At 41.7% G+C, this 60,948-nt stretch overlaps 4 protein-coding genes across 4 annotated transcripts; 3 read left to right on the forward strand and 1 right to left on the reverse strand.

Annotated features, from left to right (window-relative positions):
• Positions 1-18,074: 18,074 nt before the first annotated feature.
• Positions 18,075-29,627, forward strand: lpar4 (lysophosphatidic acid receptor 4). The gene is made up of 3 exons (XM_034223195.1): positions 18,075-18,328; positions 27,264-28,047; positions 28,549-29,627. The coding sequence occupies exons 2-3, from the start codon at positions 27,472-27,474 to the stop codon at positions 29,035-29,037; spliced, it is 1,065 nt and encodes a 354-aa protein (XP_034079086.1). The 5' UTR covers positions 18,075-18,328; positions 27,264-27,471; the 3' UTR covers positions 29,038-29,627.
• A 3,586-nt stretch (positions 29,628-33,213) lies between these two features.
• Positions 33,214-38,541, forward strand: p2ry10 (P2Y receptor family member 10). Its single transcript, XM_034223271.1, has 4 exons — positions 33,214-33,620; positions 35,477-35,733; positions 35,846-36,026; positions 36,204-38,541. Exons 2-4 carry the CDS (start codon positions 35,549-35,551, stop codon positions 37,095-37,097), a joined length of 1,260 nt encoding a protein of 419 aa, XP_034079162.1. The 5' UTR covers positions 33,214-33,620; positions 35,477-35,548; the 3' UTR covers positions 37,098-38,541.
• Positions 38,542-39,122: 581 nt separating this feature from the next.
• Positions 39,123-44,732, forward strand: LOC117550751 (probable G-protein coupled receptor 174). The gene is given in 5 exon segments (XM_034223273.1): positions 39,123-39,387; positions 39,623-39,783; positions 42,105-42,539; positions 43,302-43,769; positions 43,771-44,732. Coding segments are annotated over 3 exon segments (1,002 nt in total). The 5' UTR covers positions 39,123-39,387; positions 39,623-39,783; positions 42,105-42,332; the 3' UTR covers positions 44,098-44,732.
• Positions 44,733-45,890: 1,158 nt separating this feature from the next.
• LOC117550738 (integral membrane protein 2A-like) lies at positions 45,891-54,877 on the reverse strand. Its single transcript, XM_034223257.1, has 6 exons — positions 54,542-54,877; positions 54,010-54,147; positions 49,763-49,942; positions 48,815-48,925; positions 47,821-47,965; positions 45,891-47,225 (listed from the first exon to the last, which is right to left on the reverse strand). Exons 1-6 carry the CDS (start codon positions 54,611-54,613, stop codon positions 47,131-47,133), a joined length of 741 nt encoding a protein of 246 aa, XP_034079148.1. The 5' UTR covers positions 54,614-54,877; the 3' UTR covers positions 45,891-47,130.
• Between the last annotated feature and the right edge of the window lie 6,071 nt (positions 54,878-60,948).

Below are 60,948 nucleotides of genomic sequence, written 5' to 3' on the forward strand. Positions count from 1 at the left end.
TCGCAATCCGTGTTCTCAACATGCTTACTTTAACATAATTTGTCATGGTCGGGCTAAGGTAGGGCTAAGCCATTTCTTGGTATGGCTGTAGCCTACCCCAGCCATACCCTGGCGCCGCCACTGTGTATAACCATTTCTCCTGTCTGTTACTCCCTCTTTCAGCACAAGAACCAGAGGGGGATTCAATGGAGCCTGAATACCTGCACTGAGACCCTCACCCTGCACCCTGTGTCTCAACTCTCAGTGTTTTTCAAGCCTTTCCCTGTTTTTTTGTATTAAACTAAACATTAAGCTTTCCCAATGGTGTGGTTTTCGTTTTGTGAAAAAGTGCAAATGCAGTGCTTGTATATAATTACCTCACATGTTTTTTTGCTGTTGGTCGTGAAATTGCTCCTGCTGACTTGAGCCAGCCATTTTTTCCTCGGCTCTGTGTCAGTGGGGAAGCCGTACATTCGTACTCCTTTTTCGGAGCGATTTGAGCATCCCCAGGCAGCACAGCAAACCATGGTGGCAACTAGGAGGCAGCACAGCAAACCAGGACAACACGGAGGAAAAGGCACCGACAAACTGCATGATATGCTATTCAATGTTTATTGAATTCCATGTATTTGCAATAGATGTTCCTAAAACAACACATTTATCATCATCATCATGCTGCTGCTGCTAGTCCTTTGATAGTCACCTGTCGGTCTCCTGTCCTTTCTGAAAGCCATAAAGATTAGTCATTTAGATAACTTGTGTCCTCATTTACCATGGGATTACTGAAGCTACCATGAATTTAAGAAAATGGTAGAAATTAATCTAATCTGAATTTTAAAGCATTACTTTAGATCCCCTCCCTCTAAATATATCAATAAACATTAGAAAGTGATGCTCCTGACTACCATACAAGTTTAAGAAGATAATATTGGTTTTAAAGAATTCAAAGCTATAAATAAACAGCAACAGGCTCTTTAACCAAGGCACTGTTAGCCTACCATGTAAACTAGTTGTTCACACTAATCCTAATATTATCACTTAATATTAGCAAATTCTATTTTATTTTTTAAAACATATTGATGTAAATACATACACATATCGATTTGTTGTATAAATATTGCAAATCAAAACCTTTATTCACTAATAATTACCAAACATCGTAGTTCTATCTCCTGTTATCAATGCATTCACATTGCCCGCCATGAACTTCCGGGGAACGATCCTCTTCTACATGAACCACGTGACGATAACCGTTTTTGGACTTCCGTTGTCGTAACTCTTCTATCTATATGGCGCTGGCTTTAGCAAACCAATTATTGTTTAGTTATTTTAACTGTACGATTGAAACAGTTCAAAGTGTTTATTAACACTCTCTGTTGTGGTGATATCGCAAGTCAGTTTGGTAAATACTGTAATACTTCAGTTTACTTGACACAGATCCCCTGCATATTTGAGCCCAGCCCCTCCTCTGCCTTTGCTGCAGCACCGCTCCTTATATGGAAGTGAAAGCAGCTGTTAACCTCAAGCTAACAAACATCAATTTTCACTGTGTGATTCATAACAGGATTTGTATATTTTTGCACGGCTGGGAAGTTGTCATACTACATAGTTTAGTTTAGTTAATTTATCACAATTTTAAAAGACAGATTTATGGAGTTGAGATTAAAAAAAGCAGGCTTATTAAAGTCAAAGACTATGAATGCCAGGGTGGTCTGCCTGTATATTGTCGTTTAAATTGTCCTTTGTTTGCTCTGCAGAGCTGGTAATACCCTGCAGTAGGATGTTGATGTAGGTCACTTTATCTCTACATTTGCCATTCATCTCAGCGGTGTGGTGGAGTGCTCAGAGATAGGACCCTGCCAGAACACTAGGCAAACAAACAATTTACAACTTGTGGTTTCTTAGTTGCTGATGCATTGTATCTGCAACAGTGCACTGGGGTCGTTTAGCAGATTTTGTTTTACTCACCTGAGATGAGTTGGTTCAGTGGAAACAGCATTACAGTACAGCTGGCTGTTTACGCAACCATGTACTGAATATGCGAAAAGTTCATATTACATAATAGAATAGCACTTTATCGGCTAATTTTACAAAAATCTAAATAAAGAACTGAAGCCACAATTCAGTCCGGGCATGTAAGTTTATTCAAATGGTCCTTCACCGTGACAAGTGGTTTTATTAAATTGGCTGTTAACATTCATATTTCCATAAACCAAAGGTCTTGCCTCAAGCTTAGTTTAGATAACCTCCCACACCTATTCAGCATGTATGACACATAAATAGTTGAGTGTTTGCAAACACGCTGACACAGATAAATCTATTTGACAGTGTGTACAAAGGAAAAAAGATAAAATACAGATTTTCTACAGACATCCTGAGAAAACGTCCCACTATTGTTCATCTTAAGGTGAGCCATTTCCACGCAGTTGTATTTTAAAGCATTATGGGCATATTCTGCTGTTTGAATAAAAGTGTACTCAACAGTAATTATTATATAAGATAAGATATAATACTTATGCTAAATCTGCATTATCAGGGTAATAAAAATGTAGGCCAAAATACAAATACACATTAATTTATACAGAGTTGTACATTTTGTATAACAGGTTGGTCTATTTTTCCAGTGAAATAATCTAGGCAGCAATTAAATGTCCTTAAAAGCCAGTTAGGGAAAACATGTTAGCATAGAAGGCAGTGTTTACTCTCAGTTCATACCAAAGCTTGCAAACAAATACTCACATGTCTCATGATACACATTTATTCACACACCTGGCCTGTTAAACACTATCACGTGTGTGTTATGTGTACCAAGTCAAACTGAAACCACCTGTTCTCAGTCAACCATCACGAAAGTGCTGTACTAATAAATTAACCAGGGCAAAATCGTAACGCCAGATCAAGTCGAGGGATTAGTCAGTTCAGCTCAGAGTCACAATGTTTGGCAGCAATAACAAACGGCAGTTATCATGGAGATCACACCCTGGTTGCTGTGGCTACGCTTGTGTGTTCCACCACGCCTTTACTAAGACCACATCTAAACATCTGACATCTGTGGGATGTTACACATTTTAATATCCAAAGAAACATAAATCATTTAATACACGATAATCATGGCGAATAATACGATTATTGGCCCCTGGGCACAAATATGCACAAGGCTCCACCACAACTACAACATAGGAGCACAGAATGAATAGTTGTTGAGCCTTTTTGTCATTGAACTGTGTCTCTTTGGGGTTTTTATGTATTTTTGGTTGTTGTGTGTCCCTTTTAAGTCACTTTCTCTGTCTGTAGTTTTTTGTATCTCTTATAGCTGTTTTTTGCCTGGTGTAGTTATGTTGTTTTCTTTTAGTTGTTTTGTGTCTCTTTGTAGTATTTTGGTATCATTGTAATTAAAAAGAAAATGTCTGTAGTAGCCGTGTGTCTCTCTGAAGTAATTTGCTTTGTCTTAGTCGTAACATGTTATGTCTTTGTAGTTGTTTTGTGTCTCTTTGAAGTATTTTTTATATCTTTGTGGTTGTTTTGTGTCTCTTTAAAGTTAATATGTAGTTATTTTGCATCTTCGTTATTGTTTTAAAAATGTTGTGAGCGCTTTGTGTCACTTTGGAGCAGTGGCGGTTCTAGAACATTTTACATGGGGTGGCAAAGGGGGGGCAAGAGTTCATGCCAGGGTGGCATGGGACGGGAGGGCGGACAGTAAGTGGTACTTTATACTGTATATAACCTATTTATTGTTAAATCATGCCCTCACACAAGTGTTCTTAATGCACAAGAGAAACAAAGGTGTTCAGACAAACAATCTAAAATATAGTATAAAACAGCAGAAAATACTCATGATACCCCAGAATTCAGTTTACTGTAAGTACAGTAAAAGTAGTTATAATTAAGTACACAAATGACATCACCCATCTCTTCAGAGAGCTAAAGGTGACCTGTGCAGCAACACCTTTCAACACCTATTTCTCAGTACTAAGAGCTGCTAGATTGTGCTGCTGTAGTGGAATATGTAAGGAGAATAAAAACATACCATGTGGTCCAGGTGGAGTCTCATCTGCCTCCTGCCTCTGTCCCTCTTTCTGACACTTCATCTTTATTCCTCACATACATTTCTTCTTCTTCACTAATGTCTTCATCTCCTCCTCTTCCTCCTGCTCTGACCCTCCTGGTCTCTTCATCTCTCTTTTCCTCTTTCTGTTCGTCCTGATCACTTCTCAGATATGTCTTTTTGTTGTTGTTGAATCACTCTGGCCTGCAAGAGTCTACTTGTGAAAAGCACTGGTACAAATGTGTGTATAACTTTACACGTTAGGGCCATGTAGCTAATAAGTAGCATATAATAAATATAACATCAGAAAGTATTTATCAAACGCACACAGGCAGCTGTGTTTAGATCCAGTTTGACGGTAAAGGATGTATCCTGGTTTAATGTATCTGGCCTCATTGCTGTGATGTGTAATTTACGTGGATTTAGTACCGCATAGTTTAGCAAATAAAGTGATCGATCTCCCAGCTAGCCGCTGTCGGCGTAGTATTTTGTAATGTAACGTTCCAAACAGTGACCATCTGTTAAACGCTATCGATTCAAACGGCAGCGTTTTATTAATATTTAGTTTCAAGCTCTCGTCCTTTGTAAAAACAAAACTAGTGGAAGTGGAAATGCTCCCAGGGGAAGCTGATCCACCTTCAGGTGCTGGGACAGCTCGCTCCCTCTCTGCAGCGGTGTGAGCTGCGGTCTGTGAACGCCGCTACGCAGTTTAATGCAGGGCCGCTGCGTTTTTAACGGGCCTAAAATTATATGTAAAATGATTCACTTTTAATGAATGAACTGCTTGTTTCGTTGCTTGAGAAGCTTGTGGACATAGTGTAGGTTTGTTTCTACAAGTACAGTTTTAGGGACACAAAAGTTAGGGGGGCAGCTGGGGGGGGGCAAGGCTCTACAGTGGGGGGGAAGCTGCCCCCCTTACCCCCCCCCCCCCGTAGATCTGCCCCTGCTTTGAAGTAATGTTGTGTGCCTTCGTAGTTTTTTGGTTTTTGTCTTTTGCAGTTATGCTTTATAAAAAAGCTTCCCCACCTGCATTTACTTGACAGATTGAATGCAAGGCATGTTGGCAACTCTTTCCCTGGCACCAAATCTCCCATTCAAATCTCCTTTTTTGGCTCTGTGTTGCATGGAAAAACACTCAGATTTACTACAGCAAGGCCTCGGGCACAGCTTCTCCTACAACATGAGTCAGATCCAGTCTGGCTCTGCTCTAGACGAGACGTGATGACATTTACGGAGTGAACCAGTTCAGTTGAAGCAACCAATTGATAAAGAGAGCAGAGACACACACTTGCTCAATCCGCCTTCTTTTCCCGAGAAGTGAGGCTGGCATGGGGGACAAAGCTAGCAGCCCACATTCAGGTGAAACAGGACGATGACTTTTAACCGTGACTTCCTTCCAATACACAGGTGAGTCCCACACATACAGTACCATTTTAAAATTATTTTAAAAAAGGTATATACATAGGTATGAATCTGCTGTTGAACTATGAAGTTTCAGATGTGAACAATTAGCAGTAACAACACAGAGGTCAACATTGGATCTCTTCGGAAGTGGAGGCGAGTTGATATATCTATAGACAGATTAATAATCTAGTTAAATGTATCATCTTCATTGACATGTAAATCAAAGTTACCCGTTGTGAACAATTCTTACTTTCCCCTGAAGTGTCATAGAGCACTATATGTTTTTCTGTAGGTGCCTTTATCCTTTAATCCTCAATAGAACTTAGATGAGGCAGGTGAGGTTCAACCTCAGTCATGTTGAGAGACGCCTATAAAACTGAAGAATGTATTGATGGCTTTTTGCTTGCCTGGGCCTCTGCCTACTTGCACAACACTCCAGCTTAGTCATAAAAACTGAGAAAGTCATAAAGTAATGTAGTGGATATAAATCACAAGGTGTGTTGTGTTTGCACCTTTGCAGGGGTGGAGCAGGGAGACAAGATGAATATTTATACTACTGATGAGATTTTCCAAAACAGAATAGGAGCATGGCACAGAGCTAACCCCCACATGTTGAACTCTCTGCAGAACAAACCAACTTGTGAAGTCGGTGTGTGAGATGAGCTCTTGGTGCTGGCCCGCCACAGAGATCGAGCTGTTGGCCTCTCGAGGATGGCTGCGGCGGTTCTTGTTGCTGAAGCTGGTGACGGTGCTGCTGTTCCCCCATGCAGCCGGCCTCCCCCTGCTGGCTGGCAGCGTGTTCAGCCTGCGGGCCCTGTTGCTGCTGCGCTCCCCCCACATCTCCACCAAGCCCTCCACCGTGCTGCTGGGCCGGCTGGCGTTCACGGACAGCCTAGTGCTGCTGCACTGGGCCCTGCGGCTGGGAGCGACGCTAGAGACCTGGTGGACAGGGGAGACTCCATCCCTCCTCCTTAGGGAGGAGGGATGGTGGAGGGAGGCTGTGGGTGTGCTCTGTCAGCAGCTGCTTGATGCTCACCACCTGGCCTCTCTGCTGCTGCTGGGGTTGCTGGGACTGGAGGCCACGCTGATGTCTCGCTGGCCCGCGCAGACCCGCAGGTTCAGGACGTCTCACTGGGCTCAGCTCAGCTGCAGCCTGGTCTGGACGCTGGTGCTGCTGGAAATGTTGTACTCGCTCCACTCAACACTTTTGCAGGACTCTGGACCTCAAACGTATTTCTCCACAGAACAGAACTCCCAAAGTCTTCCTCTGGGCCTGGTGCTTCTTCCCAGCCTTCCCGGTTTCTCCGCCTGCCTGAGGAGGACATTATGGCTGGGGAACTTATGGCTACATTATGCTGTCCTTTATGTCAGACCACAGAAGAGAAAGAGCTCCTTTCATTAAAAGCTTTGACTGTTAATTTTATGATATTTAATTTATGTAATAAAAGTGCTTAATATGTGCAGAATATGAACTTAGTAAGGTGTCTTAATTTGTCTTAAATTAAAAAGGTATCACAATGAAAACTTCCCCCGATGATTACTTACATGAGGACATTGTGTTTGCCTTACAAGTTTTTGGTGAAATGTTATGCTTAAATATTCAAATGAGGCATTATCTTTTATTTTGTTGAGATATTAGAGTCAATACATTTTCCAAGACACTACAGCTGAATAAGGTAAAACTGTTTAAATAAGATATATCACAATAACACTTACCCAATTGACCAATTAACATTGGTCACGTTTTCTTTTAATTATATATTAAATAATCATTTGAGGTATTATATAATTCTAAACGTTTGTAAATTCAAGAGAAATCTATAGACACAAGTAGACTAAGTTAGTAAAAATAAACAACTATTTCAGATGTCTTCTTAACTTAAGACATGTTTTGTATTTTAAATAAACCACTCACTCAAAATGGATCTTGCATTATGTAAAAAATAATTATTTTGCATAAAGTGTCTTAATTTAACTGGACATGGACCCTGTAGCTACAAGTGGCCATTCAATCACACAAATTAACTGTTCACTCTTGCTTTTGTAATAAAAGTGACATGCTAGAACATAGTGTAATAGTAGCAGAGTCAGAAGACATTAAAACAACCAGACCAACTAAGGCAGTAGATTACATTACATTTCATTTGGCTGACGCTTTTATCCAAAGTGACTTACAATTAGTTCAAAAACCATAAAGATTAAAACTCCAAACAGCAAGGGAAATGCAGATATATTCGCTTCAGCAAGTCATACCATTGTGTGATGAATTAGTTACAAGGCCTAAGCTAACTCTTTGAAGTGATTTTTTTATTTTATTTAATTGCCAAGGTGTCAAAACAGAGGCGTTTTCAGTTTGCGACGGAATACCTGCAGAGTTTCTGCTGTCCTGATGGTCAATGGGGGGCTCATTCCAGCATTTAGGATCCAAGAGAGCAAACAGGCTTGTGTTTGAGAGGTACCTGGGTCCCACTCGCAGAGATGGAGTAGCAAGCCGATTGGCTGACGCTAAGCGAAGTGCACGTGCTGGAGTGTTGGTTTAACCAAAGCCTGGATGTAGGAAGGGGCTGATACCAGCTCGGTAGGCCAGATTTGTATCAAATAGAAAATCTGCTTTTGAATTGGACATTTCATATATAAAAAATGTCAATATTCTTTCTTTTAAAGTTACATAATATTTGCTTCAAGGAACAAACCTGTATTAAAAACATACAGTAAATGAAATGTTACATGAGAACTGCCGCAGTAGGCGCACATATTTTGTGAACTGTTGCTTTATGTTTTGTCGAGTTTTAATCAAAGGTTTCCTCAGTTTACATCTGAGATGCTCGTAATGTAAGCACTGGATCCCCCATTCTAAAGGTAAGAGATTATGATCAGGTTCACATTATAAACATTCTCTCATCCGTCAGCTTCTCAGCAGTTTGATCTGGCAAACAGCCTAAGATAAGATGAAGAAAAGAAATGCAACACTGACAAATGTTTGCATTGCGGTGATCTTCAGTAGCAGTTTCTCTCATGTTGCTTGTCACATTAGTATCTGTTTCAGGATGTGTTCGGTTTTTGCATATCTTATTTCTCTTTCTGATGAATAGCTGGCTCTACATTTCCTGCAGCTTATGATTTGCACAGTCAAATGTATTCAGAGCATTAACGCAGTAGCAATGCTTTTCTAATGGATGAAAATAAGCTCCAGCTTAGCTTTGTTTAATGTCTCGTCGGCTTCTGATCAGATAATACACACACAGAAAAATGTCAATGTGTCACAATGCGTGTGTGATAAAAACTTGGTCAGGATGATAAGACAGAAGCCACAAACACCGGGCTTTGGGTTTTAAGGCCGGCACACTGTGGCCTTGCATTGCACACATGTCTCTGTGAGGATATTAAAAATCATTCGATGGGCATCCTTTGAGAAAAACTGTTTGATTTTGTGCCCTTGACATAACCACATCACACAAGGTGGTGACCAAAAAACCAAATATATAGTTATTGTGGAAGATGATTTGTGCTGCATCTGAAAAATGCATGTACATTTTGAGTCAAAATAAAGAGATTGAATTCTGAACTCTGCTTACCTCTAACTCTTTTTCAAAGCAACAGTATATTTGGTAATTAAAAGTACACTGACTGCTTGGTCAAAGATACTTGGTCAAGAAATAGAGATCCCCAAACATACTAAACTTTAGAACAACCCATCAATACCTGTTAAAAATGCCCAACTAAACTGGGATACGTGGATAAACTGTGTAATTTAGAAATTACCGGATATTACAAACAAGAATTCATTACTATTACTTCAGGAACAAAAACAGAAATATAAACCTAAAGACACACATTGTTTTGTTTTACTATTTGCAATTATAAAACTGGATATCAATCTTCAAAGTAGTTACATTTGAGATAGGGATAATTTTTATAAAAAGTGAAAATTAGAACTCTTAGTAAAGTCAGAATTTACTACAACAATGTATTTACTTTAATTGGATTAAATCCTGAACCCAAATACATTTTTCACATGCGGCCTGAAATATAAAAATGCTTCTGTGTGGACCTTATTGTCTTCCGTATGTAAGTATCAGGTGAGAAACAGTTTCATTTTACTTGAGAGACATGAAGGATGTTATTGTTGAAGTGTATACTTTGTCCAACAGAGGGAAGCATAGAGTCTGCTGTCAACATACTGTATTCTTTAGACTTCACAGAGTCCTTGGCAAAGTGCATACGGTTGGAGAGGATGGAGAGACTCAGCTACTACAGGCTAATTAACATGGCTGCCCTATGTTTGTGTATGTGTGTGTGGCCTAGCATTACTTGTGGGGACCTAAATCTGTTTACACAGTCACGTGTGGGGACTCGCCTCCCTTATGGGGACAAATTGGAGGTCCCCATGAGGGGAATCATTAATTTTAGGGTGAAGACTTGGTTAGGTTTAGGGTTAGGGTAAGGTTAAGGGTAAGGGTTAGGGTTAGGCATGTGTTGGATATGGTTAAGGTTAGGATAAGTCTCCAGGAAATGCATGTAAGTCAATGTAATGTCCCCTGAAGTGATGTATACATGGTATGTGTGTGTGTGTGTTGTGTGTGTGTGTGTGTGTGTGTGTGTGTGTGTGTGTGTGTGTGTGTGTGTGTGTGTGTGTGTGTGTGTGTGTGTGTGTGTGTGTGTGTGTGTGTGTGTGTGTGTGTGTGTGTGTGTGTAGCTGCAACTTCAATTGTTCCTGGAGCTAATCAATTCATGCTGGAAATCGAGGAACAACAGGGTGAAGAGAAGCAGGGTGGCTTCCTTCCCATGATGCTCTCTGTTTGGCAGTGTCCTGCTTAGTGTACTTTTTAACCCTGCCTGTCAGTCACAATTAAACAATGTGGGAGGTCAGCCTTTGAAATCTACTGTAAAAATAGATCTTGTTTGTCCCTTTCAACGAGTCAAGGTTAATTTGTGCAACACACTCTCACTCCCTAAGCGTCCAGGAGCGACGCTTGGTCAGGGTCCCGTGGCGTCCATTTGTGATGCGCCGAGGCTCCTTCAGCTTCATAAACAGACGCAAAGAGCTTTCAACTGATTGCAATGTATTCCCATCGGCGGCGGTATTTGATGCTTAGGGAAGCACCGCATCTGTTTATGTCGGCAGCAATGTGAGCGTCCATTCCCATTGGATAACAGAGAATTGTACAACCGGAAGTATTCTCAACCCAGTCTCACAAAAAAACGTATAATAACTACGTTGGTCCACAACTTGGGACGTAGTATTTCTACAAAAACGCCTCTAAAATTGTAAGATCCCTATTTTTTTTTCACCATTCATTCCAATGGCTGGCATCAATGTCACATGATCTTCAAATTTCTCCCTGCAGAAAAAAAAACATGGCCGACATTCGTTTTATTCTCGGTGGAAAATGCCTATTTTAAGGTTAGTTTGGCCATTAAAATGCGTTTTGATGTCATTTGATGCGAGAAATATGAGTTGTTATTTCAGATTATGTGTGCAGTGGATGCACATGATCTTTAGTTTGCTAGTTATTACGAAGATTACTTCAGGAAATTGTGTCCATTCAACGTTTTCATTGTTACCAAGGTGGTTGCTAGGGACGCTGCTATCGATATTATTTGTGTTATGTTGTGTAACTGTTTAATGGTGTTATCTTTATTGCTACCCCCTTCCCCGTCAATGTATAGTGTTTGTCCACAGCGAAAACATATTAGTTTAACAAAATCCGCATCTAAAATGTTGGCATGTACGTTATTTTCCCCTGTGAAATTCTCCATTTACTCAACAATAACACATAATTATCCTTGTGTTTATTTATTTGTTTGATTAATAAACACAAGTTGGAGTCCGTCAGGACCGAGGGTCGGAGCAGCTCATTTGCTTTAGAGAATATTACACCCGGAAGTAAGTATTCTCTCCGCTTCGCTTGACAAACCCTGTGATAGTCCTCAAGCTCTGTGATTGGATGTTGGACGCTCGGCGGGACGCTCGTTGGGAATTATACACCCAGCCAGGCCACTACCAGTTTTTTGTGCCATTTTGCTGGATTTATTTGTCAATTTTTACAGCGTTGCTGCCCGTAGTGATAGCCCTCTAAATCTACTACCCAAAAATAAACATATGGAAATGGGTTACTATTTAAAAAAATCTATTTAGGAACCTATGTGAACATATTTTAAGTGGGGGTGGACCTCAAATCCTATAGGGGGGTCCGGGGGCATTCTCCCCCGGTAAGATTTTTGTTTTAAATGTTGGACTTAAATGCATCAATCTGGTGCATTTTGAGGGGGAAATAAAGAGACTACACCCATATGAAACATAACTGTATACATTTAAATAATCATAAAATCATGAGAACATGGCCATAACCAATAACATACCATATCCAATATGAAAAAACATTGAAACTTGTTTATTCATTTGTTTTTGGTTCATTTATAGTTGTGAGTGTGTCTGTGCTCCGGAACCAGCCTCTCCTGTCTCCCTCCTCTCCCCCTGCTCCTCTTTGAGACAGAAGCAAAGACTAGTTTTAGCTCTCAATAAGTTTGAATAGTTTATCTTGCATTTTTTCACCTAGTTAACGTTTTTTTATTATTATTCATGCATATTTTACTAATCACTCCCCCCTCAAATGGAAATATGTGTTTACATAAATGGTGACCAAACCGTTTGAGACCCACAGAGATAACTTAGACTAAGTTAACTATCTAAACACTCAGAGAGTCCTTTACCTCACCTGAGCTGTAGTTATCAGTCTGACTGGAGAGGACTCTCCCCCCACCTTGTTATTGAAAAAGCTCCTTATATCCGTTAGCGCAGCTAGCACCAGATGCTAACAACAACAATACACGTAACCGGTGCGCGCGCTATATCTCACTCGCTCGCGCCACACATACACTAACACACACCCTCCCGAGCTTGAATGACACACAGAGACCAATCGAGGGCATTAGTATGATCTGTTTGAAAGTGGCCATGTGGGCCTCAGGCCAGCAGGCCACTTAACAGGCCAGGCCATCGGGAAACCTCCCGGTCCTCCCGATGGCCAGTACTAGCTGTTAGCTGTTAGCACTCAGAGCTCACAGCTCCTCATATCTGTTCAGAAACTAGACAAAAGTTAAACAAGTACAAACCACAGACTGTATGTGTCATGGCGAATACATTCACTGGTTTATTTATGTCTGTATAGGCCGTTGTTGCGAGTATGGACGGTCGTTAGCTTAGATTCTCCATTTAGAAAACACGCATTTTAAAAGATGTTTCACCTGCCGTCTGTCTGCAGACTTGTCAAAGCATTAATTCATGGTTTTTACTAACCGGTATCAGTATGTTGTTACTTCGGCATCATTTTGAAACGTGTATTACAAATAAATCACAGTAAAATATGTTCATTTTGTTGTAGTTGTAGCCCCCTTGCCAGCGATTCTCTCTCTAGTTATTACTCAGCCCGACTCAGCCCGGTTGTTGGCCCGCTAAGAACCTCGATTTGATGGGGCCAGAAAAACTGTGAAATAGTACCCGCTAGCCGGTACTACGCCTAGTGGAAACGCAACCAAAAACGGGCCGTGCACGGCATGCTTAAACCGTGCTCCGCGCTGTAGTGGAAATGCGCCATTCATTTGTAGTGTTGAGAGCATAGACTGTAAAGGTTGAGACACAACATTTTACCCACAATCCCTGTTTCTAGATGTTCCTAACACCTGCTATGTCTAATGCAAAGTTGATTTAATTTAATTTAATTGTATTGAATTTGTTATGCACATCAACATGTATATAACGAAGACAGTACAAAATGTAAATGTATGAAAGTGATCATTGTTATCCTGCAAAAGACAGCATTGTTCTATGCAATGAACACACCCCGGACTAAGTTAAGTAAAAAAAAAGAAAAAGCAGTAAGCAATGGAAAAATTTACAGAGAAGTTCATGTGTAAACATTGAGATGCAATACAATGCAGCTTATGGTGAAAGGTGCAGTACAGATAAACTTGTCTCAACCCATGTGTCGAAATGAACCTAACGAACCTTTGGCAGTCGACTTTTTGCTGTATAGACCCTGAGGCAAAGTTCATCAGCCCATTATATCATGGAGACAAACAGCCTGCTCTGTCTGCACACAGGCCGGGGTCAGCCTGGTCAGCCTGTCTGTCTCTCATTCTGAAAAACCAGTGCTCACCCATGGCTGCTCATGCTGCATCAGTGCTATGGGATAAACAGCTAGTGCTCAATCTCCGAAATGAGCTGCAGAGTATCTGGAGTCTCAGTCACAGCCAGCTGCATTGATCTGGACTCCGCTCTCTCTGGATGAGTGATCACGTCAGAGCTAGCTCACAGAGGCAGGTATAGACATACACTTAGGACACCCCACTGAAGTCATGTTAATATCAGTCCATAAAGCTCAAGACTCCTGTGTTTTCCTGCCTTACTGCCTTTGTCCGGCCCTGTTGTCAGGGCCGAGGTATGTATGGCACGACGGGGCTGCGCCTAAAACCTCCTGCAGCTAATGAATGGGAGGATGGACAGAGGCAAGGGGAGGAGAGGAGAGGAAACACACTCATCATCGCATTTAAGGAGAGCAGGACAGAGGGGTCGAAGAAGAGAGGAGATTGAGGGAGAGAGAGGGCGGAGGTGGGGGGGGCAGTAATGGGGTCTTTGTTCTGGTTGGTGTGACTCGACTCACAAAGCCTCGGCCGGGGCAGCGCAGCTTAGTTACCGTTACCAAACACAGAGAATAAGGAGGGAGGAGTGGTGTGTGTGGTTGTGTGTGTGTGTGTGTGTGTGTGTGTGTGTGTGTGTGTGTGTGTGTGTGTGTGTGTGTGTGTGTGTGTGTGTGTGTGTGTGTGTGTGTGTGTGTGTGTGTGTGTGTGTGAGAGTGTGTGTGTGTGTGTGTGTGTGTGTGTGTCAGAACGAGGGGTTGTTTTTGCAACCTAATCAAACCTTACATGTCTTCTGGTTGATCCAATCAGGACATTTCAACACAGCTTCTGCTCCTCTGCCTTCACTTATACCAGTTTTGTTTTTGCTCCCAGTTGGCTTCTTCACTTTCAGTCGATCACAGGCAAACAGCATTACACCAAAGTTGTACAATTACCATGTCAGACTTGGTTATGCGGGAGTTACATATAGAGTCATTTGAGGGTGAAACTGATATAGGTGACATCATTCTTGCCGGCATCTCATCTTTGATGATAGAGGATTTATTTGCCAGAAGTCATCTAAAGAGCAGATACTATTTTAAAAAAGTACTCTTTTTTGTACCAAAACATCTGTTACTTAAAGGACATGAATCAATGTGTGAGTCACATGGCTGTTCTTGTCTAAGGTGAGTTTGTTGCCCAACTTCAGTTTAACGAACTGACCTGATAACTACAGTTGCAAGAAAAAGTACGTGAACCCTTTAGAATTACCTGGATTTCTGCATAAGTTGGTCATAAAATGTGTTCTGATCTTCATCTAAGTCACAACAATAGACAAACACAGTCTGCTTAAACTAATACCACACAAACAATTATATGTTTTCATGTTTTTATTGAACACACCATGTAAACATTCACAGTGCAGGGTGGAAAAAGTATGTGAACCCCTAGGCTAAAGACTTCTTCAAGAGCTAATTGGAGTCAGGAGTCAGCCAACCTGGAGTCCAATCAATGAGACGAGATTGGAGGTGTTGGTTAAAGCTGCCCTGCCCTATAAAAAATACACACCAGTTTTGAATTTGCTATTCTTAAGAAGCATTGCCAGATGTGAACCATGCCTCGCACAAAAGAGCTCTCAGAAGACCTACGATTAAGAATTGTTGACTTGCATAAAGCTGGAAAGGGTTACAAAAGTATCTCTGAAAGCCTTGATGTTCATCAGTCCAGTAAGACAAATTGTCTATAAATGGAGAAAGTTCAGCACTGTTGCTACTCTCCCTAGGAGTGGCCGTCCTGTAAAGATGACTGCAAGAGCACAGCGCAGAATGCTCAATGAGGTGAAGAAGAATCCTAGAGTGTCAGCTAGAGACTTAAAGAAATCTCTGGCACATGCTAACATCTCTGTTGACGAATCTACGATACGTAAAACACTGAACAAGAATGGAGTTCATGGGAGGACACCACGGAGGAAGCCACTGCTGTCCAGAAAAAACATTGCTGCACGTTGGAAGTTTGCAAAAGAGCACCTGGATGTTCCACAGCACTACTGGCAACATATTCTGTGGACAGATGAAACCAAAGTTGAGTTGTTTGGAAGGAACACACAACGCTATGTGTGGAGAATCCAAAGGGTTCACATACTTTTTCTTGCAACTGTATTAGGCAAAAATACAAATTTGAAGTCATAAGCATCATACAAGATGTCCTTTTTGTATGATATCGTACAAATAAAGATGAGAATGCTTTGATCGCAAGTGTCAATGTGCTAATGACACTAATGTTGGTCACTGGGTTCATCGAGACTGAAATATTTGATTAACTAGCAAGTGAATTGATATGAAATTTGGTACAGACATCCGTGTTCCCAACAGGATAAAATCTAAACTAGTTTGTAAGATTCCTTGTTTTGGCAAAATACCTGTTACTGCCAAGATATGTTTGAAATTGTGAATCACATGAACAGAATATGGATTAACCTTGAAGCAAAGCAGCATCATATTCCTTAACCCGGAGATGTGTTCTAAAACAAAACCAGTGTAATAAATTGTACGTTTTGTAAGAAAAAATCGTATTAACTAGAAAACTAAAACGTCAGAGAATGCAGACCTACACTAAGAATGTCTTCATATGGAAAAAGCAATGGAAAATCCGTACCGAGATTTGGAACCAATCCAACTTTTTATGGGTTCTTTGTTTGCTCATGCTACACCATTTCACCAAGCTTAATAACATCGGGCCAGTATAGAGTTTTTGTTTTGCATCTGACAACCAAGCAAACAAACAAACCAAATTGAAAAACATAACCCAATTGGCGGAGGTATTGATTAAATTGCAGCCTTTTTACGGTTTATAAAATGTTGTCATGCAACATATAAAATGAGGAAGTGATAACATTTTGAACAAACGTGGATTTAAACTGCAACGTCACTCTTTGGCAAAAGCAGAATAATTATAGTTTATTTTCTTATTTTAGGATATCCTATATCTCCTCAAGATAATACACTACATATAATGAATATTGTGTTTGTACCTCTACCACCAATGCCATTTACCCCATAATAGTCTGATGGGTCATTGCTGCCAAAATTATGTATTTTTCCAAATGAACAGGAAACTCTTTAAAAATATTAGAAAACGATTATGAAGCAATATCATATTCAAGCTGACGAAACAAAGGAAAGTTCTGGAATATGAAACATCATTAAGGAAACGTGTTTTTATCACAATGTGTGTCATACGTCTTTAAACACAGAACTTCAACACCAACTATCCTGAGGTGAAAGACATCTGGTGGTGTGTAAAATCTGTGTGCATGTTAAATTGTGTGTGTGTGTGTGTGTGTGTGTGTGTGTGTGTGTGTGTGTGTGTGTGTGTGTGTGTGTGTGTGTGTGTGTGTGTGTGTGTGTGTGTGTGTGTGTGTGTGTGTGTGTGTGTGTGTGTGTGTGTGTGTGTGTGTCTGGCAGCTTGTGCAGTAAGCAGGATGTCCTGTCCTCCCTGCTGCTATTGTACACTCACACACACACACACACACACACACACACACACACACACACACACACACACACACACACACACACACACACACACACACACACACACACACACACACACACACACACACACACACACACACACACGCACGCACGCACACAACCACAACCACAGTCCCATGCCAGCCTGGGCACAATGGGAAACTGGCCAACACCGCCCTGACACCTGGCTAAAAATAACTCTTTTGGGAGCCTCAGACATAAAGATTGTATTGTAACAATGGTGTGTCAGGACTTTGATCGGCCAACATATCATTGTGCTGTTGTTCTGAGGCAACACTCACCAAGGTTAACAATACCTTTTGCTGCTTTTAGACCGAAAGCAAGGACAATGTTTGCATGATTTTGGCAAATAATATTCAATAAATGTCCAATTTAACAAATCAAGTATTGCATGTATAGGGGGTTTGTAATCTTTACAGCATACACTATACTCTCTTTACTTTTCCAACCTTGCTTTAGATGGGGAAACCCCCCCCCCCCCCAGAAAAGCCTTTAACAGGGAGACAAACAGCAGAAACCTCGGGAAGTGCACATGTCAAGGGATACTTCCCTGAGGACACACAGACTCGCATTTAGATGCGTACACGTACAATCAACACAACACAATTACAAGTGAGACTGTCTCTCGCTATGGGATGTTAATTTGCTCTCTAATGTCAACAAACACTTAATCTAAGTTTAAAACACTTCAATGTGTCAAATGTGTTTAGAACACTTCAAGGCTGAACAAGTACCAGATCCCTATAATATACTGCATTCATTTATCTAAATTCAACGTTTCATTTGTTTCAGTGTTTCAGAAAAAAGGCTAAGGTTTGTATTATAAAATAAAAGTTTGATTATCTGAGCTCCAGTTGATGGCACCATCCTGTGTCCCCCCTCCCTCCCTCTCTCCCCCTATGTCCTTCCCTCCTTGTCCCCCCCCCCCCCCCCCCACTGCGCAGCCGAGGTGCTATTGTCTCGTTTCCTGTGGCCGTGCGAGCTGCTCCACTCTGAGATGCTGCCCTCATTTCAGGCGGACGGACGGAGAGAGGTCGTGAGGATTAATTGAACAACTCAAGAGTTTTGCTACGTTAACTAGCTTAACATTGGTTTCGTGACTCCTTGGTGTTTGTTTGGGACAGCTGGAAACTAAAACATTGAGCAGCACCACAACATTTGAGAGGGGAAAGTATGGAGTTTCTCTTTTGACAGCTGAGGTGAGCTGTCACCATCCACTCCGCTGCCAGTAAGTCCGCACAAATACTGTCTGTGTAGAGTTGAAAAATATGTGTTGTCTTTAGTTGAACACAAAAACAATAGCTGTTGTGTAGATAAAAGAAATAGCAACACAATTGAATTACAGCAGTTGTAACGAGCTGACAAAAAGCAGCTACAGACTGCAAAGAGCTCAGATGTACTGTGTGTGACAGGTCTTTGAACTTTACACAAACTAGCTTCAATACATGCTAATGCAATACACTACACACATTATGGTCTATGCACAGCCCTTTCAAGAGCTTTCATCAACTGTTTTCCGAATAATTTAACGTTGTAAAATTGTAATTTAGATTGTATGTGTGTCATACGGTTTAACTCAAGTGTTTTCAGATGCATAGAACAACACGTTTCAGTATAGGCTCAAGCAAATATCACTCTGAATTACAGCAGTGGTGGAAAGTTATCATATCCTTGAAAATTGCTACTAAAGTAAAAGTAGGCTACATAAGTATTAGCATCAACATTATAGTTAAAGTTAAAGCATTTAGCATGCAGAATGAAACATTTCATAATAATGTTATAATTATGAGTGACGCATCAATGTCTAGGTGTTTAATGTTTAATCCGTAGATTATTTTCTCTTGTAATAGTTTGGTCTACATAAAGCAAGACAACTTTTTAAATGTGCATCCCAGTTTCTCCAAGTCCAAGTTGATGTATTTAAATGTTTTGTTGGTCCAAAGCCCAAAGATATTCACTTTAATATGATATAAAACACAGAAAAAGAGGACATCTCTATATTTTAAAGACTGATTAAAGACTCATTTTTCCTTCAATTAATGTCAAAACAGTTGGCGATATATTTTCTGTCCATTGACTAATCTCTTATCTGACTCAAGCACCAACATGTAGTGAACTAAAAGTTTACAGTTACATAAAATGTTCTGAAGTGCTGTACTTCATTTATGTAGCCTAACTAAATCTACATCGTTTTATTCAGTCACTAAATTGCAGTTGGCCTCAATTTTTTCCATTTATTTAAGAAACGTAGTTAATAACCAGCAGTTTCAGCTCCAATAAGATTCAAATATTTAGCAACCTTATAAAGTAGCACTTGGAGGACTTCGTATTCATGTAATCATGATATTGGTGGAGTGTGATGTAACTTGAAACACAATTCTTACAAGACCTTTCTGATTGAACACACACTCTGAACACTAACTCCATACTGGCTGAATGCAGTTAAGATGTTCTGCTTGTCCTCCACCCTCCTCTCTCTGCCCTCCTCTTCCTCCTAGCATGTGAGAGAAAGGAACAGCTGGATGCGAGCTGAGCCTGAACTCGATCCGTTAGGACCAGCGGGTCCCGGAGGCTTGTTTCTGTCACTGCCACGGCCGACCTTTTAACTGTGCAGCTGTCCATGACCTGTATATGAAATCCATACACACACTCAGGTCTGAATTCCCTCAGCAGGGCTCTTAGAAATCCAAAACATGCCTCAAATGTGTCTCTGCTACTCGTCTGTAATAGAAATGGCTCTTGTTTCCTTTCACTTCCACTGTATAGCAGCCAGAGTCAGAGTTGTATAGACTTGGCTCCCTGCAGGAACAACATCAGCTGAATATGAAGCCCTCACTGTCAGAGGTCCTGGGACCGAGCCACGGTACACAGAACCCTACAGTTAGTGTGTTTGTGTGTGTGTGGACTGGCACATGTAAGTGTTTGCCTGCTTGTGTGCGCACGTGGGGTAGACTCGTGCACATGTAAGTGTGTGTTTGGTGCAAAAGGGTACAGTGAGGGTATTGTGAGGATTCTTTCTGGGAGGCGTGTGAAAACGCAGTAAAGATGTCACACTGCAGCTGGCACAGGACAGCGCTGATGGACTGCTTACACTCACACTGTTGCCTTTGTGTGTGTGTGTCTGCGTGTGTGTGTATGATGAAAAGGCCGATAAAGTGAATCTTTCCAGACACACTCAGGGTTTTTTACACAGGATCCCAAAAGGCTGACCACCTCCACTGCTGCTTAAGTTGTGTTGCGTAACACAAGATAAGGCCAGCTAGTTAAATCGGGTGCTGTAGGGGATTTGGAATGGCAGTCCCATAAAGTTAGAGGAATTGGGGGAGAGATTCTTAAAGAAAGATAAAATAATGGTCAAAATCAATGCACCAGAGGCAGAGATGTCCTCAGTTTTTTTTACTTTAACGGAGGTCCAAAAATGCTGGATTTCCTCGACGGTCTTTAATAAAACCCTCTCCCTGCCAGGTTCACAGACAGTCTTCACACTGTTCATCTTCACTTTTTAAACAAGGCTAATTAAATGGAAATAGGAAAACCTTGATAAAAACTTGAGATTTTTTCCAGTTTGGAGTGACATACATGTAGAAGTGGTGGAGTTTCCTTTTGAGATAGAGGGAAAGAGAGGTGATGCCAAATAGGAAATGTCCTCTGCTTCTGTTTTGGCTGAATCATTTAATAAATGCACAATATGTCATTTTCTGCCACTAGGGGTCTAAAAGTTGACACGTAACAAAAGAGTAGTTTGGCGTTTTCTTTAAGTAGCCTTGGATCATGGGAGTGGTTGACTTTTCCATCGTTGCCATCCATGCAGTCAGCTCCTCCCAGGGGTTAAATTGGGATTTGATATGTGGGGGGGCTCTGTGTGGAGGTTCGAGGGGGGGGGGGGGGGGGTTGTTGAGGATCTCATTATTTGATTATATTTAAGGGCTATACTGTATGAGGCCCTAAAGTAACCGCTCCATTATCTGTATCAAATGCACACATTGATGCTACCAAATCACACAATACAAATAAAGGTATTTACATCTTAAGTTATTAATATATCATATTTTTACAAATATCCAACCTTTAAATTGCTATTTTAAATCTACATTGCTCTGCACACTTGTTAAAGAACAGTTGTGTGGAAATCTCAATTCATAGGGCTGCGCGAGTATGGCCAAAAGTATCTGGGTAAATCTCACTGTAAACTATTTAATTATGAGCGATCATAACTCAGCTTTATGCACACATTTAGCATGGTTTAGGAAACGGGCTCCGTGTTACAGGACGGGTTGGGTACGACGACGGTCCTCTGTACCAAGGAGCTGCAGCTCCTGATCGGAGCAGAGACACACGTTCACTAAGCCGAAATGTCAGAGAGATCTGCTATTTTAAAGTAAAGTCAACACATATCGACCCTAAAGTTTGAACATATATATAGTTTTTTGTAAACATAAAACAAATGTTCGAGGGTGATGACGTCAGAGCATCGTCCAATGTGCTGAGCCCCGGACAGCCCCGGCCCAATTTAACCCCTGGCTACTCCTAATCAGAATTCCATTATTATTCAGGAGGTTTTTAATGGGAGCAGAATTTGTCTTCACAAAACAAACTGACCAGGGAATTTAAAGCAGTAAAAACACTTAATAAAGGAGTTTCCTGTTAGAAATAATGGGTTTCCACGATGCTGTTTGGTTGCTGCAAAAAAAATGTAAGCCTTTTTTTCACAGAAAACGTATGATCCAGACATCTGATGATGTCACATTAATATATAGTTAAAAATGACCAAGTTCTAAAAGTGAATTGTAAAAATCTAAAGTCTAAAACTTGATACAAATCAGTTGGCAGCTTTTAGAAGATAACCAATACAATATCAGGGGATCCGTAGCTATTACAGACAACCAAATGTCATTAGCTTGATTAAAATTAGCAATTTATTGACAAACATTAGGGATTATCTAAATGCACACCTTAAAAAGAAATATAACTTGGGTCGCTTTTGGACATGTTAAAGGTCATGCTTTTCCGGTTACCCGTCCCCTTGTGTGTTATGAAGGTTTTTCTGCATGTAAACGGTCTGCAAAGTCACAAACCCTCAAAGTACACCCTGTAGCGAGTAAAACTCTAACACAGAAAATACCTGTCTGTGCTGCCCAGAGTTCCCGTTAGAATATTTTTTCGCCGGTCAACATGTCCGTTAAAGTTTAAATCTTCCGGACAACATTTGAAAAGTTCCTGTCAAAGGTCTTCTTTGTTATTTATTGAGCTTTAAAACAAATTGATATGATTCGATATTAAACAAACTAATTCTAGTAGATTAACTATTCAAAAGTGTACAGGAATTTACAATAACACGGGAATAATAAACGGAGCGCTCTCTCCCTCTCCTGACAGCCCTTCAGTATCATGCAGCTCGCAGATCAGTAATGAGTGACCCGACAGTAAAACTAAACATATCTATAACTAGTTCAGGTAGTTTGAGAGGTCATTAAAATAGCTATGTGTGATATTCTAACCTGAAGTGTGTGTTTTGTTCCGCTCACCGCTGCATGTGATTATGCAGAGCTGCGTGTCGACTCGTCAGCAGCAGCTGATCTCTCTCTCCCGTCAGATTAGACTTTACTCGTCGCGTTTATGTCCATATCGATCAGATCTAGCTAGTTCTAGCTAATGATAGGACTACCTGCTTATTAAAAGACACCTAAACAATAAGATTCGCTATGCAACCGGGTGAGGCCGCAAAGTATAGCGCAGCATTATGCATTTGTTTACATGCCCACCGGTACCCCGAGGCATTACCAACAGATCAACGCACAATCAACCCATACAGGACATTAGACATTAGAATTGACTATTCTTGTCTGTCACATAAGTGGCGCAAGTTGCGCAACTGATGCAGTAATGCGCTAAGGGGAAATTATTTTGACCGGACACTTTGACCGGAGAGATTTAGATTTGCCGGTCTTCAGCATATTTTACCGGTCATAGTCCGGTAATTACCGGCTAACGGGAACTCTGGTGCTGCCCCAGAACGCCTCGTTGGAGATTTCTCTTTTTCTTCCTGGTACAGTGACGTGACCATACCCAAATGGACCCATTAGGCGCGTTCACAACGGAGCACTTTTCCCCTTACTTTTCCCCGTTTAGTTCCGTTAGTGCCTGGAATTTTGCGTTCACACCAAAACGAGTACTTAGTTCCGAGAACTTTTACCCCCATTGTTAGTGCCTGCTAGAGAGGTGGTACTATCCTGGGGAGAAAAAATTACCAATTTCGATTGGCTGGGAGAATTGCAAACCACGCCCCCTAAAACTCTGAAAAGTTTTGTGAAGCCGCCATTGTATTTGCTGGCATTAGCATTATTAGCATTAGCATTAGCCCCGCGCACCAACGGAGAGAGAATAACTTATGGCAACACAAAAAAAAACATGGAGGTGTCGGTGTTCTGGCGATTTACTCGGAAGGCTTCAGTAGCAGCAGCTTCTACTGAAGCCAGTCCCCAACTCCGGGGACTTCCGGCCGGGGACGTCGGGTGGCAGTATACGCCGTGAAGTGGTTTGCGGCCTGCCAGTAAACCCAAAGCAGAAGAAGAAGAAGTGACTACAGCGGCTTCATTTGCGTAATCTTCCCTCAGGGAACTTATTCCGGTGTGAACGCGATCTGTACTTAGTTCCATGGGGGTACTAAGTGCCGGGCGCTAAGTGCCGGCACTTAGTGGTGTGAAAGCGGTGTGAAAGCGGAGCAGAGTGGGCGAGCTGACCAATCAGAGCACAGTGGGCTCACAGGGAGGGGGGGGGGGGGGCAGGAGCTCCAACAAGCCATTTAGGACAGAGTGAATACACATACTATACAGCAGGGGTGCCCACACTTTTTGGGCTGGTGAGCTACTTTTGAAATGACCAGCTCACCGAGGTCTACCAACCAAAAATAAAATCCCAAATTGCAAGGGTTGCTGAATAACACGTTTTATTTATACATGGGATAATAGGGCTGCAACAAACGACTCATTTGATAATCGATTAATCTATCGATTAATGAAACGACTAATCGACTATTCGGACTATTACTGTATGCCTTGCACAATTTCTCAAACGCTCTTGTTTAGCCATCAACTTTTAGATTTAGCTTGAGGTTGTTTTAGGCATGTGGAAACTATCAATGAAGACAATAAAGATTAATACTTGATTCAAAAATACATATATTATTAAATTAACAAATTGTGAACAAAACTAACATTGCTTTTTATTTAAATTAAATAAATAATATTTCACATCAAAAGAAACAACAATGTTTTAACAAATGGTATTAAATAATGTGATGACAGAACTGTGAACAGAATAGCTGAAACTTTAACAAAATAAAGAGTAACTGAGTTTCCTCTAATCATTAACCCATGTTTGTATCATGAGTTAACTCCGTGGTGCTGCTAGCATACATAAGACCTGACGGGGAAACGTTACTCGTGGACGGGGCTACAGAGCTACTAGAAAGACAGTGGAACCCGGTGCATTCCTCCGTCTGGATGTGGAGCGCTTTTGCTAAATGTTTAGACACATTGCTCGTGTTCCCGCCCTCACATGCTGAACTCTCTCTTGGCAAGGAGCATTGTCCTCCTCAAGACGGGTAACATTTAACCACACACTTGGATCGCTTCTCTCCGCCATCCCCGCCGTGTGTTGCTGCTTGTAGCAGCCGCGTGTGTGTAAACTGCCCCGCCCCCTCGCGCACAGACGGGAGAGAGAGAGATCTCGTCTCGATTGGAAATATCGAAAATACACCGACATTTGTTTGTCTTTGTGCATGTTAGAAACGAGTTGGCGACACTAAGATTGCGAGATAATGTTTGTGTAGCAATAATACAGACCTTTCTCTTTCTCAACTCGCTACTCGGAGGGAAGTCGCTGTCATATGCCTTGTGAACACTCCGATAATGCCTCTCCACGTTACCTTTCTTGGGCAGAGCGACGCTTGCTTTACAAATAACCTTTGAATGTGAATCACAACTAAATATTCTTCCTCCCATTCTGTGTGGAAGTGGTTTGTCTTTAGCTTCTTGCTCGGTCCCGCACTCATTTGGACTTGACAGATTTTGTATCGCTTTGCATTCTGGGTTAACAGACTGGAAAGCGATAGGTCGCTTTTTCTGTCAATCAAGTAAACTCCTGAATTAAGTGGCAGGGAGGCCAAGGGAGGAGAGATCAAAACCTGTTTTGTCTATTTTAACGGAACAGGATTTTTTTTTTATGAATGACTCGCGATCTACCAGCATTGCCCCCGCGGTCGACCGGTCGCCCGCGGTCGACGTACTGGGCACCTCTGCTATACAGAGATGCTGTATGAGAAACCAATGTGAGTTTAGAAAATTGCACAATATAAATCTATTCTAGTACAGACCCGGCGTCATTGGCCGGGCCCGCCCATCCAGGATTTGGGCCCGCTGTTTTAATCAGGGCTGAATACAACATTTTAATTGTTTTATTATTATGTTTATTGTTGTTATTTGTAGGGCTTTGTCCTAATATGTATTTTAAACTATGTTGAAAGATTAGTTTAATATAATTTTTTTATTTTGCTATGAAATTCAGAATGAAACTGGTTTTTCGCTGGGTTGAGTCGTGTGGGTTTTTGAGTGAGATGCGACACAACAGCCTGTCAGTTTACTCTTGCTAGGTTAGTTTGGCTATTATCATTTATATTTATCTGCAACAATGGATATCAGGAAGTGGTTCACAAAAGGAATATGGCAACTCAGCGCCAGATGCAGGCAAATTGGAAGAAATCAGTTACGTTACCAACGAGCTAGCAAGCCAGCCAGGGACAAGGGAGGCTGGCAATCAATTATATTTTGAAGAGAAATTGACTCTCAAGCCGGCTCTCTCACAAACTCCTGCTCTGTGCGCAAGCAGACCGCTGCACACGCTCTCTGCCTCGCTCAATCTCTCTCTCTCTCCCTTTCTCTCCATCGCTCAACCTCACTCCACCTCTCCACCCTGTGTGCGCTCCTCAAGTTTACCTGCGTGCTTGCCCAAGTTGGCACAGCGTTGCAAATGTGCCACAAAACCAACCAATGGATGTAGCCTATAATAAGACCGTCAAAAGCCTTATGGCAACCTAAACCCCCTCTGTTTCCGTAACAACAATTCACGAGCGCCTCCTTCACCCGCCCCCCCGTTGACAAATCTTGAGCGTCTAACAGTCCAGCATACTGACTTATTTACTTCATCCAGTTGGAGCTTAGCCGTTATAGCGGTTTGGAGTGAATTTTATAACTGGGCTCTTTAACACCGGCTCATGAATGCTGAATGCTGCTGCTGATTTGACCTCCTCACTTACAGTACACTTTCTGTATCTGTAAGCAGTTACCTCTCACAGTTGTGATGACAGCCTGAGTGCTGCATGCCACACTGCCCTGTGAACGAGAGCCCTGATGACGGATAACACTTTATTTATACTGACGGATAACACATGCACTGCAAAGGCACACTGACAAACATGCAAATAAACTGAATGCTACAGGCATACCAACACTTGAAATGGACTCTTTATATAATATCAAGCATCTATAATATGTTTGTATTCTTACCAAATGCCCTCCCGCTTCTACAAATTGTGTTTTCGATTGTCTGCTCCATTGATTGTCTGTATTAATATTGAATTGATTTGTCGAATAAAACATTTGAATAATTTTGACCAAAATATATACCAAAATGTGTATGGCATACAATCTAAATGATTCTTTCTAAATGCATTTGATTGTATGCCATACTAATGTTGTAATTGGTCAAAATTATTTTTTGTATTCGACTAATTCAATTCAATATGTATACAGTCAATCAATGAAACAGACAATTGAAAACAATATTAGCAGAAGCAGGAGGTCAGAAAGCATAGCTTATGCAGAAAATAGCCCTCCAGTTGGTAAGTTTATGAGAATTGCAGATTGTCCATTTATCCTAAAACTCTGGCTCGAACATAATTGTACATTCACGATTCAATCATTTAAAATTCACACTGTTGAATAACACGGTATAAATCTGACACATCTAAATACACTATGTATTTTCCTTAGTGGCTAAAGGCTTACACATACACCATATGCTTCGTCTTATGGACTTGTTTACTTCTCGTGTCTGAAACTTTTATAGTGAGGAAGTGACCGTGTGTTTTCCTCTTCTCTCCACAGGATGACTGAGCGGCCCTGCAGTCCTGCATCCTGACTGTCTCTGCCTCTGTTTGTGTGTCTGAATGTCCGCCATGACTTGGAGGAGACTTGTCTGGTGGAGCCCCTGCTGACACCCCGTCCCCACATATCCACCTCGACCGGCCCCTTTCCTGACACCTTTGGTGTACCACTTTTCTCTGGAGCCCCCCTCTCTGTCGAAGCTGTCACCATGGCTAGCCTGGTGCTCAATGAGACCGGAATGGAGGACTGCGGCATTGACGACTCCTTCAAGTACAACTTGTACTCGGTGGTCTACAGTGTGGTCTTTGTCTTGGGCCTAATCACCAACTGTGCCGCCCTCTTTGTGTTCTGCTTCCGGATGAAGATGAGTAACGAGACCACCATGTTTATGACTAATTTAGCATTATCCGACTTAGTGTTTGTCTTCACGTTGCCATTCAAGGTCTTCTACAATGTTAACCGCCATTGGCCCTTTGGAGATGGACTGTGTAAGGTATCAGGAACGGCCTTCATCACTAATATCTACGGCAGCATGCTCTTCCTCACCTGCATCAGCGTGGACCGCTTCCTGGCAATCGTCTACCCTTTCCGCTCGCGCTCCATCCGCACGCGCAGGAACGCAGCGCTGGTGTGTGCCGGCGTGTGGCTCACCATCGTCGGAGGAGGAATATCGGTGACCTTCTTCTCCACCATTAACAGCAACAACAAAGCCACCACCTGCTTCGAGGGCTTCTCCAAGAGCACCTGGAAGACATACCTGTCCAAAATCACCATCTTCATCGAGGTGAGTCCCCGAAAGTCAGACATAATACCATAAACACGAGAGATGCACCAATGGCAATATCCTGATTCCTGATTTTTTTAAGTTTGACCAGCTGATTTTCTTTCTTTCCAGTTAATTGAGACAGCATGCACACATTTTTTTAAACCTTTCCTTTATTTAAACATTCTGATTCAATTCATGATAATATATTTATTCTCCAGCAGACCCTTAACACAAATATGTTTACATTTGCATCTACCCTAGCATTGCAACGGTAAAAATGTGGTTACCCACCAACAGCTGCTTGTGTGTGGCTGTTAAGTAACTGTCTATGTACGTTTCTGAAAAAAAAAACACAAATATGATTTTGGTCACCGTTCATGGCCAAAAAACGGACAACTTGAAAGTTTCAATTGTCCGCTGAAGGATTTATGCATTTATACACTTTCTCTATTAAGCTAACCAGAGACAAAGCTTTAATGTTTTTCTATTTTTAAGTTAAGTTTCTTCTTTAATTCCCAGATTGTGGGCTTCCTTCTTCCCCTCCTGGCCAACTTGGTATGTTCCTCGCTTGTTCTGCGGACACTTCGGCGTCCGATGACTGTTGGCCGCGGCTGTAACAGCAAGAAACGTGTCCTGCGGATGATTTTGGTCCATCTGGGCATCTTCATCATCTGCTTCGTCCCTTATAACTCCATCCTCTTCCTGTACGCCCTGGTGCGGACCCAGGCCCTGGCTAACTGCGCTGTAGAGCGCTTCGCCCGAACTCTTTACCCCATCACTCTGTGCCTGGCCTGCCTCAACTGCTGCCTGGACCCCGTGGTCTACTACTTCACCTCGGAGAGCTTCCAGAAAAGCCTGACCATGGGAGGCAAAGGGTCCGGCTCCCGGCCTGAGAGCATCCCTCGCAGCGACACCGAGACGCAGGACGCCGCACACACTCTCCCCAGAAACACACACACGGCAGCCAGCAACGGGAAGGATTCGAAGATGTCTGAGAGTCAGTTCTGACACAGCATCGCAGACGGAAGTTAAAAGATGGACGGTGTGGGTTTGATGGGAGCCCTGCATTTAGAAAACAAAGCGATCAGCTGTTTGGTCCTGGAAGTGACACATAACTCAGCAGATTAGTTAAATCCTGAGGTAAATCCTGAGGTATGGCCTGGGCTTTACGGATTAATCCAGCACTGGAGAACAGAGGAATGTATCTGTGTGTGTTTATTATGAGAGAACACTACGGGGATCAGAGTCCCAGCCACACCAGGACTATTGTACAGAGACACGCAGGGCCTCTGAGAGAGACTGCAACACATCATCACTCAGGCTTAACACACAAACACTCACAAATGCACTGGATTGTGGAGAGAATGGAGATTGCCATTAGCATTGTTGAAACATGCTGTTTAGTACTTTTGTAACACACTGAGCCCTTAAGTTGTATTGTTATAAAGTATATATCATTTTAGACATTAATGTTGTGGCACTCTTTAGTGTGGTGAGACCCACTGTTATTGTAACACAGCAGCGCGCTGAACTACAGAGTTAAATGTATCTCATGTTGAAGTTCGAGGCCATTAAATGTCTCTTTTGAATAACTTTCATGGCTGTATTTATTATTTCTGTCCCCAGCCCTATGCTGTTTGGTTCGGTCAAACGCATTCCGAACTGGCCTTTGTCAGCATGACTGTAGGTTTTGATTTGACCCCGTGGAGGAGTTTTTTTCTACTCCGTGTCTTCGTTTGCATCAAGTAACCAGAGCGGTCTTGTTCTCTAACATAGGGCGGCTCTGATCCGGTGGAGGACCTTGGCCTGTTTGCTGTGTCACAGGCCAAATGCTTATTATGACTGGAGCAATGGTCCATTGTTTGCCTCTGAATGAGCTCTCTCTGTCTTAATCTGGCCTTAGACTGGAGATCTGCTCTTTAAGTCTCTTACAGTCAGCAATGTGCACACACAAAGTACGGGTAAACACTGTTGACTAAAAAACCCAAAATCATCGTGTTACGCTGCACGTAGAGCATAAACAGTAATCCAAGAGTTTGCTGAGATTGCTTTTATTTGGCTATAATACTTTTCATATAAAATACCTTTTATTTATTCAGTACATAACGCTTGTTTCAAGCAGTGCAACACTGAGACTAAGCGCAACACCAGCAGTTAAAGCAACTATTCAATCAAATCATTGTAAGGAGAAACGTTTTCGTCTACAAATCCAGGTCAACTTCAGTGACCTTGAAAGTCCAGGATGAAGAAAAACATCCATAGCCAATCAGCATGTAGCACCCTCCACTTGTATTTAATTCAAAGAGTGATGAGACAAGAGTCAGAACAAGTATTTATTTGCAAAAAGCTTTCCCCATTAGCAGCCTTAAAAAGCTTGCTAACTAGCTTAGCATGTTCCCAGCTTTGTTGTGATCTAGCCTTTAAAGGTGACATTGCATTGAGCTACTGTAAGGACCAGCATCTGGGTCCTGCGTACATCAGATGACATAATGTTAGTACATGATGTTAGTACATGATGTTAGTACAAGATGTTTATCCATTCTTTCATAGAGCTATGCAGAGTCAGAGATGCATGGCCTTACTTGAGACAGCCATAAAGCTCTATGCCTTAAGCAGGGATTTGCAAGAGAGAGACTGTAAAGAGAGAAAATAAATCCAGCAGGCCTCTCAGTTTGAGTGATGTGAACATGTGCATCCCGTAGCAGGGAGACAACAGTAGATGGAGTCTTCTGGGATTTGGGGTCAAGGGTAGCAGAGAGGACAACAAGAGTGGGAGTATAGAAAAGTATGCAAGATCTAGCCTTTACCCCTCGAGTGGTTCATGTAAAGAATGTGCTGAAATATTGCAACAGACGACGTGTGTCCTTTAAAGGAACAATCTGCATACTGAAAGAAGAGTGAAAAAGTAATATAGGCCTCCTCTGACCTCTAGTGGCCAGAGCACATATACAAGTGAAAACACCAGAATAGAATAAATGAAGAAGTAGAAGGCCCAATTCCAAACCAAACCCTACCCACTCCCACTCCTTAAGGGAGTGAACTCTGTCTGTAGTCACACTCGCAGCTGAACGAGGCTCCCTTCTTTCAGGTGGAGGGTTTAAATACAGCGACAAACTCCCCTCCCTCCGGCAGAAACAGGAAACTTTTCGTAAAACATTTTTCAAATCCGCAATTTTAATAATACATGTTAACTCAAATAAAACTCAAAAAATCTTTAATAGCGTTTCTTTTTTGTAAACCTTTTTTTCGGATGATTATAAGCTGCTTGGTTTTTGCAACAGTGCCTGTAAATGAAACTTTATAATCAAATTAACATGTTGACAATTGTCTACAGTAGACACGTATGATCCTAGGTAAATACAAAGAGGTACAAAAAGTAGGTAACATCAAGTTGTTAACATCTGTTTGACGATATGAATTGTCTATCTTGTTTTGCGTAGTTTACCAGTAGCCTTAATTTTTCACCGGAACTATTTGTAAACAGCATCAGGTTTTTGGAGGGCTTGATAACCCACTACCCATTGCTTCCCCTCCACACTTGTTGGATTGGAACGGCACCTAATGTGGTGATGTAGTGTGTAGGGGTAGGGTGTAGGGAGCGGTTTGGAATTGGGCCAAAACATTTAAATAAACACATTAGGCCCGAAATACACACACATTCATAAATCCATCCATCCATCCATCCATCTTCTCCCGCTTATCCGTGGTCGGGTCGCGGGGGTAGCAGTTCCAGCAGAGAGCCCCAAACTTTCTTTTCCCTGGCGACATCAACCAGCTCTGACTGGGGGATCCCAAGGCGCTCCCAGGCCAGCGAAGAGATATAATCCCTCCACCTGGTCCTAGGTCTACCCCTTGGTCTCTTCCCAGCTGGACGTGCCTGGAACACCTCCCTAGGGAGGCGCCCAGGTGGCATCCTAACTAGGTGCCCGAACCACCTCAACTGGCTCCTTTCGACGCGAAGGAGGAGCGGCTCAACTCCGAGTCCCTCCCTGATGACCGAACTTCTCACCTTATCCCTAAGGGAGACACCAGCCACCCTGCGGAGAAAACCCATCTCGGCCGCTTGTATCCGCATTCATAAATGCATGTATTAATTGAGAGGTGTCAGATTGAACAGGCTGCTTTAGTCATGCGCCTAGGGAGGTGGGGGTTCTGTGCCTTGCTCATTGACACCTCGGCAGTGCCCAGCAGGTAAAATTGTACCTCTATCAGTCAACTATACCTATATCTTGGTAGGTGCGGAGACTTGGAACTGTGACCATCCTGTGATTGCCGCCACAAGTCGTTAACCGTGATGTTTTTTTTTTCTTTCTTCAACATCAGCCTGCCCTGGCTCTTTAATATTGAACTGTGCGGAGTGGAAACCACACAGTAGCAGCGCAGGAAGCTCCAAAAGCAGCACCTGTGTGTCTGGCACATTCCTGGGCACCTTTGAGCAAGCCATTTTCTCTGGGTGTGACTTCACATGTACAGCATGGTGTGACACTAACAGGATGGATGAAACCGCTGCTTTTCGGTTGAACTATGGGTTGACATCCGAAGAAAATAGATGCAACACAACTTAAAACCAAAGATGGTTGAAAAAACAAGTTCAAAGGGTCCCAGGACTAAAGGTACTAATACTAATGTATACAAAATCCACAATACACACATATACTCCTGCCTTTACTAGGTCACCTACAACATTCTCTGCAATATTTAGCATATATTTATTTATTTTCCTGACATATATATAGTTTACTTAATCTGCATTACATGCACATTGGTCTGCAACATAATGCACTATTTTATTCTAATCTATTTTACTGTTTCCTTTTCTTTATTTTATTTTTATTTTATAATGTGTTTTATGTCCTATTTAACTATGTTGCAATGTTGCAGGAGCTTGGGACTTAAGATTTGCAATGCCAATTCTACACTCTAGCTACTGTGCATATGACAATGAAGCTTCTTAATCTTGAATTGAAATTGAATCTACTTTACAAAATGAATGCTTTGAAGCACCACCATTTAAAAAAAGGAAGTGTAGAATCTGATAAGGGAAGAGGACTATTGCATTATTATCTGCAAACATCACTGAGAGAAAGAGAAAGTGTTTAGACGGTTAGACACAAACTGCACGCCCTCACACGCTCGGCATACAGAGAGAAGAAGAACTAACATCTGCCATGTTTTGCATTCTGCACCACACACTCCACCACCATCTCACTGTGTGCCAAATAGTGTGTGTGTCTCAAGTTGCTAGGGGCCGAGTGATGTCACAGACGGTAGTGTGAGGTCAGAGCTTCCCCTTATAACCTAACTAAGAAACAGGGAACAGACCAGAGTTCACAGCCTCGTACCTCAACATATCTGAGAAAAAACCCACAGCGTTGGCAGGTTAACGCAGACGTGCTCACATGCAAAGGTCTCTGCTGCTGTGGTGTGACAGGAAGGTTTGCTGCTGAACAGCTCCGAGGGACTGGCAGTGCGTCAGTCTGCTGTTTACAGTGAAGTGTGAAGCTGCTGGAGAATGCGGCCGCTGGCAGTCGCTCCTGAATCTGACCTCTCATCTCCGTCCACGCTGATCCTTTAAGGTGACGACAGAGAAGGTAATCAGAGTTTGTGCTTAGAGAAAAAGTCATGCTGCTGTGCTTTGCCTGTGTTTGTTGTTTTAAAGCCATGCTTCACATTCTGCTGATGATAGGAGAGTAGGTATTGAATGCTCATAGTTTAAGTTAGTGCATTTGTGCATTTAGGTGTAAAATGCTGAAATAAGATACTTGTATGTTGTCTCTTTTGTGGTAACTTTATATTACATCAGCACTATTTTAAGTGTCATCTGGGATTTTAAGACCAAACATGACACAAATTTGAGAAATATATCAAATGTGCTTTAAATCGGACAACGTTTCTTGCACAGCAATGTAGAGAAAATGCAAATCCCCAATCAATCCCCTTAAAATCCTGCATGCTACTTCCTTTAATTCAGATCTGAGGGTGTGCTTTGTGTAACTCATAACTGTACAGGTAGCGTGAGGGCATCTATTGGCTGACTGCTGCAGACTGATAGCACCATCACCCAATAGGAGTTAAGAAGTGATAAGTTGTGAAAGTAACAGTAAAGCAGAAAAAAAACTGTCGCCGTTTCTCTCTTCCCCCTCTGGGGCCGGCAGAGGAAGGGTGTGGCGTCGTCTTGATGGCAGAAGGAAGGGCGATGGTTCAGTGATAAGCAGTAAATGCTTCGTCCTGCTTCCACACATTTCCTGCTGCAATCTTAGGCCAGACAGAGACATCTCTGATTTATTGCACTCTGTATCAGTATGATTCATAACCATGGTTAATCTGGCATAAAGCCACCATTTAGCTATATCAAAACAAGGTAAAGGTTCTGTTACATTTGTGAATACAGGAATTTGACGTATTTATATTATAAAGACTTTCTAATAAGTAAATTTCACCTATTGACTTTATTAATATTTGAAAAAACATTCAGCAATGAGCCATCACTTGGCTGCTGTTTATCATCCAGCAATAGGACTACATGCTTTTAGATTGTAGCTCTTTATTTTTAAAAGGATGCCCATTCCAATGCACTGTTGGACCCCAACATCAGGGCCAAAATACATCTTTAATATTTCCAACTGCATCTACAGTATGGTGGATAGTTGGAAAACCCCTTTACTATGTCTTAGTAGTACAGTATATGACTATAACTGTATCTTTAACAATAGAGTGATGGCTTTCTAGAAAGTGAAACCCATAACCACCCCTTTATTTATGGCATCCTCACAAATGAAACTGCAGATATGACCCCGCATACCTTCTGTCTGCATTTGAGAATCAGTTGCTTAAAAAAAGGAACGGTCTCCAGATGTGACCTAACAGTTAATTGGGAGGGTCTTCCTGACTAACTGAAGATGAAACTGTGAGAAATGGGAAACAGTGACTGACCTTAGCGTTGGGTTGGGTCGAAATGATTCTGTTCCTCTGACAAGCCACAAATACCAGACTGTTTTCTTTACAACTTGGCACCCCAAGTGTGGTCCTGGTAAGGGCACCTGTAGTTTACAAATGATTTATAGATAAAGATGGCGGTCAGCAGAAAGTACAGACCACCACCAAGTCTGTTTCCATTAGTGAAAAAGAACTGCCCCGTGATTCTGATCCACTACATAGTTGTATTGGTTAGGGTTAGGGCCTACAGCCTTCCACTAAGTTTCATGAAAATCAGGCCAGCAGTTTTCCGTAATTCTGCTCAAAAGCAAACAAACCAAGCAAAAGTTTAAAAAATATCCTTTAAGTCGAAGGTAATTAGGACAATTTGTCAACTTATGAAGTCTTTATAAAGTGTTTCTAATCAAGAAATGGTACCAATGAATTGGGATTTCTTTCAAAATGTTAGGTTGGAAAATAATGTGTATACTATCAATACCATGACCTGTCGACTCTACTATTTGTCTATCAGGTGTTCATTGGTGATAGGATGAAGGATTGATTGGAGGAAAAGTTTTTGACACCAGTGTGTGTGAGAGACAAAATGACTCTGAATACATCTGAAGCGTGGAAGGAGTCCCTGAACGACTCCTCCTCACTATGTGGACACAACATGACCAACTGGGAAGAACGCATGGACACCATGTACACCTACTTCTACCTGATGCTCTTCATCCCCGGCCTGTTGCTCAACACCACCGCCCTCTGGGTCCTCTGCAGACACATTAGGTACACACACACACACACACACACACACACACACACACACACACACACACACACATATTGAGCCTCAAACAGGCTCTGGTCATGGCTAACTCTCCTGCATGTTGCTCCACAGTAAGAAGACCAAGGCGGTGATCTTCATGATTAACCTGTCGCTGGCCGACCTGGCCCACATCCTCTCTCTGCCCCTCAGGATTTATTATTACTTCACACACACCTGGCCTTTTGGACGAGGCGTCTGCTTATTCTGCTTCTACCTCAAATACCTCAACATGTATGCCGCTATAGTGTTCCTGGTAAGCAAGAGTAAAAGTGAAAGTTATCATTGAGTAGCGCAAGGATACTAGACAACATAGCATTGCACTAAGGGAGGCTGTGGCTCAGTTGCATAGTGTGCTGATATTTGGACTAGGAGAGCACTGGTTCAATCCCCTGGCTGTGTGTTTTTTATGTCATCTTCTTTTTGTGTCCAGGTGTGTATCAGCATGCAGAGGTGTGTCTTCCTTCTCAACCCGTTCTCCGCCCGCAGTTGGAGGCGGCGCTATGACCTGTTGATCAGCCTCATAGTCTGGGTGGTGGTCGGCCTGGCCTGCTCGCCTTTCATCCTGATGCGGAGCAGCAGCTCCTCCAGCCACGCCATCAGCACACAGACAGTCTACAACATGTCCTACTCTCTGTCTGCCAATTCTAGCCAGCATCCCTCAGTTTACATCAATCTCAGCAGAGGCTCCATCCCTACCAAATTGGGCTGTTTTAAAGACCTGCCCATGCGTCGCCTGTCCCCGTACCTGGCCATCGCCATGATGGGCCTCGCTGAGCTTTTTGGGTTCATCATCCCTTTGACCTGCATCTGCTTCAGCTCCATCCGAATAGCCCGGTCTCTCTTCCAACAACACACCCAGGATCAGCAGAACCTGACCGGGCTCAACTCCACGGCACGCAGCCGACTCCAGTCCTTCATCTCCGACTGTCCAACGGATACCTCTCATGAAAAGCTGTCAAAGGCGGAGAAGCGGCGCGCTCTCCAGATGGTGCTGAGTTGCTCCGCGCTCTTCCTGTTCTGCTTCGCCCCCTACCACCTCAACTTCCTGCTCTACCTGCTGGTGTCGCAGGACATAGTGACCCACTGTGCGACCCGGCTGGCGGTGAGTCAGTTCCACCCGGTGTCTCTGTGCCTGGCCAGCCTGAGCTGCTGCCTCAACCCTCTGCTTTATTACTTTCTAACGGCCGAGTTCAGGCTGCACCTCACCAGGCGCAGCTCCTCCTTCACCGCCTCGCTGCTCTCCTCCCCCATCAGCTCCCCCACCGCGCGCCCCGCACCGGAGAGACTGCTGAGCATGGAGAGTAGCTGCTCAGAGAGGGAGTAGCATTATTCAAAGATAGTCGGTTTTTGGTAACTCTCACCATGAATTAAATGCATTTTTAAACAGATTTAGAGCATTATGATATGTTTACAGCACCTTATAATTGTAATAAGCACTCATAATAAGCATTCATAATGCTTTATAATATTCATCATAACACATTATAAAGGATTTTATAATTACTTATAAAGTATCACAATACTTCATAACTGTTATTTGGTTGCAAGGGTCATAGTTATTCTATAATTATCATAGTTGTAATATTAATATGTATATTATAGGCATTATAATCTCTCTTTTAATGCATTACAATGCTATTGATAGTAACTCTAAGTGAACATATGTGGCTTAAAAGGACATTTGGAAACTCTTGGGGTATACATAGAAATATAACAACACAAGCTGTTACCACAAGTGCTCAAAGTGAAACATATCATTACGTTTGTGAAACAAATGTATGTCTTGAACAAGTCATAACAGAAATCCAACAGTGGTCTCAAAACATCCGATGATTGAAACAATGTATTATTTAACTGTGGCTGTATATAATGTGTTAATGTGTCAATTCGGTGTTTAATGTGAGTATTTGATGGGAATTACATTAGTTAAATGTAAATGTGCATCATTTTTCAAAAGGTTTCAGGTTTCAACATAAATGACTGTGTTTTTTTAAATACTTAACTTAAAGCAAACAATGATCATTATATCTGCCTATTCATCAGAAATGCTGTAATGCACTAAAAGAGCACATTATAATTCCTTATAACAGTGATTACAATACATTGTAAAAAATAATGTAATGTATTACAACTATGATAATTGTAATACAATATGATCCTTGCAAGAAACAGTGACAAGCAACTATGAAGTACTAAGTTACTTGACCTTATAAGTCTTCAAAATTATAAAATGTTTTTAAATGAGTTATTGTTGTTGTTGTAAAGTATCTATGTGTGCTTAAAACAATAATTATACAATGCTATAAGCAGATTATACCTCTTTATAAGTTGGTTTATAATGCATTATGGACATGGGAGTTAGAGAAAGTGTTAAAAGTCATTTCACTGAAGGAATGACACAACGGACACAGATCATTTTTGAACTTTTAACAGACTGACAAGATCCAAGTCGGGCGTAGGGAGGATTGCCCGTATCTCCGCTGTCTGAACACAAACTGACCAGAAAAGCCTTGACCTCGGTGTGAAGAACCTCCCGGAGGACATAGTTGTGAGGACAAACAAACCATGAAGATGAGCGTGCTTCATAATGACCCTTCACACAATATCTGATGAAATATGATCAACGTTGCCCCGGTGTATATAAGCTACAGTGTGTTGCCTGTCTTCTGTCAAAATGCAACAACTTCAAATAAGCTATTCCCTCAATGTCAAGACTGTATGTAAATTGCATGCTTGTTTTGTAAATAAAAAGCGCCTATCTTTTCTTATCTCATTGTATCTGGTGTTTCCGTATGGGCTTGCATAAACAGGTCTCATTTTTACTCATTTTGCCTGAACTTCCTCTCACGATGCAAAGTGGGTGAAGGCAGTTGCAGCGGTTTCGAAAACGAGTAACTGCCAGGCTCTGAGGTCGGCTTCTAACCTGAAAAGTCACCCTCTCCCCACCCCCGCAGCTCCTATTGCAATAGCTAGACCAAAGTCTGATGCTACCCCCCTCTCTGGCAGATGAATGCAACCCATCTCGAAAGAAATGCCAGTTGTCTGATTCACACAACCAAAATATGTTACGCCATTTTATTGTATAAAATAATGAAGATAATGTATTGGGATATATCTAAGAGAAAGACACAAAAAACAGCTTAAAAAGGCCCCCCAAAAAAGTCTGTGTCTATTTTAAGTGTTGATACTCAGTCATGTAACAATCTTTTCATCTGTCATCAAAATGAAATGCATGTCTTGTCAATGTTTCTCACAAAGGGAAAAGTTGCCATAATAGCAGAAGTAATGGTGTCAAGATTATTGTAAACCACACCCCCACACTCACAGGAAGCCCTGTGTGTGATGAAACCCCCAGTACAGCAGAGACACAGACAGAGAGAGAGGTACAGATGGAACATGAGTACACAAAGCAGGAAATGACTTGTGTATACAGAAGAAAAAACTGAGTAGAAATTGGATAGGAGGAGCAGAAAACGTGATTAGCGTGAGAGAAAAGAAAAGGCGGGACAGAAAGAATATAGTGTTAGAAGGGGGGAGGAGAAAGGGGGATGTAATGACTGATGCTTCACCCTCCTGCAGTTTGATGCGACGCAGCCTCGAGCCTGAAGACAGAGGTGAGATATTCATTGTCTATTCCTATAAAACTAAAAAACAGCGTTTGTGTGAGAGGCTGTAACATCTGGATGTCTTCAGAGTGGAGTCATGCCTCATGGGGGACCCTCGCATGTTTCCCCAACGTGAGGAATGTGTGTTATGTTGAGGGTGTGAATGTGTGTTTGCAGGCCAGTGTCAGGCAGTGTCAGGCTGTTCCTTTATAGGGATCATGACATGTTTTGTGTGTTGATTCAGCAACACGTGGAGGGACCTGGGTGCTGATCAACGAGGCAAGATGTCATATCAGAGCGGAAAAGCTAAAAGGCACCAACAGCCCACAAAGGGGTGAATCACGGAGGATGGAACCATGCCTTTCCATTGGCAAGATCTGATGAATAACACTTCTGAATCCTAAGGTAGGAGTGCAACTCTTGGACGAAAAACAATAATATAGCTCGACAAGATCCAGAGATGACCATGACACCATGACAACACCACAATAAGCCCAAAGAAGGAAATAAAATAGCCTGATTCATCTTAACACACTACCAATGAGAGAAGCACTTTGTACGTGCAGGGTGAGGGTAATGACAGGGGATTCACACATAGGTCAAAGGTCAGTGAGGCTTGAAGGCAAATGGCTTGCCATAGCTGAGGGTCCACTGGGACATGTTCCTCAGTGCTGTGAAGTAGTATAAAAGCTATCAGGGAGAAGAGGCTAGTTTATATCTTTAAACATTCTAAATTCTTCATCTTGGTAACCTCGACCCTAGGAAGTACTTAAGTACAATTATGAGGACATTTCACTTTGCTCAGTTTTTGGAAGTTATTCAACTTTGTAAAGCCATCAGCATATCATGCGATCATTGGCCCCTGTGTACAGACAGCCACCACCTCTACAAGGCAAGAAAACAGTCTTTTTCTTGTTATGTGTCTTTTTGTAGTTGTTTTTCTAATTGGTTGGTGTCTCTGTTTTTTTTAATCTCTTTGTAGTTTGTTTGGAGTCCTTTTGTAGTTGTCTTGTGTCCTTTTTTGAGTGTTTTGTGGTTGATTTGAGTCTATTTTTATAGTTTTAAGTCTCTTTGTGATTGTTTGTGTCTATTTGTAGGTGAACTGAAAAACTACAACTACTACTACTGTTTGGAGACCTTTTGTAGTTGTTTTGTGTGTCTTTGCAGTTGTTTTGTGTGTCTTTGCAATTGTTTTGTGTGTCTTTGCAGTTGTTTTGTGTGTCTTTGCAGTTGTTTTGTGTCCCTAAGTGGTTGTCTTTGTTGATTGTTTTGTGGTTGATTTGTGTCTGTTTTTAATAGTTGTGAGTCTCTTTGTGATTGGCTTGTGTCTTTTAATAGTTTGTTTTGTGTCTCCTTGAGTAACATTTCGTAGGTGAAGAAGACATGGTATAAGATTATGAAACACAACATTGTTAATGGTTAAACCCAGTGGTTTGCAAGTTTTTTGGCTTGTGACCTCTTATAACAAAGCCCAAGTGTTTGGGCTTCAAATGTTATTTTAAAAAGGTATGAGGCAGATTGTTGTTCCTTCCCTCTCCCATAAATACACCCTTAGATCTATCTTGTGACCCTTAAGAGGGGCCTGATCCCTACAATGGGAACCACCTAACTTGACTACGTAACAGAAAAAGGTGGCTTCCAAATTGTTGCATCAGTATTAGTTTCTTATTTCTGGTGATCTACTGAATAATGCTACATCAGTCAGCAGAACGACTACTTTCATTTATTTTATTTGTAAAGCAGGCCATTTACTTATTTCCATTGACGTAAAGGATCTGAAAACTATGCTTGTAGTGTGACTTCTCTTAAAAATACTAAAACAGTAACATACTGACTGTGTATTTGACGATGTTTAAGTACATCCTCAAAAGTTTAGGGCAGATATTCAAATGTAGTCATCAGTACCATTTATGTCACATAGTTTCCTTGCTGCTCGACAAGCTTCTCTAAACTCCCTGTGATTAAAAATGGTCTGTAAAAAGCTTTGGAAGTGAAAGACCAGAACAATAAAAACAAAAATATTTCTTTCTTATTTTGGAATGACAGTTTTTAAGTTGTGTAGTTTGAACTAAATCAGGTCAGAAATGACTAATGAGTCCAAGATTTTTGGGAAAACCCCAGCTGAACCAGTGTAGACCTACTCATGCTTACAGCAGTGGGTGGGTGACACCTACAAAGCCTGTCAGATATGACTATACATTTCCATTTGAAGAAATCAATGTTGCCGGGTGTAAGGCTACCTTCAAATGTATAGCACTTGAATTACCATCATTTAAATGTTCATGTCAAAGAGGATCATGGAGGTGTCACTGATTCAAACTGTGAATTCAACACAAAAAGTGTTGTTTGTGTTGCTGTGACTGCCTAACCACACCAGTTTCACTGACGCCTTGCTCCAGGCGTTGCACACTGGCTCATTGTACTCTGTTGTGCAGGTGTAGATACAGTGAACACTATGTGGGACATTGTAGCATCAACTTCTCTGTGGGTTTGCATATTTACTGTAAACGCCACTGCAAAAGATGCAATCAAATACAAAAGGCTTTTTATGTTGCGCACCGTTTCAACAGGTGGCCTGTCGAGCTAAAGTGTGGTTGGGACCCAATGCTGTAAAATGAGAAGTGTTTATGAGAGGCAAAATGTTTTTACATGATGCCTCACGCAATATGTAAAACATGATGCTGGTATAGGATGATTTAGTAACCCTTTATTTTCTTCTCTTTTAGAGTGCCGTGTAACTGGGATCGATTGCAGTTTGAAACATCAAGAGTCTATCAACGTTGGACCATTAATATACTTCACACAAGAGCAAACCCCTACGCACCATAATGGAGAGCATTGGCGCTCAAACACCTCCGTTCCCACGCTTTAAGCATCGTTTCTGAATCAAGCATCCTGTGAATGCACCAGGCAGCTTGTCCTTACAGTAAACAGTGAACAGCCCTTGGCTTAAGATGAACTTTTCCAACAACAACAACTGTGCAAGCACTGAATATCTGCGGACGTACCAGCACCAACTGTATGCGGTGGTGTACAGTGTGATCTTAGCGCCAGGCCTGCTGGGAAATGTGCTGGCACTCTGGGTGTTCAAGGTTTACATCAGAGAAACCAAGAAGGGGGTGGTGTTCATGATTAACCTGGCTGTGGCCGACCTACTGCAGGTAAAGATTCTATGTTTTTTATTGGATTGTGCCAGTCGGAGTATTTATATATGTATCCGCAATTTGTCTCATCTTTAATCTTATCTGACAAAAAAGACTTTTTACCGTTGATATTTCCTGTGTTCTGCGGCTAATGATTATATAACACTGAATATGTTTTACAACACACTATAATGTAGGTGTAAGCAGATATAAGGGCATGTTGTAGTGTTGAATGTATTCATCAACAATCATAAACATTTTTTGTCAAAGTTTTCTGATTCCCGATTGGTGCAATTTGAGTTAGTTACAGCCACTAACTAAAGGTCCATCTATACAGCAAACAAGTTTTAAAACGATTGGGAGTGAGGCGTGGCAGGTTGCGCTAGCTAGCTAATTCTTGTCTTGTGAAATCTGATAAACAGTCATTTCATCAAAATCAGTGGCCCATATCGTATTTTCAAAGATGCTGTAACTGTCATAGGGTCTGTTTGTATTCTGTTTATAAAAAGAAAGGTTAAACTAAATGTAATGGTCTTTAAAGATGACAAAACATTTATTTTACAAGTTTGCAAAGTTGTGGACAACCTCAAGTTGATGGTTTATTTACCAAATAACTCCAAGGGAAATGTATCTTCCAGGTATAAAGAAATAATTACTAATCTTTGAGAAGCTTTAAAAAAATGCATTCCAAGGTTCAGTGGGAGTCAAATCAAATGTGTTGTCTACATGTTGTTTTAGTTCTTCTTCTGCGACCATCTTGACACCCTCTGCTCTCCTCAGGTGCTCTCGCTGCCTCTGCGGATCTACTACTACCTCACCGACACCTGGCCCTTTGGTCACCCTCTCTGCATGATATGCTTCTATCTCAAGTACGTTAACATGTACGCCTCCATCTTCTTCCTGGTGTGTGTCAGCGTGCGTCGCTGTCAGCTCATCATGCGTCCGCTGAGGTTCAACTCGTCCAAGCAAAGAGGAGATTTGGTAATATGTGCCGTTGGCTGGCTGTTAGTCTGCCTATGCTGCCTGCCTTTCCTCTCCTGAGGAAACCCCAACAATGAAACAGACGTTAATTCAAGTCGTCCAGACTTGTGTTTCTCTGAGCTGCCAATGAGGACGGTCAGTGTTCAAGCCGCTTGGGTGCTCCTCATCCTCGCAGAGCTAATGGGCTTCATCGTTCCTCTTATCCTAGTGTTAGGCTGCACCTTTCTGACTGCTGGCAGTCTTCGGGGACTCCACGGCGTGGGCAATTCCTGACCGGGGGGAGAAGAGGAGGGCGTTACGGATGGTGCTTAGCTGTGCTGTGGTCTTCCTAGTGTGCTTTGCTCCTTACCATGTCACCATGCCCCTGGACTTCTTGGTTAAAGCTGATGCCCTGAGCAGCTGCGCCTTAAGGGACTTGATTCTGCGATGTCACCCCGTCACCCTCTGCCTAGCCAGCCTGAACTGTAGCCTGGACCCACTCATGTACTATTTCACAACTGATGAATTCTGGAGGCGACTGAGCAAGCCGGAGATACCAGAGACTTTCAACAGGCGCCTGTCCTGTATGACTGGAGGAGAGAATACAGAGAACTAGAAACTCTTAGACCTCTCTTATTGATGAAGGACCTGAGATAGATATACACTCCTAAATCTAAGGATAGATAGTTAACGTGAAAACTGGTAAGTGCAGGGTCTAGCTGCATAACTTGAGACTGGGCCCACCTCCCTCAACGGACTCTTACGGGGCCCTAGCATAAAGAAGGAAGACATTTATGGAAGAGGACAATCATCAGGTTACGATTGCGTGAGTTAGTTAGTTGGAATTAGCCCATGACCTGCGAAAAAAACACAAATAACATAACCTACTATACTACCAACTGTAAGACTAACTGTAAGTTAAGCAGAAAATGATTATGAACTAACCCTATAAGTTTGCTTACATTAGCTAGCCATGTTTATGTTGTTAGCAATGTCAACATTAGCTTAAAGGGGACTTATCATGCAAAATGCACTTTGTGATGTCTTTTATACATAAATATGTGTCCCCGGTGCGTCGGGGAACTCACGCAGCGTCAGAAAATAAAACCCTCTCTCGGGTGTACAACGAGCGGATACAGATGTCCATCCGCTGTGACGTCGGCAGACCCACAGAAAGTTGCTATCAGAAACAATGCCTGACATGTTTTGGACGTAATCGCCTCTTTGTTTACATTAGCAAGCCACGCTAACACTCAGAGCTAACCTGTACTGAAGAGCACATGTGTTTAAAAAGCAGGAAATAAAATAAAAACTCACCTTGTGATAAACCTGCAAGAGAAAAAGCATTTGAACTCCATACTATTTCAGAAATAATCCTTGACATGGTTTAAACAGGATGGCGTTTTATCACAACCGAATTTAACTTTATCTCCGGTAGAATTCTGATCAAGCATTAGCTCCGCCTCCTCTTCTTTTTTTTTTCAAGCTAAGGACCCAACATCCGCGTTTCTCTAACAGGGCTGCAAAAGAGGGGTTTGAGCAGTATGAGGCATGGCTACAATGGGTGAACTGTTTGGTATTTTGAAAAAAAAACTTCACAGACATGTTTTGTATAGGTATGGCCCTACAATATATTTTTCAATATAGCATGATAGGTCCACTTTAAATGGATACATTAAAGGTTTGGTATATTTGACTGGTGTGCTTCATTTGCTAACGACATTAACGTAGCTTGCTGACCTTCGCAAACATAAGTTTGGTAGCTTACACGTTATTTGCTGCTTGACAATACATACTCTCTTGGTTACAGTTTTAACAGATTGTACATGTTTTCCGCATCCCAGTGAGACATCTCACTTCATGTTACTCTGAGAACTGGGGTTACGTAAGTAACCTATAGTTTTATTGGTGGAGCTTGTCATGAACGTGATGGACTTAAAACTGTAGAACATAATTATGCTCAGGATCTTTCATTTATTATCGATAAGCGACACAAACAACACTTTCTGCAACATTATATGGCATGTAAATGTTATTTATTCACAAGTGTGTGATTACGTGGATTTGCGTTCCATTTCGAGGTGGGCCCGGAGTTCTGCAGAGTAATCCCTTATTGAAAAGAAAAAGGGATTCAGTTTAAAAAAGGCCAACTATTTTTCTATTTATATTTTAATAAAATATGTCTGTTCTTTCAAAATGTGTACCACCTTGGTGAAGAGTGAGCCGTTCCTGTTATGAATGATGAACATGTCATCAGTGCCAACATCTCTAAAAAGCAACAATACAGAATACAGGCAAACCCTTAAACCAGCTAAATGTTCCAGTTGTTTGCATCGTAGGATAAGCTTACAGCTCGCAGAGGAAGGGTGGTGGTCCTGGAAATGGAATCATAAGTGAAGAGACAGAATATTCAGTAGGTAAAGAAATGCAACTTTATTCAGCAACAAAGTTAATTAATTTCAGTAGCTGCACACAACATTATTTTTGTATCTATTTTTCTAGCACTGTTAGACAGAAAACACATTTTTACACACACATTTCCTGTCTGATTGTCTTTCTGTGCAGGCATTGAGTGCAAACAAATGAAAATCTCTTGAAGTAATTTGGCAAAAGGCCATTTTTTTTTTAATACCTTCGAGCTTAAGGGCTTTCAAAATCAATGACAATTTTTACAAACATATTGTTCCTGTGACAGTTTTAAACATAGAGTTTTCCGAAACTTGTAGCAACCTGTAAAGCTACATAGGATTCATAAATAAGAATTAAAAAACGGACATAAAGAATACTTCTTCAATTTGGTCAAATTTCCATATAGCTCATTCACTTCTTTAGCTCGTCAACAATCCTTCAAGTTTTTTTTGTCACAAATGAAGTCTCTACACAAACAAAGTCACTGACTGCCCTGTCAGGTATGAAACCGTTAATTACATAAAATCTTCACACAGCAGGACAGCAGTGGCCCCTTGGAGCAGCAGGGCACTCTGGGAAATATCTACAAAGGTGCCTGAGAGCTCGGGGCTCAAGCGTCTCTGGGACCAGACAGACGACCATGTTACATGCGTACTGCAGCTGTACCATACATTTCCTGGGTGACTTGTGCTATATCACACTATAACATATAGTAGATCTTGTCTGCTCTAATAACCCCATTAAAAGCGGGAACAGTAGGCTGACACACAGACAGGACTGTTATGAATGACTTCTCAGTATCACGAGGATATTCAGTAGTAAGACTAACAACTCTCATCCGGAGGTGAGTGGATGTTGCAACACATTAACGACGACTAGATAATTAAAAAGGAAGCTACAGCACCAGAAACCAACATAACAAATTAAACTTAGTATATCTTTAAAGAGCAGGGTAACGCTGGTTATTAGTACAAGACCAACTAGTGAGTACTTTAGCAAGAGGGGGAAACCGCAGAGGAGAGGGGTCAGGCTGTATAACGCTGTAAATTAAATTCACTTATCACAGGGGATAAAGCAAGGGGAGGAAAAAACTGAGTATTTTACAAAAGTAACTTTCTGCTGAAAGCTGTTCCCTCCTTCGCCTACTTCCTCCCACTCTCTCTGTCTGCCTGTCTGTCTCTCTCCCTATCACACTCTCTCTCTCTATGTCTCTTTTGCTCGCTTGCTTCGTGTTTTCTCATCAAGCCTTGCAGATCCTGGTCTCCGTCACAAATTTGTTCTCAAAGTGGTGGATGGTGAAGCATTCGTCTGCGGAACGCTTCTGGATGCCTCCACCTGACAAGACAAAAACATTACGACTAATTATTAAAATGGCAAAACTGACACTAAATCAAATCAATAGCTGAACATCTTAACACTTATTTACAGCCCTTCTAAAGTGGTCCTCAGTATGGACAGGTACTAAAAATAGTAGCGTTAAATTCAGCTTTATGTGGTTTAACGTGGAGGAAACGATACTTAGCAAAGTGGAACTGAAAACAAAACGTCTATTAGCTCAACTTGAATAAGATGAAGTGTGGTTGTGTTATTTGGTTTGATATAGATGTCAGCTATTAAATGCAAGTTGACAACTGCTAAGACAAAAGTCCTCTATGACGTTCCGAGACAAATATGTTTAAAACTGCCTCTAAAATGTCCCGTCTGGGCACAAGCAGCAGTGTCAGAATTGTAGCCTTGTTCCCCAAACAAAGCGACAGCTTAATTTTAACAGCATTTTGTTAAATAAAATGTATTTTCCACAATTTCACAAGTATATCAACTAGTTTAGGATGATGTCAACTTAAAGGAAACACCTTATGGTACTTTTAATATTATTGAAGCTTAACAAACGAGACAAAATATCAGTTTTAGCTGTACAGTCCATCCAGACCTGGCAGGGTGGAACGGCGCTGCATTCTGTACGTGTCCTTCCCCTCACACAGCCGGCGGATGTAGAAGCCCAGAGGCTTAATGTCATCGATGCGCTCCGTCACCACCAAGTCCTCGTGCACCAAGTAGCTGCGGTAAGAGCCGGACTGGGACAAAAACAAGGGTTTAGGACACATCTTCAAAAGCACTTTAATTAGTTTTCATCAAAGAAAAGCAGCACAGTGAACAAGCCAAGTGTGAGGGACAGACTTTGTCTGATTAATGATTCATCACCAAACTTCTGTATTTGTTGAAACACTTCTACATTTGATAATGATATTCGCTGATGGCACCACCACCCACGCTGTACAACATGTCCTGGTGGAGAACTCAGTGACTGACTTTTTTTTTGACTAGCTACACTTTTTGTGCCCACATACAGTCCCACAGCTCTCAAACTTCTGATATTGCTCAACTCTCGCACAAACTAAAATGCTGTTGCATCAACCTGATGATGTTCATGTTCATATATTGTTGAGACTTGTCACATAAAAACCCAGGTCGTTTTATTTTTTATTAAATAATGATACCAAAACCTAACTATCTATAGTCAAAATGTCAACCTCATGGCTCTAGGGATGGCAAGCTTAGCTTTTCATCTTCTACTTGGTCACAGATCACATATTTAAGGAGCGTGAAAGAGTTTCATTATGTAAGTAATACATTCTGATGGAGATTACTCATGCAGTGCTGCTAACACTGAATGTCAGGGGATAGTGGAAGATGATGTAGGCTGGATTTGTTTTACTCAACAAATTACACACATGACAGATTTGCAGAGGATTAAAGCACAGACAATATATGGAATTACTATAAACCCCCTGGATTTCACCAGGTAATATTAAGTGCTTATGCCTGAGTGAGAACGCTGTGCCGGTGTGGTTTCTCCATCATGAAGATACATTTCTCTACAGCCGGCTGCATCCTGAGATGGTGCTGTGCTGATCATGACTCACCATCAGCTGGGAGAACAGGTCGATGAGGTCCTGAGGGGGGAGCACCACTGAGGTGTTCAGAGGGATCACAAAGCACGTCCTCAGAGTCAGGTCCAGATATGCCGTCAGCTTCTGCTCACACACATATGAAGAAATCAGGAAAGAGTTTAAAGTACATTAACAGTATGTACAGTACTGTGTGTAGGCCGGTCACAATTACGACTTTGTTGGACGATATGTGACCCGCTCTAACTAAATCAGTCAGATGTCGCAACGACTCATTCATGGATTTATGTTTAAAACTCGTGTCATGGTTGTTTTGGTTGATTTTAAACAAACAAAGACTTGGCTTTTAGAATACAATACTCTTACCACCATATTCAGATGATAATCACATTCTTAAAGCTGATAAAGGCAAGATAACAAGATCAGGGATCACCGATCATTCTTCTCATACAAACTTTAACTTTGAAGCCTTTTTTCTCAGAATTGGAAAGCTAAGAAACTTCTATTTCAATGTATGCAGCTCAAATGTGTTTCAGAGACAATGTTTTGATTTTGATGGAGAAAGCCACGTAGATTCTCCCAGAAGTAATTGTATTGTCCTTTTAAGACCATCTAATACCACTAATAAAATGTTTGTTTAATAGCATTAAAATTCAATTACGCCCTTTTAAAGAGCAATGAACTTTCAATTCTTAAGAAGACTATAGGCACTGGATTGTATTAAAATACCCTAAATCACTAAATCATAAATAAAGCGAAACCACACAACCAAAACAATAAATAAAATGGTCTCTTGGGGTCTGTTTTTAAAAAAATGGCCATGTCTGAACGATGCCAAATCTTGTAATGGAAAGGAAAACCTTCTGCTATTTTGTTCAGGCATTATATTGGCTATAAACTCCTATGTAAACACAACAGGCAATATTTCGTTCAGGAAAAAAAATTGTGGAGATGTTCAGATACCCTGTTGAAGTCATGGAGGATGTAGGCGGGGTCCCCGGCTCTGAAGCGGGGAGGGGGCACGCTGATGACGGCCATGCTGTCAGAGATCTCCACCTCCTCCTCCACCCGGGGCAGGTAGTAGGGCTGGCTCTCCCCCCCGGAGGACACGTCACTGAACTGCATGGCGCCGTGGTACATCCTCTGGAGAACACAAACACACAATATCAGATGACTTCCTTGTTAACAGATGTACTGTGATTTTGTGGTGGTCTCAGAATACTTGACATTATCAAGATTGGGTTTTGACAGTTACTCTCCTTGAAAAATGTAATAAAAAAAATTAAAGAATACAAATCTTTATATTAAAGTGGACCTATCATGCTATATTTGAATAACATATTGTAGGGCCATACCTATATAAAACATGTCTGCGAAGTTTTTTTTCAACAGATTATGCATTTTAGCCATGCCTCATTTCACTCTATTTGCTCTTTTTTAGCCCTGTTTTTGCAAGGGCTAAATCTGTGAGAAGTCTTCTTCGCTGCTTTTGTGGCAGACGACAGCGCCACCTACAGGCCTGGCATATGTACTACAGCGTCTCCAGCACTTTCGAACGGCAATGGCTGTCTCCTCCTGATAGGTGGAGAGTTGCCCATATAGGCGGAGCTCCTCGTTTCTGACGTCAGAGATATTTCAAATCTGTATCAGTCTGTTTCAGATCCGTTGCAGCCCCGTTTTTAGAGATTTGGGTATGGAGGAAAAGAGAGAGGGTTGTGTTTTCTGACACTTGGTGAGTTCCCTGACACAACGGGGACACATATTCGACGTACAAAAGCGCATTTTGCATGATAGGTCCCCTTTAACATAAGAAGTTAAGCAAGAATGAGCAGTAAAAAGATAAAAATGTAAATGTATAAAGATTTATAAAAACACAAGAACTTCAAAAGTTTAAATAAAATGGAATGGAATATAGTATGTGCACATTCATCTACAACATATGATCTTTATATTACAATATATACAAAGGTGTATAAGTATTAATAATATATTAATGCTGAATTGGCTTAATTTTGTATCTCTGCTTTCTTCAGCTGCATTACGAGTATTTCAGTGAGGGGTCACGTTCAGAACAGGAACAGGAACCACAACAACTCGTGCCACTGAAGTACGTTGTTGTGTTTAACGCGTGGTGAGGTGGGTCTCTGCAACCACAAGTGCGTTAGCTGGTCTAACACTGAAGCAGCCGATATGACCTCACTACCTGTCGGCTCTGCAAGCAAACAGCACTAGTCTTAATAAACAAATAACATACTGCAGCAGTATGGTTTGCAGTGGCACCATTTCATCGTTTCTGCATAGAAGCTTCAGGATTTGGTGAAAGGTTCTCACTAAGCTAAAAGCTGCATTAAAAGACCACTAGAGGGCAGCCAGTACTCTCCCTTTCAATATTGTACATTTGGAGAAATTGTAACTATGTTTTTTGCAGGTTTTTTTCAATGTTGTAGACTGATGTTTTATTCTCAGTACAATTTGTAGAATCATATGTGTGATATGTATTCATCACTACAGTATTTATTCTACGGTACAGTATATAATCTTGCATTTTTTTTGTATCCAAGTATATATTCATGCATTTGACTTGCACCATTATATTACTTGCACTATTTTCTTTAATCACAATATTTTACTTCCTTATTTCTTTAATGTCTTAAGTACATTTTATGTTGCACTGTCAGAGGAGCATAAGGCTTATGGTGTACATTGCCAACAACTACAGTGTAGCTGTTAAGACAGTTTGACAAGCACATTCATGTACTAATGTGATTAGATACAAACAAATAAAAGAATTAGGGTAAGAATAAGGTTAACTAATGTAATGTGTGAGTGGAATAAAGCTCCTAAACAAAGTTGAATTTCATATGAAGTGTTAATGCATTGTATTAATAGTAGGGCTGGGACTCGATTAAAAAAATTAATCTAATTAATTAGAGGCTTTGTAATTAATTAATCGAAATTAATCGCATTTTTAATCGCATATACATATTTGACCTAAGAACAGTGAGAAGCAATTTTTTTTCACATGGATTTTAGTATACCATTAGGCACATTCACACCGCAGTACTTTTCCCACAAAGGTTCATGAGAATTGAGTTCATGAGAACTCTTTGAACCTGGGGGTGGATTAGGCAAATGAAGCCGCTGACGTCACTTCTTCTTCTGCTTTGGGTTTACTGGCAGGCCGCAAACCACTTCACGGCGTATACTGCCGCCCAAAGTCCCCGGCCGGAAGTCCCCGGAGTTGGGGACTGGCTTCAGTAGAAGCTGCTGGGAGTCCCAGCAGCCTTCCGAGTAAATCGCCAGAACGCCGACACCTCCTCATCTCCACCGCTCCCATGTTTTATTTTGTGTTGCCATAAGTTAGTCTCTCTGCGTTTCTGCGCTGGGCTAATGCTAATAATGCTAATGCGAGGATAATAAAATGGCGGCTTCACAAAACTTTTTGGGAGTTTTACGGGGCGTGGTTTGCAATCCGCCCAGCCAATCAGAAATATAGCTCTTTTCTCACAAGAGAGCCGTACGAAAGTCCCTGCGCTCTAGCAGCTCTCTGCTCTCTAGCAGGGACTTTCGTGGGGGTAAAAAGGTTCTCATGAACTAATTTTAGTACCGGCTCTTTTTGGTGTGAACGCAATAAAAGAGGCTAACGTCCACGCTAGCTTCACGCTAGCTGCTATATGTTTTGCATTGAGGTGATACTTGAGGCTTGATGTGCTGCGGTGATATGCGAATTCCTTTTTGCATAATTTGCACACAACCGTGCTCTTATCGACGCTTCCATCCGTCCGTTTTTTAAAACAACATTTCCCACTGTTGTTCACTGTGGTTTGTTGTTGTCTGAAGTCATGAACGTTAGTTGGTGCTCCAGTATAATCGGTACGCCTGAAACTCATCCAGTGAGAAACGTTCCGCTGTGCAAAAATAAGTGCGATTAAAATGCGTTAATTTTTTTAACGCGTTAATTTTTGTGTAATTAATTAATCTTAATTAACGCGTTAAAGTCCCGGCCCTAATTAATAGTTAAACAAGCCATTTTAGGCTTTGCTTTATTCGCATAAGAAAACCTTAGGGGCACAGATATTGAATGCAAGAACTCGTAACAAACAACGCAGCAATACTTAAAAAGATTAAGTCTGCACTTTCTCTGAAAACGGAAGAGAGCAACAGTAAGCATTTTAGTTTCCCGCCAAGGCAAGAGTGTTGATCAGCAGTGAAAGAGCCTCAATAACTCTTACCCAACTGAAATAAAAGCTAATTAAATACTATTGAGAATGAGGCCAACAATTTCAGTGGAACCACACTTAAAAATGTGCATTGTTTCAATATAACCTGAGGGACAGAGCAGGTAGAGCTTGCCGATGTGGAAGTGAATCTTTTGGTATCTTGTGATTCTAAGTCTACTCCTGGGTTCATGATTCACTTAAAGAAATAATACGCAGTTCAAAATTGAATCTGGATTCAGAGCATAAGGTTATTTGAGATCTACTCCAGTCCGCTGTGGGCTAATATAAGTGGTTTGGCAAAAGATGGCATGACGGCAGAATAAAGAGTGTATAATATATTTTATTAACATATTTTAAAAAGGTTTTATAAACTGATTGCAATTGCACAAAGGCAGACCTAAAATATCTTTAATTTAACATGTATTCATGTTAAGTTTTAACATTTAAACAATCTTGTTACTAAAATTGGTCTAGCATTTCTCAATTTGCGATTGAGAAATCTGCGACTTTAATAGAAATGTTTTACAAAAATAAGATTGCTGCCTGTAACAGGAATAAATGGGTAGGGAGGATAGCTGCCTTTTAGTTTATCTTGTTAATTGCAAAAATAAATGTACACAAAATAACTCTGAAAGCCCTTGCATGATGAAGTGTGAAATAGGCTGCCCCACATAGTAATAAACTGTTGCCTTCTGGATTTTAATGTAAAAATGTGTACAAACATTGATTGCGAATTGAAATGCAGATTAAACATTTCGACAAATGCTGTAGTGTCAAAGGAGCTAATTTGAACAGTGTGTGCGACTTCACATTCTGTGTCTCTTACATAAACTGTAATATATGGATCACATGACAGACCCTGTGGCATCTCTAGGCCTACCCATGTCAGGTGGACTGCCCCAGTGTGAGTTTCAGAACAACAATACTTAGAAAACTCCAATACTAACCCCCCTTGGTAATATCAATATGAACAAACACACACATGTTTACCTTTGGGGTGAAATATCGATAGAGACATGCTCCCCCCACGATGAGCCCGCTGAGGATGAAGGCGATGCCCAGCAGGGTGAGCAGGCAGCGACCTGTGGAGCCCTCGATGCCCGCCGGAGCAGAGGCCAGCTCAGGATCCTAACACACACACACACGCAATGCCGTCAGCAAATCCACTGTAAACCCATAACATTACATGCATTTAATATCAACATTCAACACATACAGCTTTGAATCAGCCATCTCTAATCCCGTGAATGTTTGGCCTGTGCAGAACAGCTGTGTTGATGTTCAGAAGATGGGCGGTCCCATTTTGTCCTGCTGTATCAGGTGCAGTATAGCACGCCAATCATTAAGCCGAATACACTGAAAACCTCAATATAATGTTAACAAAACGCTACAGAATATGCATTAAAAAGGCACATAGAAGGAGTCCACGTTTACAGTAGAGTGCCGGCGGTCTGTGCAGGCCTGCTACTACCAGGCTAATGACGGACACCGGGCTGCATCGCTCTGAATCCCGTTAGCTCACCTTCTCAGCGGCGGGTACCTCTTTGCCCAGCGCCTTCTGCGCCAGAGCTGAGTTAAAAGCTATCTTCACCATACTGCTGGTGGAGAGGAACCGTTAGCTCGGGTTTCTTGTATAAATAGGAGAAAGGATAGTGTCGGTGCGACCAGACTGCAGACAGACTCGTTTACTCTCTGCAGCTCCGCACTGTGACGCACTTTGCAAGCACGGCTTTATTTACAGCTTCCGGTGGCTGGAGGGGATTAGGACGTCCAGAGCGGAAGCTAGAAACACTGCATAAAATGTAAGATAAATGACATATATAAACAGCTTGCACCAGAGGTAATTTAGACGATCTTTATTGCTGGTTTGACAGTGGCCACTGAAACAATTTATGGATTCATTTATTGCCTCCAGCATCCTCTCTTGAGAGTTCTTTGTGTAGCTTTGCCGCCATCTTGTGGCCGCCAATGGAAGCAACCCTTATTTGTGTGTCATACTAATGCTCCCAATCAGGAAAAATCTGTTTCCTATACAGATTTGACCAAACCTAATGACATGAACTATTTACACTTTTGGTTAAGCCTGTCTCTCTTTACTTTATTATGTAAAGCACATGACACAAAAATGACTAAATTATAATGCACAGTAATGTAATGAAAATTATATTTTGAGTTATAGTAGACCATTCATCTCTGTGAATATTCCACTCTGTAAACGGACTCTGTAAATATATTCCCTCCTACAGGCCGGGCACTACCTGCCAGTGCGATTGCCCACTCAATGACACACAGTACGCCGCCTTCACTGCGCTGTGTGGAAACACAGGCCTGTTCCAAGGCTGTACTGTATGTCTGACACATATCCTCAATCCTCTGGTCTGTGGTGGTCCCCTGCTTCCTCTGCTTACACTCTCCTGACTTGGTTTAAGTTGTATGTACGAGTAAATAAACACTTACTGCTGCACCAGCGCTCTAATTCCACGCAACTCGTGGCATCTCTCCAGCCCTCTCTGCACTGCAACTGTACCCCATGCATCTCACAAACACACACATAAGCACACACGCACACTGCAAGGCTATGATATTTCCTCTGTTTAACAGACAGATTGGACCGGTAATCACCACTGAAAGGTACATAAACAGAGCAGCTGATTTCTGTACCTAACTCCCCCTCCGTGCACAGAAACTGACTCTCCCTGAAAACCCTAAGTGGTCCTGAAGGCTTGTTTATGGGCTCATCTTACGCTGTGTTTGATCTGAGAGCTTGCCCACACATGCATGCGTGGACACACACACGCACTCACACACACGCAGCAAGAGAGAGGGAGAGCCAGCATTAACAGTAATAGCTGAGATGATAAACAAAGGACTTAGATTTAATCCTGAGGGCTTCTCAGCATCACACACAAAAAGAGGAAGAGGAGAGAGCCAGGAGGCAACCGCACTTATGATTAGGGGTAAAGCGTGGAGGCAGGTGGGGCGTGTCATGGAGTGATTCTGGGGGAAAGTAGAGTGATGACTGGGAAAAGCACAAAGTTACAGGGAGAGGCAGAGCAATCTGCAGTGTCTGATGCTTGAGTGAGTTTTCCGGGGAGCTGATTAACGGCAGATTAAACTAGCCATCCGTCCAGTTTACGTCTCAAACTCTATAGCAGGCCTGCTAGCTAGAATTTCTGTGCCTCTCAGACTGAAAAGAGCAAAACATACACAAATGGACACCCGTGTTTTTGTGCACATGCACACAGAGGCAGCGGGCGTGATAATGTTGGATGGCAGGCGTGCATGATGGAGTTTGAATGTTTCCCTGTGGTCTGCAGAGAACGTCCAAAGAAAGCAATACAAATACACACATGCACATGCAGACGCAAACACACACTCCTTCTTGCCTGCATTGTCAGCAAATTGGTGAAGCCTGCAGGCTTCATGAAGTGTGAGAGAAAGAAGCTCTTATGCATGACATCACCCGCACTCAAGCCAACAAATATGAACACACACACAGAGACACACCTCATAGATTTGTCATCAATTTCAAAACCAGACATGTATAGCCGCAAGTGACAAATGACTCTGTCCCTTTCACTGCTCCCAACTATATGGTACAGGCGCACCACACACACAGACACACACACACACACACACACACACACACACACACACACACACACACACACACACACACACACACACACACACACACACACACACACCACACACACACACACACACACACACACACACACACACACACACACACACACACACACACACACACACACACACACACACACACACACACACACACACAGAGCTCCAGAAACTGCTATGGTAACAGCTGGCCACAGAGTTGTGTTGAACCAAAAAGTTAGACACTGCTCAGTACTTCATAACGTCACTGACAGGTCTTCATGTGGACCCACCATAATCGCCATGTGTCTTGAGTGGGAGAACATTTAGTGGTCAGAGAGGGGAGAGATAGAGAAAGAAAGAGAGAGAGAGATTTGGAGAAAGTGTAGGAGGGAGCCAGAGGAGCACATCTCATGGGTATACTGTACATGTGGCGGAGAGCAATGGTGCTGCTTCAAAGCACCTTTCAGATTCCACCCTCCAAAAAATCAGCGTGCATCACACTCCCATGATCCTTGCCCCGCTACACACACACTTTTGGCAATCACATATGGCTTAGAGACAAGGGTGACAAATGAGTATTTCCTGTGAGTATCAGTTTCTAAAGCTACCTTCGCTCTCCAATAGCACTGAGAGCCTGTCTGCCTGTCTTCATCTCCTCTGCTCGGCTCACCTCAGGGAAATGTAATAATTTCATGCTGAAGGAGCTCTGGTCGGGCAATGTCACATTAATAAAGATCAGGATTGGGTTGTAACAGCTATCCATGAGTCTGTGTGTAAAGCACTAATGCTGCTTTCTAATGGAGTTGGATACATTCACGAGAACAACCCATATGAGACTTTTCTGGTATTTACAATATCAGAAGTTGACATTTTCTGAAAAGTTTGTTCTCAAAATCTTACCACTCGAGCAACAAGCATATTGCTTTCACAAGTTCACAAAAAATTACACTTAAGAAATATATTAAACACCTAAAGAAATTGGTTTAGCTTATGGGCCTACTGGCAAACTTTAAGCAATTTTGAGTATGTTGTAAAATATTTCCATCTTACGTTATTATTTCACTTAATATGATCAAGAGTTGGTTAAGATATATGGACAATATTTCATATTAGCTTGTCTCTTTTTACTCCTTACTCTATAGCTAAGGGTCAATGATCAGCAAGCTAACATTAGCTTTTTCAGTGGGTTACAGTTAGCTGTTACATACCGCTGTTAATCAGTGCAACCTTTTTTAATATAGAGTTATGTGAATCTCCACTTATACAAAAACTATTGTTATATCGCCAGGATAATTTAGAACTTATTAAAGGCAGGTTAACAACAATATAGCCTACCTAAACTCTATTTCACTTCTTTTTACAAACACAATAGATTTGAACAGTATTTGCTATTGTTGTTGAGCCAGTCATTGATGATGAAAAAATAGATGATCTAACATGGAGAGTTCTTACGTTTTCTATGACTTTATTCAAGAGGAATGGCTGTTTTTAACCTAACTTGTGACCTAATGTTACCCTGTCTGTCTGTCTGTTTGAAGTTTAAAGAGGGCATGTGAAATGCCAAAAGAAAAATATGACATTGGTATGAAAGGATTATTAAAGCACAGGAGTGAAGGAGAGGACAAAAGGTATGACTAAAAGAAAGAAAAATAGTGGGTCACAGATGTATGTAATGAAGGACAACTCAAGGTAAGCAACTGGCACAGGTAGAAAGGGGAAAGTGGAAGAATTGCAAAAGATTAAAATGGATGAAAGCGTACAGAGAAGAATGGAAGGATGGAAATGGACGCATGTCTGTTATGTTACTGAAGGTTAAACTCTGGGGAAATTACCTCATCATCATGAACTGCTCCGAGAGTAAATGTTAGCAGGTTGGACATGTTAAGAAAGCATGTGTGACGTGTTTGTGTAACTTGAGACTTACGTCTTGAGGCAGAGAATCTGTTGCTGCGAGGTCAGAGAGAGATAGAGTATATAGCCGAGAGACTGAGATGAAGAGCGAGAGAGACTGGCGAGAGAGAGAATAGAGCGAGATCTAGAGTATATCGGAATACCCTCTCATCTCGTATTCGACGCTCTCTCTCTCTCTCTCTACTCCTGCTATTTCCTCTCTCTCTCTCTCTCTCTTCGCGCTCCGTCTCTCGCGCTCTATCTCTCTCGCTCTCTCTCTCTCTCTCTCCTCGCACACACACCCTTTCGGAATCGTGGGCCCAATGAGCATCATAAGACTGGTTTGAATCACTTCCAGATTCAGCCATTCTCTGTCCGGTTCACAGGTAGGAGCAGAAAACACACACACACACACACACACACACACACACACACACACACACACACGCACACACACACAGAAGGATGATACACTGATCAGTTTTTTTCCCAACCAATTATGACACAGAGGTCGTTTCAAGGCTTTTTATTCCAGCTTCTTTATTGAACTCAGCAGGAAACTGTCCTCACATCACAGTGGGCACTGAAACAAATCTTAAGGCTGATCTCCATGATGCTGCAGTCCCAGCTGGACTCTAAAATACATTTTCTGTAACCTTGCAGAATGTAAGGAAAAGGTTGACGTAAGGCTGTTTTTTTACATCTCAGGCTGGGACAATACAGGAATTACACTATATAAACACTCCCCTTTACTTCAACTGAGGTGCCATAGACCCATACACTTTCATTACAACGGTTCAAAGCGACCCCAAAACTATGAGTCAACACTCTTTGTATTGTATTAAAAATAAAGATGGAAGACAGTGAATGAACATCAGTTAATGCAAAACACATCTTCTTTCTTCTCACTTTAACTCTATTCTAAATAAAACATGTATTCGATTGGCCAATTAACATTCTTTCTACCTACATTTGACAAGAACTCATCTTGGTTAGTAAGTCATAAATTAAGGCTCCACATATTAAAGCCATTGAAAAACAGTTGAGTATTTCAATTACTCTAATAGTTATATATCCTTCACCCGCCAAGGGGAAGTCTTCGCAAACCAAAATGTTATACTTATAATTTATACTTATATATAACCACACATAAAACCACAAAAGCCTTATAAATTATCCACACCATAATCCAGATGATGCAATAAACAAACTTGAGGTGGGTCGAAATAAAAAGTCGTAAGAAAGTAACATGCAACTCCTTTTCATTTATGTTGATGGTTGGATTATTAAATATGATACCTAAAAGCATCATAGTTTGTTCATATGCTGAGTGTGGCAGGATATGTGTGCTGCCTGACGGAGGGGGAGGTTATAGAGGATATAAGAGTAAGCTGCTCAAATTGATGACATCCCCAACACCACCCCGGTTTCTCGCTATGTCAAAGTTCACCATGCTAGAAAGAAGACAAATGTGAAGTGATATAATGTGGATGAAAGTGATAGCCTGTGTGTGTGTGTGTGTGTGTGTGTGTGTGTGTGTGTGTGTGTGTGTGTGTGTGTGTGTGTGTGTGTGTGTGTGTGTGTGTGTGTGTGTGTGTGTGTGTGTGTGTGTGTGTGTGTGTGTGTGTGTGTGTGTCTGGAAGGACTTTCCTGCGCCTCAGAAGTTTAAGCCCTGCTCAGGATGTAGTTATGGAGCGCTAATTTGAGAGCTGTCTGATTGCGGGCTTTCTGTGGGCCCCTACCAAACACACACACACACACACACATGGACACACACTCTTTATCAGTCATTAATCTATCAGGTGTCATTAACAGGGGAGGATGGGCTGATTGGATCCAGAGGGAGACAGAATGATGTCACACAAACACACTTCACTGCCAGACTGCTCATATGTCTCAACGTCTCCCTTTCATCCTCATCACACACACACACACACACACACACACACACACACACACACACACACACACACACACACACACACACACACACACACACACAACCAAATGACTGACACATAGACAGATAAAAGTGCAAAAGTAGGCCTACAAGGGAAATACTTATTCATGCTGCTTCTCCAACATCTGAGCCAGCAAATGAGGATTTGATATTGCCAACACCAGCTCCTTTAAAAAAGGATCAGTGGAGAGCCTAAAGAGAAGGAACGACTGTAAAAGTACCACAATAATGGGAACGTAAGAAGTGAAGATCAATGTGTATCTGTAATGAATGAGTCTGTGTTAAGACAGATGGATTGTCTTCTGCTGAAGCCTGTCACTATTTTAACCCCCACATCCCACCACATACATGAATACACTTTTACACACTGCTTAATAGGCACGCTACAGGGCTATCTTTGGAGGACGAGCTATTGTTTAGCAGAGACAGTAATCCCTTAAAGAGGTACTGTG

This window comes from Gymnodraco acuticeps, unplaced genomic scaffold (genome assembly GCF_902827175.1).
Source record: "Gymnodraco acuticeps unplaced genomic scaffold, fGymAcu1.1, whole genome shotgun sequence".
In the NCBI taxonomy this organism is placed as follows: Eukaryota; Metazoa; Chordata; class Actinopteri; order Perciformes; family Bathydraconidae; genus Gymnodraco; species Gymnodraco acuticeps.

Coding starts and splice junctions, on each gene's coding strand:
- lpar4 (XM_034223195.1), top strand. CDS start 27,472: ATGGCTAGCCTGGTGCTCAATGAGACCGGAATGGAGGACTGCGGCATT. Junction 28,048..28,548: donor AAATCACCATCTTCATCGAG/GTGAGTCCCCGA, acceptor TTTAATTCCCAG/ATTGTGGGCTTCCTTCTTCC.
- p2ry10 (XM_034223271.1), top strand. CDS start 35,549: ATGACTCTGAATACATCTGAAGCGTGGAAGGAGTCCCTGAACGACTCC. Junction 35,734..35,845: donor GTCCTCTGCAGACACATTAG/GTACACACACAC, acceptor GTTGCTCCACAG/TAAGAAGACCAAGGCGGTGA. Junction 36,027..36,203: donor ATGCCGCTATAGTGTTCCTG/GTAAGCAAGAGT, acceptor TTTTGTGTCCAG/GTGTGTATCAGCATGCAGAG.
- LOC117550738 (XM_034223257.1), bottom strand. CDS start 54,613: ATGGTGAAGATAGCTTTTAACTCAGCTCTGGCGCAGAAGGCGCTGGGC. Junction 49,943..54,009: donor ATCGATATTTCACCCCAAAG/GTAAACATGTGT, acceptor TGTGTTCTCCAG/AGGATGTACCACGGCGCCAT. Junction 47,226..47,820: donor GCGCCGTTCCACCCTGCCAG/GTCTGGATGGAC, acceptor TTGTCTTGTCAG/GTGGAGGCATCCAGAAGCGT.